The 72089-nt window shown below is 44.4% G+C and overlaps 1 protein-coding gene across 3 annotated transcripts; it reads right to left on the bottom strand.

Annotated features, from left to right (window-relative positions):
* Positions 1-39435: 39435 nt before the first annotated feature.
* Positions 39436-67488, bottom strand: INO80C (INO80 complex subunit C). Of its 3 annotated transcripts, none has more exons than XM_066246955.1 (5): positions 67261-67488; positions 50867-50977; positions 49277-49388; positions 48299-48366; positions 39436-43938 (listed from the first exon to the last, which is right to left on the bottom strand). In XM_066246955.1, the coding sequence occupies exons 1-5, from the start codon at positions 67414-67416 to the stop codon at positions 43807-43809; spliced, it is 579 nt and encodes a 192-aa protein (XP_066103052.1). In that variant the 5' UTR covers positions 67417-67488; the 3' UTR covers positions 39436-43806. The 3 variants fall into 3 exon arrangements, with proteins under 3 accessions (XP_066103052.1, XP_066103054.1, XP_066103053.1); XM_066246957.1 differs by lacking the exon at positions 67261-67488 and adding an exon at positions 67010-67139; XM_066246956.1 differs by lacking the exon at positions 50867-50977.
* Positions 67489-72089: the final 4601 nt, after the last annotated feature.

The raw sequence follows: 72089 nt of genomic DNA, 5'->3' as shown, positions 1-72089 counted from the left end.
GGATCCTCTTGGAGGCTGCACGGGCCACTGTCCTCATCACTTACTTTGTCCTCAGGGTTGATCTTGCCAGGGTTCCTTCCAATTATGCCAAGAATGTCTGAGATAGATTGATGGAAAGAGAGTAAGTGGAAAACAGCTCAACTGAGGTCGTACAGTGTTGGTTGTGCTTTTTGACATTATAAGGATCCTGTCTTTGAATTTCAAGCACTTTTCAGGACTGTCCCCGTTCTGGGACTCTAGAGAGGTTGTAGAATTCCTCCAAAAGGAAGTGCTGTGAGTCTGTACTCTTTGTCATTCATCACAAAAGACTTTCTTCTCTCTCCTGTGTTTTGTAAGGGGAAGGGTGGCAAAATCTAAAAGATCTCTCTCCTTGCTTCAAAAGAAAAAATAGGAATGATGAAGATAGAGAGAAGGGATCAGTTCATCTTTGTTTGGGGAAAACTTTAGGTCCGTAACAACAACAAATATCTATTGTGGCGAGTGGCTTCAGCCTTCCTGAAGGAAATCCAGGCCACATTAAAATCCAGGGAATTTGCAATGGCGGCATTTGTGGTGGCTTACAAATTTCCATTGGCGATTTCTTTAAAGCCAAAGAATTATAATTAAAATAGAAATGGATCCAATTATATCTGCCTCCTGTCTGAAAGGATGTAGCTGGTAATGAGAATCACATGTCTTAACTGTAGTTCCTTCTATTTCCAAGCAAGTTGTCCCATGAGAGAAATTCCTTCTTTTCAGCAAAGCTCAGTAAACCACATTTCTCCCTCCTCTTTGGCTACTGTGGTTTTGCACTGATTTTTAATAGTCCAGAAATGGAGCTCAGAGTAAATGCTCTCATTTTTCTTTTCTTATAAAACAGGTCAGGGTGACATAACATATCTTTTTGTTTCAGAGAGACAGAGATCAGAAGAGTAGGAGTGCTCAGTCTTAAACAGCCAAGATATACCCTATTAGGTTAGGTAGCTCAGGCCACTGCCACCTGGGATATTACTAGGCTATGAAGAGGAGAGGAGGTTACTAGGTGGCCAGGGGAAACTGGTCTTGGGGAGAACTTTACCCACTGGATGAGTGAGGTTCAGATAATATGATGGCCATTAATGTGCCTTGAAAATGGTAGTTCCTTCTATTACTGTTACTGGGGCAAAATGGCATAATTGCTAGGAATAGACTATATAATAGTGTTGTTATTATCATCGTTACCACAGCTCTTCATGATAGCTTTTGTCTGTGCAGTGCAGATCAATCCAAGCACAGCAAAGCATCCCAACATTCTTCTTTCCAGAAAGTCCTAGAAACAAAAATAAGTGCAAAGTCAGTTCCCAGTTGTCATAAACATTCACAGACAAGTCTTTGTATAGACTTATATTTCTGTGCCTTTATTAGTCACTTGAATATCTTCTTGGTGAAATACTTCTTAAAAATCTTTTGCCCCTTTTTAATTGAGTTATTTGACTTATTATTGAATTGTGAGTTCTTTATATATTCTAGATACAAACCCTTTTTCAGACATAGTATTGCAGGAAATGACACTCAGACAGTTTAATAGAGGAAGGAGAATTTATTAGTAGCCAGCAGAGCACAGGGATTAGTAGCATCAAAGCACGAGCTCTCCGAAGTTAGATTCTTACATCTTATATACCTTTTATAGTGTCCATGCAAGGGGCACATGATTTCTTTGTCTGAGGTCCTACATGCACCTCATAACTCAAGGTGGGGCAAGGCAGCAAGGGGGAAGGGTTTCTGGACCCCTGGTCCTATCTATTTACAGATCCTGTTTTTCTTGTGAGTATTGTAGGAGTCTCCAGGAGGTAAGTTAGAGATCTATAGGATGTGGATAATCTTTTTTTTTTTCTGTATTTTTTTGAAGTGAGAAGCAAGGAGGCAGAAAGACAGCCCCCTGCATGCACCCAACTGGGATCCACCCAGCATGCCCACCAGGTGGCGATGCTCTGCCCATCTGGGGCATTGCTCCATTGCAACCGGAGCCATTCTAGTGCCTGAGGCAGAGGCCATGGAGCCATCCTCAGAGCCTGGACCAACTTTGCTCCACTGGAGCCTTGGCTGTGGGAGGAGAAGAGAGAGAGATAGAGAGGAAGGAGAGGGGGGAGGGGGGAGAAGCAGATGGATGCCTCTCCTGTGTGCCCTGGCCAGGAATGGAACCCGGGACTTCCATATGCCAGGCTGACGCTCTACCACTGAGCCAACTAGCCAAGGCCAGGATGTGGATCATATTTAACTGGCTGAGTCAGTCATTCCTGCAGGCTCCTTCCCCTGCATTCTTCTTGTTTCTCCCTTCTCAATAGATTTACAAATATTTTTTCATAGACTATGATTCAGCTTTTTATTTTCTTCATGGTATTTTTGAAGAGCAAAAGTTTTTAATTTTGATGTAGTACAATTTATTAATTACTTCTTTTAGTATCATACTGTGCTTGGTTGATGTCCCATATCTAAGGACTCTATCTAACCCAAGGTCATAAAGATTTTCTACAATGTTTTCTTCTAGAATTTTTATTGTTTTTGCTCTTATTTTTAAGCCTAAGATTCATTTTGATTTAATTTTTGTGTATGTTGTGAAGTAGGGGTCTAGGTCCATTTTTCTGACTGTGGCTATCCAACTATCCCAAAAATCAATTGACCATTACTATAAGGATTTTCTTCTGAACCCTCAATTCTGCTCCATTAATCTATGGTATATGTCTGTCTATATGCCAGTGCCACAGTGTTTTAGTTACTGAGGCTTTGTAGTAAGTTTTGATAGTGTGAGTCCTTCAAATTTATTTTTTTAAATTGTTTTGGCTATTTTAAATCTTTTGCATTCTTACATATTTTAGGATTGTTTTGTCAGTTACCATAAAAAATTCTGCTGGGATTTTAATTTCAGTTCTACCATTATTTATCTTTTTATTTTAATTTTTATTGAATTTTAGAGAGAGGAAGGGAGACAGAGAAAAACATCAATTTATTTTTCCACTTATTTATGCTGTCATTGTTTGATTCTTTTATTTTTTTAAAATTTTTTCTATTGATTTGAGAGAAAAAGAGAGAAATGGAGGGGTGAAGGGAAAGAGAGAAGCCTCAACCTGATGTTCCATTTGACCAGGGATTTGAACCCATGACCTTCATCCCCTGGGGACAATGCTTTGTCGACTGAGCCATCCTTTTGCTTTCAATCTACTTGTGTATTTGAATGAAAATGTGTGTCTTGTAGATAACATAGTTGGATTTGTTGGTTTTTTTCCCAGTCTGACAGTTTCTCATTTTTTACTATAATATTTATTTCATTTACATTTAATGTAATTACCAACATGGTTGAATTTATATGTGTCATTTTACCATTTATTTTTATTTACCCCATGTCTTTTTGTTCCTTTATTTCCCTCTTTTACATTTTTAGAAAAATTTTAATTGAATTTTAGAGAGTGAAGAAGGGAGAGAGAGAGACAGATAGACAAATACATTGATCTGTTCCCATATGTGCCCTAACCATGGATTAAACAGGGAACTTTGCATATTGGAACAATGCTCTACCCAACCAAGCTATCTGGCTAGGGCCCCTTCTTTTATGTTAAACAAATAATTTTGTATAGTATTTTCATTCCTTGGTTTATTTTTTTTCTTTTATTTTTCTGAAGCTGGAAATGGGGAGAGACAGTCAGACAGACTCCCGCATGCGCCTGACCGGGATCCATCCGGAACGCCCACCAGGGGCGATGCTCTGCCCACCAGGGGGCGATGCTCTGCCCATCCCGGGCGTCGCTCTGTCGCGACCAGAACCACTCTAGCACCTGGGGCAGAGGCCAAGGAGCCATCCCCAGCGCCTGGGCCATCTTTTGCTCCAATGGAACCTCGGCTGCGGGAGGGGAAGAGAGAAACAGAGAGGAAGGAGAAGGGGAGGGGTGGAGAAGCAGATGGGTGCCTCTCCTGTGTGCCCTGGCCGGGAATCGAACCTGGGACTTCCGCACACCAGGCCGACGCTCTACCACTGAGCCAACCGGCCAGGGCCCCTTGGTTTATTTTTAAACTATATTTTTTCATTATTTGTTCTAGAAATCACAATATGCATTTTAACAATATCACAACCTACCCGGATTAATACTAACATAATCCAGTAATATATGGAAACTTGGTTCCAACATTTTCCCCCTGCTCCACCCTCACTTTTATGCTGTTAGTGTCATAATATTGCTACCTATATATGCTATAAGCCCCCAGATACACTTGTTTTATATAAACCTATGATTTAAAGAAATAATAAAAAAGATACATGCAAATCGTCACTAAATCTTTTATGATTACCCACATTTTACCATTTTTTTTCCATAGGTAACTTTAATTTTCATTTACTTTAAACTTATTTTTTTAAAGATTTTGTTTATTTATTTTAGAGAGAAAGCGAGAGAGAAAAGGGGGGAAGAGCAGGAAGCATCAATTCCCATATGTGCCTTGACCAGGCAAGCCCAGGGTTTCAAACTAACGACCTCAGCATTCAAGGTCAACTCTTTATCTACTGTGCAGGCTACTTTTAATTTACTTTTTAAAATGTATTTAACTTTATCAGTTAATTTCATTTTAAATTTATTTTAACTTACTATATTAAAATTTCACCATTAAATACTGCTGACTATAAGTCCAGGGTTTTTTTCTGTGTGTGTGTGTGTGTGTGTGTGTGTGTGTGTCAGATACAGAAAGAGACAGAGAGAGGTACAGATAGGGACAGACAGACAGGAAGGAAGAGAGATGAGAAACATCAATTCTTTGTTGCAGCACCTTAGTTATTCACTGATTGCTTTCTCATATGTGCCTTGACCAGGGTGGGAGGTAGGTAGGGGCTACAGCAGAGTGAGTGATCCCTTGCTCAAGCCAGTGACCTTGGGCTCAAGCTGGTGAGCCTTGCTCCAACCAGATGAGCTCGTGCTCAAGCTGGTGACCTCTGGGTTTCGAACCTGGGTCCTTCGTGTCCCAGTCCGACGCTTTATCCTCTGCACCACTGCCTGGTCAGGTGATAAGTCCAGAGTTTGAATGTAGGGCTGTACTAATGGTTTTAAGGATGTGATACACTAGACCAGTGGTAGTCAACTTGGTTCCTATCGCCCACTAGTGGGCGTTCCAGCTTTCATGGTGGGCGGTAGCAGAGCAACCAAAGTATAAATAAAAGGATAGATTTAAGTATAGTAAGTTGTTTTATAAAAATTTATTCTGCCAAACTTAGCAAAAATCCAACATAAAGTACTTGGTAAGTAATTATTATTATATGCTTTAACTTGCTATAGCTCTGCTTTATAAATTTTATAAAGTAAAGTTACTTCCCTACTTTATAAATCACCATTACTGTGGAACCAGTGGGTGGTTAGAAAATTTTACTACTAACAGAGATACAAAAGTAGGTGGTAGGTATAAAAAGGTTGCCTACCCCTGCTCTAGAAGATGGTAAAATTCATTTAGTGGCACAACTAAACTAGAAACAAGACAAAACTTTCTATTGTAACTGCAAAAAAACACATTTAGGAATGAACTGAGAGGCTTGATTACTGTCAGAATTTCCCTTTGACTTTAAAGTCTTTGTCAGTATACAGAAACCACTTAATTTTATAAAACCCCTATTAATCAGAAGAAACAGTAGCAATAGGATAGATTAAACAGTAGAGACTAGCCAGTCTGAACCAAGCAGGACTGGCCAGAGTTGATAATCTGGCTGGTGGATGCAGCTCAAGTTCAGAATCTAAGGGGAGAAAAGTGGGCTGCTGCAAAAGTCTAGAGGTAGAATGGTTAGTTCACTACTAAAAAAACCCCTCATTTTCCAGACCAATTCCTAGGATTCTTTTCTTCTTTCTTTTTATTTTACTTGTTGATTTTACAGGGGGTTGTGGAGTGAGAAGTATCAACTCATAGTTGCTTCACCTTAGGTGTTCATTGAGTACTTGTCATATGTGCCTTGACTGGGCAAGCCCAGGGTTTCAAACTGGTGACCTCAGCATTCTAGGTTGATTTTTTATCCATTGTGCCACCACAGGCCAGGCAGGATGTTTTTCTTAAATAGAAACATTTTATCCATTTCTAGTCTTCATTTCTTTTTGTGGATTTAAGTCACTAATTGAAGTAATTTTCTTTCATTCCAAAGGACTTTTAGTATTTTGCAAGGCATGTTCGTTAGCATCACACCATCTCAATCTTCATTTAACTGAAAATATGTTTATTTTACTTTATTTATTTATTTATTATTTTGGTGGGCCATTACCTTTAATCCTAGCTCGCACAGATGGGCAAGAAAATACACACAGTGGGAAAACACTTCCCTTTCCATTCAGAGCTCCCAAAGCCACTGACTCATCTGAGTATTCCTAGAATCAAAGGTTTCTACCTCACCAGCCTTATTCACCTCTGTTCCCCATCTCCTTCTTTCTGCTCAAACTCTGCACAAACTGGCTTCTCCTTCAGCACTCCGCCACCTTGGCTGCCTCTCCTCTGCAATGCTAATTTCAAGAACCGAGAGCACTTCTATTTTTTTTAAAAGGATAGTTTTTATGGGTATAGAATTCTTGGCTGGTGACTATTTCTTTCAGTACTTTGAATATGTCATTCCACTGCTTTCTGGTCTCCATTGTTTCTGAGATTTAGCTATTATTTGTATTGTTTTTCCTATATATGATTATTTTTCCTCTTGCTGCTTTCAAGATTTCCTCTTTGTTTTTGCTATCAAGAGTTTGATGTGATTGAGTGGAGAGCTCTGTGGTTTTCTTTTACTCAGGATTCATGTATTTATAGTTTAATGACTTTTTAAATGATTTCAGAGGTTTTCAAACATTATTTCTTTAAAAAAAATTTCCCTGCCCTTTTTCTCTCTCCTCTTATTCTTGAATTCCTATTATATAGTTGGTATGCTTACTGTTGTTCTACAGATTTCTGAAAATTTGTTCATTTTTCTTTGATATTTTTTCTCTTTGTTCTTTAGGTTGAATAACATTCTATTGATCCATCTTCAAATTCAGTGATTCCTTCTGTTACCTCAAGTCTATTGTTGATCCCATATAATAAAGTTTTCATTTTATAATTGTATCTTTCAAATATAAAATTTCAATTTGGCCCTTTTAAAAAAAATCCATTGTTTTTATCAATATTTCTACTTGTTGAATCATTTTTATAATATTTTCCTCAAATTCTTTAACCATGGTTTCCTTTAATTTTTGAACATACTTAAAATAGCAGCTTTGAAGTCTCTGTCTATTAAATCTAACATCTGGGTTACTCAAAGATAGTTTCCATTGACTTTTTCTCCCAACTATGGGTCACACTTTCTTGGGTTTCTTTGGCATGACTCAAATTTTTGTTGAAAATTGGATATTTTAGATATTTAATTCTGTCCTGAGAGAAGAATCAGGCTGACCAGGCAGGGATGACGAAGGTGGAGTCTGTCCTAGGCTAGAACACACTGTTTTTCCCTGAATCTCCAGAGTTTGGGGTATTATTATATGTTTCTCAGTTTGTTGTCTGCCTGTGGTCAATTTCCAGAGTTCTAAAATAATAGATTTTTACAATTATGTACGGTTTTACGGTTAAGGGAGAGGACTTGTTCACCTCTTTACTCACTCATAGCTGGAAGTTCCACCTATATACAATATATTTCTAAAGAAACGCATTTTGTTATTTTTAAGCATGATATCATTTTGGCCATGAACAAATACTAATCCAGTTAAATTTAGAAAAATGAATTGTCTTTTGGCCTTTTGACTAAGATTAAGAGTAGAAAAATTACAGTTCACGATAACGTAATTTTGACATTTTAGGACCAGAAACAGAAAAGCTTTTCAAAAAACACTTTGAAATAATTCCTAAGATTTCAAATCTTTGATTCAAAAAATTTGTTTATCCGAAAAGAGTCTTATATTTTTACAGCAGGGAATTGTTTCAAGCTTTTAATTTAACAACAAGCTTATGAATAAACTGGCATCTAAATAAAGAATTCCATATTTACACCTTATCTTTGTTGTATTGAGGTATACTATAATCATTGTCATTGTGTGCCATGAGCGTTCAGGGAATTTATGGGTCATGATTTATCTATTTGCAATTCTGTTTTAAATGGATTCAGCTGTAACGTTATTGCACCAGGAGAACATGAAAGTCTGCCCACGGATCAGGACTACAGCCATCATACGTTAGACAGACCACTTCTTCAAAGTCCCTTCTAGCTGAATTTTTTTTAGCCCATTCATTTTGACACCGGTTCTGGTAGAGATATGGGAAGAAGGGTTATAAGATCTTGATGACATTCAGCCCTAGTTTCAGAGGTTGCAGGGTCACCTGGGGAGACTGAGACATCCAGGACCTTAGAAGCCATTCTTGAGGAGGGCAAGGGGACATCTGGAGAGGAAGGCCATCCTACTAACACCACCACAAATTTATCTCTGAAGTCTGAAGCCATTGATAATCTCCTTCTACTTAAAGCTTGCCTCCCTTGTTTTTCCTGAAAGCCCGTATTTTCATCACTGACCAACCCACTGTTTCTTAGGTCTCACTCTCTCCTAAAGAGTACATCCTAGCTTCATCTTTGTCTCCCCAAGGCTGAGAGCATCAGACAATCTGTTTGCATCCTCAGCTTGATGATTCCCAATTCTTTTTTTTTTTTTCAGAGACAGAGAGAGAGTCAGAGAGAGGGATAGATAGGGACAGACAGGAACGGAGAGAGATGAGAAACATCAATCATTAGTTTTTTTGTTGCGCATTGTGACACCTTAGTTGCTCATTGATTGCTTTCTCATATGTACCTTGACCATGGGCTACAGCAGGCTGAGTAACCCCTTGCTCGAGCCAGTGACTTTGGGCCAAGCTGGTGAGATTTTGCTCAAACCAGATGAGCCCACGCTCAAGCTGGTGACCTCGGGGTCTCAAACCTGGGTCCTCTGCATCCCAGTCCGATGCTCTATCCACTGCGCCACCACCTGGTCAGGCGATGATTCCCAATTCTTGGCCCTTTTACCTCCACTCAATCCAGATGCCTCCTGATTTGCCCCGTTAATCCTACACTGCTCAGCCTTGGGACACTGCGTTTCCTACATCATTTGACTGCTCAGGACTGGATAGCTTCATACTGCCTAACCAAGCCAGACCAGGTCCTGCTGGCTCCCTTGGTCTTTCATGATCTGGCATGGCCTTACCTATCTTACTTCACAGCTGGAAAGTGTGATGGCCATGGGGTGAGGGTTGAGAAGAAGACCAGTCATTCAGGCTTGCATGACCATAAATGACTGCACCATTAACAAAGACGTCCTAGTCTTGGGAGCCTAAAAATATTTTTTACGTGAAATCAACAACAAATAGAAGCACTCAGAATAAAGCATGTTTTAAAAGGGATTATTGGGAGAGATCCAGAGTTAACAAATCCAAAATGTGGGCATGAGATGAGAACAGTTTCTCTTGTGCAAGACGTGTGACTTGATTCCACAGTTGCCCAGTCCTTTCTAACCACTATTTCTTTCCTGGCATTACATTATGGGTTAAATTATGTGTCCTCAGAAAGATGTATTGAAGTCTTAACCCCAAGTACCTCAGATTGTGACCTGATTTGAAATTAGGGTCACTGCAGATATAGTTAGTTAGGATGAGGTTATCAGGTAGGTCCTAATCCAATGTGACTGGTGTCCTTAGAAGAAGGACAACACTGTGAAGACAGACATAGGGAGAGCAACATAAAAAGACACAGGGACACACAGAACCAGAGGGAAGAAAGCCATGTCAAGATGGAGGCAGAGATTGGAGTGATGCTGCCATAAGCCAAGGAACTCCTGGAGCTAACAGGACCTGGTAGAAGCAAGGAAGAGAGACTTTTTAGAGAGAACATGTTTTTGCAGACATCTTGACTCCAGACTTCTGGATTCCAGAACTGTGAGAGAATCTATTTCTATTATTTCTGACCACCCAGATTGTGGTACTTTGTTATGGTAGCCCTAGGACACTAAGCAAACATGGTATGCATGTTTTGTCAAAGTTGGTTCACTCCATCGTCATGAGTCCCATAGTCATTCCTAGCTCGGGCCATCAGCCTGGCTGCTATGTTTACTTCTGGGCAACAAAGTCATGCCATGTATGGGTCAGCAGCTTTGAGAAGCAAGCATATTTTATAGACTTGGAGTAAAAAAGACAGCCTTTTTATATTTCCCACAATTTCTTCTACTTACAACATTTGGTATGTGACAGAGGAAAAGTATGTGAAATCACAGCTATTTCTTGGGCAGTATTGAAGAAGTAGCCACACCTGACTCTATGACTCTGTGAGTAAGAGAAATGGCAGCAGTGTGAGGCTGGTGCCCTGAATGCAAAGCGCTACGGTTGGAGAAAGCCAAGCGAGGAGCGTGGTGAATGGTGTGATGGGCGCATGTGCCTATGTCTCTGGATCCTGCCCCTTCTTCTCCCCAGATCAGAGCCTAACACAGGCTGTTCCCTGTGCTCAGCCAGACTCCTCCCACTGTATGTCTCAACCTGAAGAGTCACTTACCTAAGGGAGCACTATCATTCTCTTCCCCATTCATACCCTACCTAGCCCATTCTTTGCTTGCTTCATAACCTTCATTATGATTTGATTTGTCACTATTTTATTTATCTGCTCTCTTGTTTTTTGTCATAGTGAGCTCTTTGAGTATAAGAACTATGCCAGCTTTATCCCCCATGTACCTCTGATAAAAGGTATTGGTCCCCAAAACCTAGCCAAGTACCCTAGTGTCACCTCAGTGAGCTTACCTGGGCCACCCTATGCTTTCATTAAACTTTTTATCATGACATAAATGTAGAGTCACATGTATTAAAAAAAAAAAGACAGAAAGATTTCCTTGGCCTTTACCTGGTTGCCCCAGTGGTAGCACCTTACAAGCTGATAGTACAAAAGCACAACCTGCACTTTGGTATTAATACAGTCAAGACTCAGAACATTTCCACCCCCGCAAGCATCCCTCACACTGCCCTTTTATAGCCACACCTACTTCTCTCTGGCCCCATCTCCTCTGTAAGCCTTGCAACTACTCATCTGTGGCCCATTTCTGTAATTTTGTCATTTCAATAATGTTAAATAAATGGAGTCATATGGTGTGTAACCTTTGGGGACTGACTTTTTTCACTCAAAATAATTTTCTGCAGATTCTTCCAGATTGTTAGGCATATTAATTTAGTTTATTCCTTTTCGTTGCTGAGTAGTAGTCTACAATAAGGAAGTGCCAATTTGTTTGGTCATTTACCCAATAAAAGATGGCTGTTCCCAATTGGGACCATTACAAATAGAACTGCTATAGAAATTCATGTGTAGGTTTTTGAGTGAACACAGTTTTCATTTCTCTGGAAGAATGTAGTTTCCATTTCATTCCAAAAGTATTTAATTGCTAGGTCACATGTTAACTGCATATTTAATTTTTAAAGAAACACTGGCCATTCTATTTTGAACTGTAAATTCCCCAACACACTCAAAAGCATTCAACACTTCTACCCTGCTCTACTTTGATCTTTTCCACAGCATATCACCATCTAGCACACTGTATTGTGGGGCTATTTATTTATTTACAGAGACAGAGAGAGAGTCAGAGAGAGGGACAGATAGGGATAGACAGACAGGAAGGGAGAGAGATGAAAAGCATCAATTCCTCGTTGTGGCACCTTAGTTGTTCATTGATTGCATTCTCATACGTGCCTAGGCTGGGAGCTAGAGCAGAGTGAGTAACCCCTTGCTCAAGCCAGCAACCTGGGACTTCAAGCCAGCAACCTTTGGGCTCAAGTCAGCGACCATGGGGTCATGTCTTTGATCCCACACTCAAGCCAGCGACCCTGAGCTCAAGCTGATGAGCCTGTGCTCAAGCTGGATGAGCCGACGCTCAAGCCAGGGATCTTGGGGTTTTGAACCTGGGTCCTCCGTGTCCCAGTCCGACACTCTATCCACTGTGACACCGCTTGGTCAGGCAGTGGGGTTATTTATTTATTAGGTATATTGTACTTGATCTATCTTCCCCATCTGGGCCACAGCAGGCATAAAGAGCATCAAAGCAGGCTTGAGACCTGAAGTCAGACCTCTGACCCATGTCTTCCATCAGGGAAAAGCTTGCTGAGATCATGAGATCACACAACGGCCAACGTGCCCATAAACTACGTAATGTGGTTGTGATGATGCGGCAGAGACTGAGCATGAATTTCCCAGATGAAGCAGTCTGCTAGGTTTACAAGCAAACCACACTGAGATGAAAAACCAAATTAGTGCTATCCCTAAATAAAACTTACAGTGCAGGAAAGTTGATTTAAGACCTACCCAAGCAGAGCTGCCGTCCACAAAACCTCCCCTGACCCTGCAGCGCTTCCAGGCTCCCACCAGTCCCAGGGGAGGGAGTCGTTTTGCAAATGAGCTGAAAGGATTCTAGTTAGAAACATTCAGAGAGTCCCAGAGGCAGAAGAATCAAGACAGGACTGCATTTCATGATGAAAAGTAAAAACCAAATAAACAAAGCGGCCTGTCATGGCATGTGGCCAGCTCAGCTGTGTAAGTGAACAGCAAAAACATTCCTGAGCTCTGTGGAAGCCTCTGGAAGAAATCCAGAACATTGTGTACTTAGCCTGACTGGGGGAGGGGCGTTATTGTTATTATTATTGTTACCATAAATTCATTTACTTTTTAATAAATTGGATTCTTTGTTTTTAAATTTTAAAAGTATTTTTGGTTTATTTCATTTTGAATGCGCATTTGACATTTGTACTGATTAGGTGAATGCTGGAAGAAATGGTGAAATACTATTGTAAAATAACGTTCTGGCCTGACTCAAAGTGGAAATGTTTATAGTGTTCCCATTAACGCCAGATGATGTCAGCCTGACTATTGTGCTGCTTTTTCAAAAACACATGAGGCTGAAAAACCTTCACAAACATTCCACAATGAGTCAAAGCTCTAAAAGACTTTTTCTCCAAAAACACCCTCCTCCATGATTTGATCCTGATAGCAAAACCCATGAGGATGTCGGGAGCGCGGTGGCTGTGAAAATTGAGGACTCACATGTCCCATCATCTGAAGTATCATCCGTAGAGATGACTCGGGTGTCACTGTGTACAAGTGCCACCTTTGACCCCTCCCAGCCTGGCTCTGTGGGATCTGATGTCTCTGCATTGTTTCCAGCAACTTCTGCTCCCCAATTTTCTTCCTGACCCTTTTCTCTCCTCCACTGTATCCTTCTTTTTTCTCTCTTCATGCCCCACCCTAAGCCAAACCAGTTAAACCAACTAGGCCTCAGTGTCCATAGTGGAAACACAGCTCCAGTCTTGGTGTCAAAAACCACCATCCCCAGCAGGAACCACAGCTCCCAGCCCAGAGGCCCTCAGCACTAGGCATACAGAAGCTGAGAGAGGGAGAGACCTGCCCCAGGGCCAGTCCTTAGTGCCACTCTCCAAGCAGAGACCAGCAGCACCCCGCCCAGACTCACTCCATACAAGCCCAGCCTTGACATTTCTCTGGCTTCCACTGGTTTCCTCAGGCCCCAAGGGATCCCAGGGACCACAGGATGCAATCACCATGGTCTCCTCACAGTGTTCTAGTCTAGAGGATGGGGGCCTGAGGAAGGAAGTTTCACTGCAGACTTCAGTGTAGTCTCTCAGAAAGATCATCAACATAACTTGTAGAAGAAGAACAGAACTCATTTTCAAAAAAGTCTTCAAAAACCAAACCATAAATGCTCAGTGAGTGCTGCAGGCCATGGAGGGGAGGACAGGCAGGTGCTTGCCCAGGCCTGCAGTTCTGGGTCAAGGAACCAGAGCAGGGACCATTGTCCTCAAAAACCAGAGGCCCTAGAGTCTGAATCCATGGGCCAGGTCATATTGGTCAATCTCATGGTGGCTTCTGACTGCCATAACAGAAGACCATAGACTGGGGGGCTTAAACAACAGAAAATTTTTTTTCTCACAGTTCTGGAAGCTGGAAGTCCAAACTCAAGGTTCAGCAGATCAGTTTCTGAGAGGACTCTCTTCCTAGCTTGTAGACAGCTGCCTTCTCACTCTGTCCTCACATGGTCTTTCCTCATTCTGTGCACACAGAGAGAGACAGGCAGAGGGAGAGAGAGAGAGAACACGCATGGTTTCTGGTGTCTCTTTGTATAAGGACATTAATCCTTTGCGATGAGGGCCCCACCCTTATGACTTCATGTAACCTTGATTACCTCCTTATAGGCCCCATCTCCAAATACAGCCACATGTGGGTTATGGCTTCAATATATTAATTTGGTGGTGGTGGGGACACAGTTCAGTCCATAGCAGCTGCCCAAGAACTGGTATTCTACTTCCCTAATTAGACAAAAGTCTCAGGATTCCCCAGCGTCAATTTGGTTCTAGTCTGTTCATAAAGTATATCTACTTTTCTGGGTTGGCTGGGGCCATAAAGGGGTCAGAGCATTGTAAGTGCCCCTGCCCTGGCAGAAGCTCAGCTGAGAACAAGGAACATTATGATATACAAGTTCTTTCCAAACCGAGCTGATTTGCCAATGCAGGAGCTGCGTGTTGGCCCTCCATCTCAAGAGCTGGACGAGAAGGAAGGGTAGGCCATAGTGCATGGTCGACAGCCCATGGCCTGCATGTGAGAAGGTCAGGCAACCTCTCCCCACTTCCTTCGGGCAGTGGAACTCACACAATGAACACCGTGCATGTGCGCAGTTGCGTGGCACTTGCACGAGCTTATGTATGTGGGGCCCTGAGAAGTGGAGGGAGAGGCTCTCAGGAGGCAGAGGCAGGAGGAGAGGAGTATCCTCCCTTTTTCATGATGCCACAGAAAGCAGCTGCTGAATTCTTCAAGACTAGGATGAAGAAGAATGCAAAAGGCTTTACTACCATAGTATAATATAATAGCAAGAGAAGTCTAGATCAGCAATTTTCAACCTTTTCCACCTCATGGCACACAAAAACTAATGACTAAAATTCTGCAGCACACCAAAAAGAACATTTTTTGCTGACCTGACCAAAAAATATAGGCATAATTTTTATTCTTTCACAACTATTATCGTATTGGCTGTGGTCATATGTTTTATTTGACAATCTAAGGAAAAAGAGGTCAGTGCCCCTAAGTATAGTTAGGTACTGAATGTTTTGAAAATGCTTGCAGCACACCAGTTAGAAAAATCACTGGTCTAGATGAACTAAGAATCACACTTTTTTATTTAGTGACTGAGTTGTAGATGCAAGGAAGCCCTGATTAACAGAATTTCAAGTAGGGATGAGCCCTTCATGGTTGAACCAAACGTCCCAGCTGAGACAAGCACCTAGACTGGTGTAGACAAGTAAAAGAGCAGGCCTGCTATAGACAAAGACAACACTGGGGGGAGGAAGCCAGCTTAAAGTGACAGGTTAAGATTAAGCAAAAGAAAACAAATATAGGCCCTGGCCGGTTGGCTCAGCAGTAGAGCATCAGCCTGGCGTGTGGGGGACCCGGGTTCGATTCCCGGCCAGGGCACATAGGAGAAGCGCCCATTTGCTTCTCCACCCCCCCTTCCTCTCTGTCTCTCTCTTCCCCTCCCGCAGCCAAGGCTCCATTGGAGCAAAGATGGCCCGGGCGCTGGGGATGGCTCCTTGGCCTCTGCCCCAGGCGCCAGAGTAGCTCTGGTCGCGGCAGAGCGATGCCCTGGAGGGGCAGAGCATTGCCCCCTGGTGGGCGTGCCTGGTGGATCCCGGTCAGGCGCATGCGAGAATCTGTCTCACTGTCTCTCCCCGTTTCCAGCTTCAGAAAAATACAAAAAAAAAAAAAAAAAAGAAAGAAAGAAAAAAAAGAAAACAAATATAAACCCACAAATCCAAGAAGATGAGCAAGTCACAAATAGAATTAATATAAACAAAATCACACTCAGGTACTTCATAGTCAAAATGCTGACAACAAAGTTAAAGAAAAATTTTTTTAAAGGAGCCAGAGAAAAAACATGTTATATATATACAAAATTGAAGCTGACATCTCATCAAAAACAATGAATGACAAAAGACAATTCAACAATATCTTTTAAGTGCTGACAAAAACAAAAGAAACTAAAAAAACTCCTTAAATTTAGAATCTATAAATTACAAAAAATGTCTTACAAAATTAAGACAAAAAAATTTAAGGCAAAATAAAGACATTTTTGACAAACAAAAGCTGAGCATTATCTCTAGCAAATTCACACAAGAAATATAAAGAAAAGGGGGTTCTAAAGGCTGATAGAAAATGACATCAGATTAAGTTAACAAGAGGGAAAACCCAAATTTCAAACATCAGGAATAAAGGGGGATTATTAATACATTACTGAAGATATAAAAAATAATAAAGGTTCATAAATTGTTTTTGAACAATTTTGTGCTAAAAATATTGAAAGTTAGATAAGATGGACAAATTCCTTAGAATACAACGATTTACCAAAACTGACACAGGAAGAAATAGAAAATCTGAAGATTCCCATGTTGATTTTAAAAATTGAATGTGCAATAAAAAAATATTTTGCAAAGAAAATTTCAGTCACAGATGGTTTCACTGGTAAAGTATAACAAACTTGCAAGAAAAATTATATCAATTGTACACAAACTGTTTTAAAAAAAATAGAAAAAGAAACCATTTTCTAATTTTTAAAAATTTTTGGCCAGGCCAGTCCTAATACCAAAACCAGACAAAGACATTACGAGAAGAGAAAACCACAGACCAATATCCCTTATGAATATAGACACAAATATCCTTAACAAAATATTAGCAAACTGAATCCAGCATTTAAAAAAAAAAGAAAAACAGGATAATACAACATGACCAAAAACTGGGATTTTCTCCCCAAGAATCTAAGGTTGTTTTATTTTTAAAATATCAATCAATATAATTCATCACATTATCAGAAGAAAAGAGAAAAATCATATCACCATCTCAACAGATACAAGCAACACACTTTACAAAATTCAATATTACATGATAAAACTTTCAGCATACTAAAAATAAAAGAAAACTTTCTCAACCTGATAGAGAGCATTAAAAAAAAAGAAGAGCCCTGGCCAGTTGGCTCAGCGGTAGAGCGTCAGCCTAGCGTGCGGAGGACCCGGGTTCGATTCCCGGCCAGGGCACACAGGAGAAGCGCCCATTTGCTTCTCCACCCCTCCGCCGTGCTTTCCTCCCTGTCTCTCTCTTCCCCTCCCGCAGCCAAGGCTCCATTGGAGCAAAGATGGCCCGGGCGCTGGGGATGGCTCTGTGGCCTCTGCCTCAGGCGCTAGAGTGGCTCTGGTCGCAACATGGCGACGCCCAGGATGGGCAGAGCATCCCCCCTGGTGGGCAGAGCGTCGCCCCATGGTGGGCGTGCCGGGTGGATCCCGGTCGGGCGCATGCGGGAGTCTGTCTGACTGTCTCTCCCTGTTTCCAGCTTCAGAAAAATGAAAAAAAAAAGAAGAAACCCTACAAGTCACATCATATATAACGATTAAATATTGGAAGTTTCATCTTACGATGGAGACCAAGCAAGACAAGGCTGCCCATTCTCACCACTTCTATGCAACATGTGTTGGAGATCACAATTTACTTCAAAAAAACACAAATAACAGGCTTAAAGATTAGAAAGAAAGAATTAAAACAGTTTAGAACAAATAAGTGAATTTGGCAAGGCCTCAGAATACAAGGTTAATATACAATTGTGAATTGTAATCTATACACTAGCAGCAAACAATTGAAAAATTAAAGAATACTATTTGACAAAAAGAGTCCGATTGTGGAAACACTTTGAAGTGTAGGAATCATGTTTATGATGGTGGTAATGGACAATCTGAAAATAAAATGAAGAAAGCTATTCCATTACAGTAGCATACAAAAAATACTTAGGAATAAATTTAACCAAGGAGGCAAAAGACTTGTGCACTGAAAACTACAAAACACTGCTGAAAGAAATAAAATACAAGCTAAGTAAGTGGAAAGATATCTCATTTTCATGGATTAGAAGACTTAATATCTATGAAAAGCAATATACAGATTTAATGCAATCCCTATCAAAATCCCAATGGCACTTTTTTTTTTAACAGAAATAGTAAAACACATCCTAAAATTCACATGGAATCTTAAGGGATTCCAAGTTACTCTAATAATCTTGAAAAGCACAAGTGGACTCACACTTTCTGACTTCAAAATGTAAAAAAGCTACTGTATTCAAAACAGTGTGGTACTGACATGAGAACAAGGATATAGACCAAGGGAATAGAATAGAGAGCCCAGAAATAAAGTTTCACATATATGGTCAGTTGATTTTCAACGAGGGCCAAGACCATTTACTGTGGAAAAGAAGAGCTTTTCAACAAATGGTGATGTAAAAACTGGATATCCACATGCAAAGGAAAGAAGTTGGGCCCTTATCTTACACCATATACAAAAATTTACTAAAAATGGATAAAGATCTAAATGTACAACTTAAGACTATAAAACTCATAGAAGAAAACATATAGGAAAAACTTCATAACATTGAATTTGGTAGGCGACAATAACCAATATAGATAAATTGAACTCCATCAAAATTTTTATTTATTTATTTTTATTGATTGATTTGAGAAGAGAGAAAGGAGAGAGAGAGAAACATCCATTTGTTGTTCCACTTATTTATGCATTTATTGGTTGATTCTTGTATGTGCTCTAACCAGGGATAGAACCCAGAATCTTGGTGTATCAGGATGACTCTCTAATCAACTGAGCTACCTACCCAGGAAAATGTTTTTACAAAATTTTTTATTGATTGATTTTTGCAAAAGAGGAAGGGGGAGAAAGAGAAATAGGAACATCAATCTGTTCCTGTATGTGCCCTGACTAGGGATCAAACCAGCAACTTCTGCGATTCAGGATGATGCTCTAACCAACCAAGCTGTCTGGCCACAGCTACCAGGAAATTTTTTTTAAAGTTTTGAGTACCAAAGAACACTATCAAGCAATAAAAGACAACCTACAGAATGAGAATTTGCAAATTATATATCTGAAAAGGTATATCTAAAGAATGAGAATATCTAGCCCTGGCCGGTTGGCTCAGCGGTAGAGCGTCGGCCTAGCATGCGTAGGACCCGGGTTCGATTCCCGGCCAGGGCACACAGGAGAAGTGCCCATTTGCTTCTCCACCCCTCCGCCGCGCTTTCCTCTCTGTCTCTCTCTTCCCCTCCTGCAGCGAGGCTCCATTGGAGTAAAAATGGCCCGGGCGCTGGGGATAGCTCTGTGGCCTCTGCCTCAGGCGCTGGAGTGGCTCTGGTCGCAACATGGTGACGCCCAGGATGGGCAGAGCATCGCCCCCTGGTGGGCAGAGCTTCGCCCCTGGTGGGCGTGCCGGGTGGATCCCGGTCGGGTGCATGCGGGAGTCTGTCTGACTGTCTCTCCCTGTTTCCAGCTTCAGAAAAATGAAATAAAAAAAAAAAAAGAATGAGAATATCTAAAGAACTTTATAACTCAACAAGAAAAAGAAAAAAAACAATTAAAAAAAAAAAAACAATTTAAAAATGAACAAATGACTTGAACAGTCATTTCTCCCAAAAGTTATACAAATGGCCAACAAACACATGAAAAGATGGTTGACATCTAGTCAGCGGAGAAATGCATATCAAAACCACAATGAGATGTTACTTCATATCAATTAAAATAGCTATAATGATTCTTTAAAAAAACAGAAAATAAACAAGTGTTGGAGAGGATGTGGAAAGTTGGAAAACTCATACATTGCTTGTGGGAATATAAATTGTCCAGCCACTGGGAAAAACAGTTTGATGATTCCTGGAAAAGTTAAACGTAGAATTACCAAGCAATTCAGCAATTCTACTCGTACATATATACTCAAAAGAATTGAAAACAAGTATTCAAACAAAAACTTGTATGCGAGTGTTCATAGCAGCCCTATTCACAAGAGCCAAAAGGTGAAACAACCCCAATTTCCATCAACTGATGGTTTATCCATATAATAGAATATTATTCAGCCATAAAATGACAGAAATATTAATACATGGATGAACATTATGCTAAGTGAAAAAAGCCAGATGCAGAGGGTCACCTATTACATGATTCCATTTATATAAAAATATGCGGGAGAGGTAAATCCACTGAGACACAGAATAGCGGTTTCTAGGATCTGGGAAACGGGAAACAGAGCCAGTTGATACAGGTTTCTTTTGGGGGATGATGGAAATGTTCTAAAATTAGATAGTGGTGATGGCTGCATAACCTCCTCAGAATACTAAAAACCACTGAATGGTTTAAATACTTTAAAATGTTTTTAGTGTATATAAATTATATCTCAACTAAAAAAGTTCTGTGCTACATAGAAATATACACCAAAAATGTGATTATTACTACTATATATACCTATGAGAATGGCCAAAATCCAGAAAATTGACACCAAATGCTGGCAAGGATGAGGAGCAACAGAAATCTCATTCACTGCTGATGAGAATGCAAATGATACAGCCACTTTGGAAGACAGTTTGTTGTTTTATTATAAAATTAAACATAGTCTAATACCATCTAGCAATTACATCACTTGGTATTTGCCCAAAGGAGTTGAAAACTTTTGTCCACATAAAAAACTGCACATGAATATTTACAATAGCTTTATTCATAATTGCCAAAACTTGTAAGCAACCAAGATGTCCTTCAGTAGGTGAATGGATGAATAAATTGTGGTACATTAGAAAATGGAATATTATGCAGCATTGGAAATAAATGAACTATCAACCCATAAAAAGACATGGAGGAACTGTAAAGGCATATTACTAAGTGAAAGAAGCCAATCTAAAATGCTATATAATGTGTATAACTTCAACTATAAGACTATAAGACATTCTACAAAAGGCAAAATATGGAGACAGTAAAAAGACCAGTGATTGCCAGGGGTAGGGAGGAGGGGAGGGATAAAAGAGTGTAGCACAGAGGATTTTTAGGACATTGGAAATATTCTGTATGACCTGACCTGGGGCAGTGTAGTGGATAAAACGTTGACCTGGCCTGACCTGTGGTGGCGCAGTGGATAAAGCGTCGACCTGGAAATGCTGAGGTCGCCGGTTCGAAACCCTGGGCTTGCCTGGTCAAGGCACATATGGGAGTTGATGCTTCCAGCTCCTCCCCCCTGTCTCTCTCTCCTCTCTCTCTCCTCTCTAAAATGAATAAGTAAAATAAAATAAATTAAAACGTTGACCTGGAACATTGAGGTCACTGTTCGAAACCTTGGGCTCTCCATATGGTCTCTCACTCTCTCTCCTCTCTCTAAAAGTGAACTTTAAAAAAATCTAAAAAAATAGTCTGTATGATACCATAATGATGACTATAGGTCATTATGCGTTTATCCAAACCCTGACATTATACTCAAAATAATTCAAGATGGACAACAAACCTAAATAGAAAAGAAAAACTATAACGCTTCTAGAAGAGAGTAGAATATTTTCATGACCTTAAAGTAGGCAAAGATTTCTTAGAACACAAAATACACTAACTGTACAAGAAAAATAGTGATAAAAAAAGACATCAAAATTTAAAAACTCAGCTCATTAAAATATACCATTTAGAGAATGAAAAGAATGAACCACCCTAATTACTACAGCCTGATTAATAGCAGCAGGCCTCAGCAAATTTTACTGGCTTCCCACTCTCCTGTTGCAAAAGCTTAGGCTGTTTAAAAGACTTGGTCAACTCCTACCCATCTTTTCTGTCACTTAGAATGACAGATTGACAGGTTGTAAAGGATGTGTCAAGTCCTGACCAATTTAAGAGCTTTCCTGTCTATCAGCAAAGCCTGCACCTCTTTTTTTTCTTTTTTTTTTCTTTTTTTTTGTATTTTTCTGAAGCTGGAAACGGGGAGAGACAGTCAGACAGACTCCTGCATGCGCCCGACTGGGATCCAACCGGCACGCCCACCAGGGGGCGACGCTCTGCCCACCAGAGGGCGATGCTCTGCCCCTCTGGGGGGTCGCTCTGTTACGACCAGAGCCACTCCAGCGTCTGGGGCAGAGGCCAAGGAGCCATCCCCAGCGCCCGGGCCATCTTTGCTCCAATGGAGCCTCGCTACAGGAGGGGAAGAGAGAGACAGAGAGGAAGGAGAGGCGGAGGGGTGGAGAAGCAGATGGGCGCTTCTCCTATGTGCCCTGGCCGGGAATCAAACCCAGGACTTCTGTATGCCAGGCCGACGCTCTACCACTGAGCCAACCAACCAGGGCCAAAGCCTGCACCTCTTGATAGCATTTCTGCACATACCGATGGGCCATGGTTTTCTCAACTTTCTTTTTAATGTTCAATTGGTAGCCAAGTTCCAGATATAAAAAGCCTTAAGAATCACATTTTGAATATGGTGATGAAAGTGACAGTTCTGTGGTCCTGGCTTGTTTGCTCAGTTGTAGAGCGTCATCCGGGTATGTGGAAGCCCCAGGTTCAAATTCCAGTCACAGCACACAGGAGAGGTGACCATCTGCTTCTCCCCTGCTTCCTCCTCCCCCTTCTCTCTCTCTCTCCTTCTCCCGCAGCCACGCCTTGATTGATTCGTGCACTTTGACCCCGGGCACTAACTAGGTTGTGAGTGGCTCCAGATAGTCAGAGCATTGGCCTCAAACGGGGGTTGCCAGGTGGATCCCTGTTGGGGTGCATATGGGTGCCTGTCTCTGTAACTCTTCTCCTCTCACTTGAAAGGAAAGAAGGGAGGGAGGGCCGGAGGGAGAGAGGGAGGGAGGGAGGGAGGGAGAGAAAAAATAGTTTTGAACCTGCTGGCATAATACCTTGGCTTGCTCAAGAAGCACATTCTGGGGGAGGGAGGGATGCAATTGGGGCAACACTAGAATCTATGTAAACACAATAAGTTAAATTTAAAAAAAAAAAGAAGCACATTCTGTGACATTTTATAATCTGATTACTAAGGCCTTCATGTCTGCATTGTCTCACAAAGCACATTTACATGGAATTTCACATAAGGCCCACACCACACAGTTATTACTTTCATTTTCAGATGAACACATTAAAATTTCTGAATATTCTTATAATCTACCCTTGACTTGTTTGATAAGTAAAGGTATGGAGCTCAAACCTAGATCCTCAGACTCGAAATCCAGCATTTCCCACTTCATTGTCAGGCCTGGCTGTTAGTGGATGGTGGAAATAGCATCAGTCACTAACTTTGCTTCATCAGCATGGAGGTGAATCCATGTGCAAACAATATTTAGTAGAATTTGCAGAATGGTGATGGGACCAATCAGACATTTTCTCTACCCAGGCATGACCTTGTGTGGGGAGAGCAGCCAACATGAGGCCGCTGAAGGCTCTGGGAAACCTAAGAGCCTTCATGACAGTGAGCAGTGCAAAGATTTCCAAGTATCAGCAGACCAGCCAGACTTCGCTCACGTTGGGGAGCCTCTGATCACTAGTTACCGAAGGGGAAGTCAGCAAACAAATCTCATCAGGCATTGCCCTGGTGTTGAAGTCATGCGGGTGCTCTGCAGCTTTTTGATTGGCTGATTATTTTAAGAGCCTTTTAGTCCTTGTTTCATTGTGAGATGTCAAAGCCATTGCTAACTAAATGGGACATAATGTGAGGAACACTTGACAATGTCCCAGCCTCCTGCCCTGGCCCTTATTTCTGTCCTGATTTATATGGGGCTGAAGGGTATGTGCTGGACAGGGAAAAACATGAAACCAGGAAGAAGGTGGCAAAGGGTGGATAATGGAGTCAGTCCTGCAGTGTGAAGATGCCCAAGAGGCAAGAGAGCCAGAGACACGGCACGGAAAACAAACAGCTGGTAGGATTTCAGGTGTGGGGCAGGTCTGTGCAACAGGGTTCATGGTGCATAGTTCAGTTTTTCAAAAGCATTTGCTAGCCCACTTATTTTCCATTCGACAGGAAGTCTTTCATAACTTGATTACATGAAGGTATCATCGTATATTATGTGCCACAAATAGGCAAATCAAAGCATTAGCATTATATTTGAGATATTTCTACTAAGAATAAGAAAAGCTTCTCCCCATATTTCCCCTTGATAACATCTCTCCCCTTCTCAAATCTTCCCATTCCTCCTCAAACAACAGCACAAGAAACACATGATGGATAAAATCAGAGTAAAATATATTTATAGTCTTACAAATTACTCCAAGGAAGAACTAGCCAGACTTTGCAGGGACACAATAAGCTATGCAATCTACCTGTTTTGGATTTGTTGCACGTAGCTATTACAGGAAATGACTGCTTGGTTATCGCAATTTCTACAAGGTAGTACGTGGGGGAGTCAGTGAGCATTCTGAGTCATTTCCAAAAACGCTTTTAAGGGAAATTCTGCAAATAATATTATATCTAAGAGAGAAACCATTTTAACAACCATTTTTTCTTTTCAAGTCATACTAAGTAACATATTACTTTTTGATTCAGAAATAAGTCAAGACAGAATGTTTAAAGTACAAGTTAATAGTAGTTCTTGTGGATTGCATAATAGATATTTAAAGTACCAGTAAAGAAGGCTGAAGTGGCCTGACCAGGTGGTGGCGCAGTGGATAGAGCATCCAACTGGGATGTGGAAGGACTCAGGTTCGAGACCTCGAGGTCGCCAGTTTGAGCGCAGGCTCATCTGGCTTGAGCAAAAAGCTCACCAGCTTGGACCCAAGGTCGCTGGCTCCAGCAAGGGGTTACTCGGTCTGCTGAAGGCCCGCGGTCAAGGCACGAGAAAGCAATCAATGAACAACTAAGAAGTCGCAACGCACAACGAAAAACTAATGATTGATGCTTCTCATCTCTCTCCGTTCCTGTCTGTCTGTCCCTGTCTATCTCTGCCTCTGTAAAAAAAAAAAAAAAAAAGGCTGAAGTGGATGCTTTTTCCCTTAGTAACTTGTTGATACTTAATCATGCATAAATTTGAAAGGCAGCATTTAGGATCTGTAAATAAGATTTTCTTCAGTCATATGTAATGCAGCAACTGCTGCTCCATTGGGGTTGCAGGATAACATTTTTGTTAAGCTTTTATATTTTATTTATTTATTTATTTATTATTTTTGTGAGAGAGACAGAGAGGAACAGAGGGAAGACAGACAAGAAGGGAGAGAGATGAGAAGCATCAATTCTTCATTGCAGCACCTTAGTTGTTCATTGATTGTTTTCTCATATGTACCTTGACTTGGGGGGACTACAGCACAGTGAATGACCCCTCACTCAAGCCAGCAACCTGGGGCTTCAAGCCAGCGACCATGGGGTCATGTCTATGATCCCACGCTCAAGAGAGTGACCCCACGCTCATGCTGGTGAGCCCATGTGCAAGCTAGATGAGCCCACGGTCAAGTGGCGACCTCAGGTTTCAAACCTGGCTTCTCTGTGTCCCAGTCCAACATCCTATCCACTGTGCCACCACCTGGTCAGGCAAGCTTTTATATTTTAAATAAACTTTTTCTCTCAGAGCAGTTTTAGGTTGTAGAAAGAGGGGCCTGAGCTCCAGAGCTCCAGACTCCATTACAGAATTTAAAAAGCAAGGATGAGGCAGGGACTGGAGCCTCCTGGGAAACCCCAGTGACTCACACTGCTTCCGAGGGGGAAGAAAGTGCCCTGTGCCCTGACGCATCAGGGTCTGGGAAGTAGAGGCTCAGGAAGGGTTGGGACCATGCTGCAAGGGGGTGTTGTTGGTTCAGGTGGTGTTGGGCAGATAAAATATATTATGCTTACTTTGTTAAAGACGACGCTGCCCATGTGGAAGCCCGTTGCCCAGGTGATTGCTTGGGATGGGCATGATTATGTTAATATGTGTTGGGGGAGGGCTTTCACGCCTAAAGGTTTTAAAAGGAAGAGAGATCACATTGTTCTGGGAGAAGAGTAGAGAACAGAGAAAGGAGAGCAGATAAAGGCCACATGGAGGAGGCCAGAAGCAGCCAAGATGGCAGCATGCTAAAGGAGAAACCAGTTTGTGCAGAGAGAAGGAGATGGGGAACAGAGGTGAATAAGGCTAGTGAGCTAGAAATCTTTGATTCTAGGAAACTCGGAAAAGTCAGTAGCTTTGTGAGCACTGAATGAGTGGGTTTTGGAGCCCAGTGTGTGTATTTCTTGCCCGCCGGGTGCAAGCTAGGATTAAAGATAATGGCCCACCAGTTCGTGGCTCTGTTGTTTCATTACCATCTGTCTGAATCTAATGAGAACCTGGATGGGCCAGGCAGCTGTGATGGTGGCCGCGGCTACTGGCTTTACAGGTGGAAGTAATTTGTCAACACTGGTATTTGACTAGTGGCAGATGCTATGTTTAAAATGTGAGCCTGGCTTGACCTGTGGTGGTGCAGTGGATCAAGCGTCGACCTGGAAATGCTGAGGTCGCTGGTTCGAAACCCTGGGCTTGCCTGGTCAAGGCACATATGAGAGTTGATGCTTCCAGCTCCTCCCCCCTTATCTCTCTCTGCCTTTCTCTCCTCTCTCTCCCTCTCTGTCTCTCTCTCTCCTCTCTAAAAAAAATGAATAAATTAAAAAAAATTAAAATAAATAAAATGTGAGCCTGTTTGAGGGAGGCAGAGGAGCAGCCTCCCCAGCAGTCGCAGAGATGAAGATCTTTGTGAACTGCAAGACCATCTGAGCCCAGTGAGACCACTGAGAAAGTTAAAGCTAAAATCCAAGGTAAAGAGGGCACTGCAGCTGACCAGCAGTATCAGCAGTATCTGATTTTTGTGGGGAAACAGCTGGAGGATGGCTGCACCCTCTCAGACTTCACTATTCAAAAGGAGTCCAACCTGCATGTGGTGCCTCATCTACGGTGTGGCACCATGGAGCCCTCCCTCTGCCAGTTTGCCCAGAATTACAACGGCGACCCCTGCCTGCACCACTGAGCTCACATCAACAACCCATGCCCCTCCCCCACTCACTCGCCCACAGTGTGGCTCTCTGCCTGAAACCGTGGCCCTGGGGCCTCAATAAAGTTTCCCCTTTGTTGAAAAATGAATAAATAAAACATGAGCCTGTTTAAAGGAGTCTCCAAAATAAATTAAGACACAGGCATTACATAGATATGGCACAGACAGGGCCAGGAGGAGAAATGTGCCTGCAGTTTGACCTATGAGTTAGAAGCTGCATAGCATGGGGGTGCCCCAGGCTGGTCTGGAAAGGGCTGGGCACAGCTCATGGGCTGCAGGGCTCTGGAAGGTAGGAGCCCACTGGGGCTGAAGTGATGCTGTCTGCTCAGCACACTGGTCCCAGCTATGTTTCCTTCCCCATCTGCACCGTGCCTTGATGATGGAAGGTTAGCAATTCTATTCTTCTCTCCTTGCTCACACTGGAGGACTCAGTTTGGCATGCAGGCCAAAATTCTCTCGGGCTATGGCTTCCCATATATGCTCCCACATGGAAAGTCCCAGGCTGATCCAGGATGTCCTCAGGGGTGCCCCATCCTGTCCTCCTTATCGGTGCTGCAGGCAGCCTGAGTCACATTCCTCCCGGCTGAGTCACTGCTCCAGGCCATAGGCTGCCTTCCTCCAGCTTGGCCTGGGGACCAGCCACTGTCCATTCCATCGTGTTGCTTGTCCCTTTACTTTTAAAAAATACTACAGATTTATTTCTTTTCTTGGAGTAGCTTTTTATTATCCAAAGAAAATTTCCCGTACTTAAGTTTGCCTCTTTCCTTTTCCGCATTCTTCTTAAGATCTAGCCTGTCCCATCCCTGCTGGGTCCCACTTCTAATTACAACATCATTTGTATACTTCTTTTTACCCCATTTTCCTAAACAATTACAGCACCAGTTTGACAGGAGACAGCTGTTCTTGTAGATTTGGTTCTTGCACTGCCCGTCACAACTGGTATACCGCTGACCTTCTTTTGCATACTTATTATCTCCTGACCACCTTGCTAACCCTCCTATGGCAGGAGGCTTCTATTTCCCACACAAATGGATGAATGAATGAAAAATGAACAAGCCCTGGCCGGTTAGCTCAGTCAGCTAGGGTGTTGTCCAGAAACACTAAGGTTGCAGGTTCAAACCCCAGTTGGAGCACAGTGACTGATGAACGCACAAGTGGAACAACAAATGAATGCTTCTCTTTTTGTCTTTCTCTCCCCCTTCCTCTCTGTCTCTCTAAAGTCAATCAGTTAAGAAACATGAACAAAAAGGATAATGCCAAATGTCTAAACACAGAGATTTTGAATTTGTTGAATGGACGTGAAATTTTGAGACTAATCAGGTGGATCTTATTTATCTTAAATGATTGGCAGAGCCCTGGAATCATGTCATTTTGAATTTCAAGTTTAAAAAATACCTACAATACATAATTTGGGGCTAAATTTCATATTAATTATTAGAGTCTAGATGAGCAACAAGTAATGCCAATTACTTTTTTCTCTTTTATTGACTTTTTTTAGAGAGAGAGGGAGAGAGAGAGAGAGAGAGAGAAAAGAAACATTGATTTGTTCCTGTATGTGCCCTGACTGGGGATTGAACCTGCAACCTTTGTGTATCAGGACAATGCTCTAACCAACTGAGCTATCTAGCCAGAGCATAATGCCAATGGTTTTAGAAAATTTATGGGGGAAAAACTTAAAATGGAAAACAGTCTTGTCATGGCCATTAACATTTTTACCCAGAAATGACAGTGACACAGACTCATATCCCCACAGTATAACTCAGGTTAGAGGGTATTTATTCTAAGCACAACCCTCTCATTTTTTTTTTTTTAGATTTTATTTATTCATTTTTAGAGAGAGAGAGAGAAAGAGAGAGAGAAAAGGAGGGAGGAGCAGGAAGCATCAACCCCCAAATGTGCCCTGACCAGGCAAATGCTGGGTTTAGAACTGGCGACCTCAGTGTTCCAGGTCGACGCTTTATCCACTGTGCCACTCTAGGTCAGGCACAACCCTCTCACTTTTAAATACTATTTTATAAACATTAAATATCCATTATGTATCAGGCAAGATGATTAGAAATTTCTGTCATTTCCTTCTATATGAAGGAATATCCCCTAGTTTACTCACTTCTATCTCCATGGTTTAGTCAACAAATGTTTACCAAACTCTCCCATGTGCCACACACGGCTCAGTGTCAGGCTTCCTGCCCTAAGGATCTCAGTCCGGTGACTACACAAGACAACTGACATGGAGTCTGCAGACTGCCAGGGCTCCATGGGAGCACTTGGGGGATTTCGGGAGCAGGGAAGGGACAGAAGCTCTCTGGAGGAGGTAACTGCTAAACTAAGTGCTGAGGGATTAGGGAGCTCTCCAAGTAACAGGAGACAGGGAATGAGTTTACTGTACTGTGCAAAATGAAATGTTCAATTACCCATAAGTTATTTAAAAGGAGATATTAAGCCAGAAAAAAAAATTTTTTTTGACAGAGAGAGAGTCAGAGAGAGGGACAGATAGGGACAGACAGACAGAAAGGGAGAGAAATGAAAAGCATCAATTCTTCATTGTAGCATCTTAGTTGTTCATTGATTGCTTTCTCATATGTGCCTTGACTGGGGGGCTCCAGCTGAATGAGTGACCCCTTGCTCAAGCCAGCAACCTTGGGCTTCAAGCCAGTGACTTTGAGCTTCAAGCCAGTGACCTTTGGGTTCAAGCCAGCAACAATGGGGTCATGTCTATGATTCCACACTCTTCAGCCGGCGATTTTAGTCAAATACCAGTCTAGATGTTTCAAGCCTGGGTCCTCTGTGTCCCAGTCTGACACTCTATCCACTGTGCCACTACCTGGTCAGGCTAAACCAAAAATTTACCATCTCTACCCATGTATAAGATACACCTTTTCCCAAAAAATTTGGGGTCTAAAAACTCGGTGCATCTTATACAGTGGTTGTAGATTTTTTTAAACTTGCATTTTCCGCTTTTTCGTGCTTGTTTTTGTGCTCATTATTGAAGACAGTGATTTGTAATCAGACACAGATAAGAACAAGCTAATGGATGGGAATTTTGACAATGATGAGGAGTTGTATGAATTTCATGATGAATAAAACTTTAGTTCAATAACTTTATGTAAGACATTTTTAAAAAAAAATTTGGGCTAATCATTAGACAAATGCAAATTAAAACCACAATGAGATACCACCTCACACCAGTCAGAATGGCGTTCATCAACAAAACAACACAGGATAGGTGCTAGCCAGGATGTGGAGAAAGGGGAACCCTACTGCACTGCTGGTGGGAATGCGGACCGGTGCAGCCACTGTGGAAAACAGTATGGAGATTCCTCAAAAAATTAGAAATGGAACTGCCCTGTGACCCAGCCATCCCACTTATAGGAATATATCCCAAGGACACCATATCACCGACTGAAAAAAAGAAATGCACCCCCATGTTTATGGCAGCATTGTTCACAATAGCGAAGATCTGGAAACAGCCCAAGTGTCCATCAGTGGACGAGTGGGTTAAAAAGCTGTGGTACAGCCTGACCTGCAGTGGCACAGTGGGTAAAAGTGTCAACCTGGAATGCTGAGGTCGCAGGTTCAAAACTCCAGGCTTGCCTGGTCAAGGCACATATAGGAGTTGAGCACATATGGGAGTTGATGCTTTCTGCTCCTCCCACCCCTTCTCTCTCTCTCTCTCTCTGTCTCCTCTCTCAAAAAAAATGAATACACAAAGTCTAAAAAAAAAAGAAAAAAAAAAAAAGATCTACCAGAAGACATTTAAAAAAAAAAAAAAAAAAAAGCTGTGGTACAGGGTCCTGGCCGGTTGGCTCAGTGGTAGAGCGTCGGCCTGGCGTGCGGAAGTCCCGGGTTTGATTCCCAGCCAGGGCACACAGGAGAAGCACCCATCTGCTTCTCCACCTCTCCCCCTCTCCTTCCTCTCTGTCTCTCTCTTCCCCTCCCGCAGCCAAAGCTCCATTGGAGCAAAGTTTGCCCGGGCACTGAGGATGGCTCTGTGGCCTCTGCCTCAGGCGCTAGAATGGCTCTGATTGTGGCAGAGCGACGCCCCAAGATGGGCAGAGCATCGCCCCCTGGTGGGCATGCCGGGTGGATCCCGGCCGGGCGCATGCGGGAGTCTGTCTGACTGCCACCCCATTTCCAGCTTCAGAAAAAAAAAAAAAGCTGTGGTACATATATACAATGGAATACTATGGGGCTATGGAAAAGAAAGAAATATTACCTTTTGCAACAATATAGAGAGACCTGGAAACTATTATGTTGAGTGAAATAAGCCAGTCAGAGAAAGAAAAATATCATATGACCTCATTTGAGGAATCCAAGGAATAATGAGAACTAAGAAACGGAATTGAGACAGAGGAGAGATCAAAGGGACCAGAGGAAAACAGGGCAGAGGGAAAGGGGATGATAGGATGGGATAAAACTCAAGGGAAGGGGGAAGGGCGCTATAGGGAGGGGGCAAGGGAGATGTTAAAGGGAATAGGGGGAAGGGGGGATGCATTCGGGGTGACCCTAGAAATTATGTAAACACAATTAACTAAATAAAAAAATTTTAAAAATTGGGCCCCAAAATTAAAGTGCGTCTTATACATGGGGAAATATGGTAAGTGGGAATTAAGAAGCAGTCTTCCACCTGACCAGGTGGTGGCGCAATGGATAGAGCATCAAACTGGGACACAGAAGTCCCAGGTTCGAAACCTCAAGGTTGCCATCTTGAGTGCAGGGTTATGGGCTTGAGTGTGGGATCACTGGCTTGAGCCCAAGGGTCGCTGGCTTCAGTCTAAGGTCACTGGCTTGAATAAGGGATCACTCACTCTGCTGGAGCCCCCCACCTTGGTCAAGGCTCAAATGAGAAAGCAACCAATGAACAACTAAGGTGCCACAATGAAGAAGTGATGCTTCTCATCTCTTTCCCTTTCTGTCTGTCTGTCTCTCTCTGTCTGTCTCTCTCTTGCAAAAAAAAAAAAAAAAAAAGAAAGAAAAAAGAAGCAGTCTTCCAAATTCAGGATGCAGCTCTGAGGACAGTGAAGCCAGGGTGCAGTCTCAATCCCTGCACCTGCTCTGCTCTTCAAGAAGTGATGAGACTTGGTGAATGGGGATCTCCTCCCCAGCAGCCTCATGACCAGTTCAGACCATGACTCCTGCGCAGCCCCTGGACAAACTGCCCAACATTCCCGAGCTTCAGTTTCCTTCCCAGTTAAAATGGAAGCAATGACGCTCTCCACTGGGAGATGTTCTTTGGGGGGGGGGGGGGGGGCTTCTTCTCTCAAGGCAAATACTGCTAAGCAAAGCACTTAAACATTCATGCTGGTCTGAGTATCATGTATACTGCTCACAAAATTTAAGGGATATTTCAAAATGAATATGAAGCAATAAAATATCCCCTAATTTTTGTGAGCGAAGTATATAGTAACAAGGGAACATTTATTCATGGTGAGGGGATGTATGGACAGAATGGGATTGGGCCCCTCTTTACAGAAGGAACCTGCACAGCGAGAGGCCCAGGGTACCTGCTGTGGGGCTGAGAGGCGGAGGTTCCTGCTTAGACCTCTTCTTCCTGCTTTGCCGGTCCCCATTTACTCTGACTTACAAAACAGGATGAAGCCTACAGTTTCTGGGATGATGACACAGGTAACAGAATCTTCAGAAATGGAAGGTACCTCACCATTCATTGCTCCTACCTTCCCTCCTCCTCCTGATTGAATCAAGACAATTCCTCTTCCTTTCCTTTATATTCAATGACTCATAAGGGGACAAAACAATAGTTTAAATAAATACCACATCTGGCAAAGCCATTGTAAAGCCAGGAGGCAGGGCCATGGCCAGCATCAGAGCTGCCTGGCTCATGCAGGTTCGCATTGGATTCGGACAGTCGGTAAAGAAACAATGGAGCCAAAAACTGGTGGGCCATAGTCTTTAATCTAGCTTGCACCCGGCGGGCAAGTAAAAATTCACACTGGGCTCCAAAACCCAGTCACATTCAGTGCTCACAAAGCTACTGATTTATCCGAGTTCCCTAGAATCAAAGGTTTCTAGCTCAACAGCCTTATTCTCCTCAGTTCCCCATTTCCTTCCTTATCCCAGATACAAACTCTGTACAAACTGGCATCTCACTCAGTACTCCGCCATCTTGGCTGCTTTTCCTGGCCTTCTCCACGTGGCCTCCTCCCGCTGCTGGCTCTATTCTCTCTGCTCTCTCATGCTAACCTCAGGAACCAAGAGAGCAAACTCCCGCTCCGTTCCCATTTTATAGTGTAGAAATCCAAACCCTTAATCCAATATACATAATGGGGAAGTCTCTAATACAAAATCACTTCTATGAGGCATGATAGGATTGTACCACCTCACACCAAAAAGGGTGGGACAGGCTTAATCCCAAAACCAAGCCTCAGGCTACAACAATTCTCAACACACATTAATATCACCTGGGCAACGGCCTCTTTAACAAAGTGAGCATAATATATTTTATCTGCCCAACAGCCATCAAGTATTTTTAGACCAGCTATAGGTTTTCACTCAAGTATACGAAGCATGTAAGATGTGAAAGCCTCACTGCTAGGTGTAGAAATGTCAGGAAAGGTAGTTTAAAAGAAATGTGTTCACCCAATCTTCTCCTTTAGAGAAAGTGTATTCATCAGGGTTCTCCAGAGACAGAGATCCAATAGGATGCATAAATATATAATATATGTCCACATATAGATTAGATAGATAGATGATAGATAGATAGATAGACAGATACAGATGTGCAGAGAGAAAGAGAGAAAGAAATTTATCTTAATGAATTGGCTCACAGGATTGTGGGGCTGGCAAGTCTGAAACCTGAAGGGCCCGCCAACAGGCTGGAGATCCCAGGAGGAGCTGATGTTGCAACTTGAGTCCAAAGGCGGCCTGAAGGCAGAATTCCCTCCTTTTTGCAGACCTCAGTCTTTTTCTCTTAAGGCCTTCACCTGATTGGATGAGACCTAATCATGGTATGGTAAACTGCGTTATTCAGTTTACAGATTTAAATATTAATCTCATCTTTAAAAAAAAACCTCTCAGCAACATCTACACTAGTATTTGACTAAAATCTGGGTACTGTGGCCTAGCCAAGGTGCACATAGAGTTAACCATTGCAGAAGGCTCTCTGGGAATATATGCTTGCGTGGTGGTTAATTTCGGGGTTCTCACATTACCGCTAGGCGGGGTCCCTGTGCTCCTCACCCTCCTCAGGTAGCTCCACGCCAACCTTCTCCTGCCAAAGGAAGCAAGGGCTGAAAGGGACCCTGTGTGTGGATGGAGGGGAGGGGACCTGGCTCACTGCCCTCCTGCCTCCTAGTAGCTGTGCAGTTTTGCCCCTTGAACTTCAGGTTCCTCGGGTGTACAGTGGACACGCTGCTGGACTGACCTCACAGGACTGCAGTGACATTAAAAGGACAGAATGTGTGGAGGGTGGGGTGTGGCGCTTCACATACCATGAGGTGCAGTCCCTGCGCTATCAGGAAGAGCAAGCACGCCTGACCCTGAGTAGGGCAGAGGGCCTCGCATCCTGATGGCCAGGGAAGGAGGCTGGAGCCCCAAAGATAAGCCTGAGTTTCAGAGGAAAGTCAACTCCCAGCCCAGAGCTTCTAAATTGAATTTTTTGTTCTTTTAGAATGTCTATGTGCTCTTTCTAAAAACTCCAGGTTTCAGAGTGTTGGGCAGATAAAATGTATTATGCTCACTTTGTTAAAGAGGCCGTTGCCCAGGTGATATTAATGTGTGTTGAGAATTGTAGCCTGGGGCTTGGTTTTGGGATTAAGCCTTTCCCACCCTTTTTTGATGTAGGGTGGTACAATCCAATCATGCCTCAGAGGTGACTTTGTATTAGAGACTTCCCTACTTTGTATATTGGATTAGAGGTTGTGAAGCTAAAGCATAAAGTGGGGGCAAAACGGGAGTTTGCGCTCTTGGTTCCTGAGGTTAGCATGAGAGAGCAGAGGGAATAGAGCCAGCAGCGGGAGGAGGCCACGTGGAGAAGGCCAGGAAAAGCAGCCAAGATGGCGGAGTGCTGAGTGAGATGCCAGTTTGTACAGAGTTTGTATCTGGGATAAGGAAGGAGATGGGGAACTGAGGAGAGTAAGGCTGGTGAGCTAGGAACCTTTGATTCTAGGAAACTCGGATAAGTCAGTGGCTTTGTGAGCACTGAATGTGAGTGGGTTTTGGAGCCCAGTGTGTATTTTTACTTGCCCGCCGGGTGCAAGCTAGAATTAAAGACTATGGCCCACCAGTTTTTGGCTCCATTGTTTCTTTACCGACTGTCCGAATCCAGTGCGAACCTGCATGGGCTGGGCTGCTCTGATGGTGGCCCTGGCCTTGGCTCCTGGCTTTACACAGAGTAAATAGTCTAAGTTCCCTTGTTCGTCAAAGGAGACAACTATTAACTCCTTGGCATGAACCATTTCATTACTTTCTTACTGATTTTTTGGTTACTACAAAAATGGGGTTCACCTATGGTTTTTGCGATTTTTGTTTTTAATGCACTCAGTCATATACCCTAGGTGTTTTTTCATGTGTAAATCTGACTTTATTGTATAGTGGCTTTTTTTTTTCCCTACTGTAAAGCCAGAAGCCACGGCCAGGGCCACCATCACAGCTGTCCGGCCCATGCAGGTTCTCATTGGATTCAGACAGTCGGTAAAGAAACAATGGAGCCAAAAACTGGTGGGCCATAGTCTTTAATTCTAGCTTGCACCCGGCGGGCAAGTAAAATAAATACACACTGGGCTCCAAAATCCACTCACATTCAGTGCTCACAAAGCTACTGATTTATCCGAGTTTCCTAAAATCAAAGGTTCCTAGCTCACCAGACTTATTCTCCTCAGTTCCCCATCTCCTTCCTTATCCCAGATACAAACTCTGCACAAACTGGCATCTCACTCCGCACTCCGCCATCTTGGCTGCTTCTCCTGGCCTCCTCCACGTGGCCTCCTTCTGCTCTCTGCTCTGCTCTCTCATGCTAATCATCCCAGGAACCAAGAGCGCAAGCTCCCACTCCGTCCCCATTTTATATTGTAGCTTCACAACCTCTAATCCAATATACAAAATAGGAAAGTCTCTAATACAAAGTCACTTCTCTGAGGCATGATGGGATTGTACCGCCCCACATCAAAAAGGGTGGGAAAGGCTTAATCCCAAAACCAAGCCCCAGGCTACAAAGATTCCGCCTGCCTCTAGCCCACCCCAACACACATTAATATCACCTGGGCGACGGCCTCCTCATGTTATCTTTAACAAAGTGAGCATAATACATTTTATCTGCCCAACACCTACTCTCTTAAATTAGAGAAAAAGGTAAACAAAGAAAACAAATAAATTAAAGCCTTCTTACAAATAAAAGGTGAACCTCATTGGAAGCCTAGGAAATCGGTTTTCTGAGAGAGGGTCCACCAGGCTCAGCCCTGACCCAGGCAGCGCCATCAGCGGGGCTTGTCTTTGCTCTCTCAGACCCAGCGTGAACCTGGAAGTCTCCGCCTACACATTCCACTCCTAGAATGTTGTCTTGCCTTTCTTTTTTGCTCCTGTAGCCATATTTGCCTCTGAGGTGGAGACAAAAGCCACTGGCCTTCTGCCACTCCCTAAGCAAAGAAATGGCAGCATCGAATTTCAGAGAATAATGGTAACGAGCTCACACAAATACGTAGGACATTGTTTCTTCACAAAACCTTCCAGACAGGCAAGCAAAAAGTTTGGGGGAATCGCACTAATGTGTACTTTCAAGACCCCTCATTTTCTTTTTTTTTTTTTTTTTTTTTAATATTTTATTTATTGATTTTTTAGAGAGAGAGGAGTGAGAGAGAGAGAAAGGGGGAGGAGCAGGAAGCTTCGACTCCCATATGTGCCTTGACCAGGCAAGCCCAAGGTTTCGAACCGGCGACCTCAGTGTTCCAGGTCGACGCTTTATCCCACTGCGCCACCACAGGTCAGGCAAGACCCCTCATTTTCAAGGTCTGATGTTGTTGTCACTGAAGCGACTTTTTTTTTGAAAAGACCAGAAACTCTCATCTTTATCTCTAGTTAGCAGTTTCCTCCCCAGTTGTTATGAGAGGAGGTATCTGTCCCTCACCAAGGCCTTAGGTTCCTGAGAAAAGCCCTTGCGTTATCCTACATTGCCAACCCCCAGGCTGTGCCCTTTTGCATTCACAGTGGAAAGGTGGGAGGATCTGAGGGACCTAGGCCAGTGGAGGTGACTCATCTTCCTGACCTTGAGAGTGGCGTGTCAGGTTGTGGGTACTGTGGGTCTGTCAGCAGTCAGCATCCTGTTGGCCAGGAAAACACTGCTGCTTCCCAGGAAAGGCTTTGTCTGCAGCTGGGACAGAAGCATCAGTGGACAGAGGCCACTGGGTCATGGAAGAAAACCAGGCTGAGCCCAGAGGGTCTCTGTTTGCAGTGGGAAGAAAGGTGCCCCTTTTCACACCCAACCCTGTCACCAAAACGAATGGACAATGTGCCCCTTTTTTGTTTTTAAGGGTTTTATGGCCTGCTATTACAGGAAAACAAACAACAGTAGCAGACATGACGAATACCAAGGAAGACATAAAGTAATAATGATTCTGAAGAGGTCTGGTGGGTGGTTTCTATCAGCCCCTCCTCTACCTCTTATTCATTCATCAGAGTCCCTACTCTCCACCCCATGACTCTGTTCTTCCCTTGGCCTTAGTCACAGATCACTTATTTATTTAGCTAGTTATTTACTCCTTCTCTTGCTCCATAAAAACATCGAGCCAGCTTATAAAAATACACAGAATAAAAGATGGAACAAATGACCAAGATAGGCAATAAAGACAAAAAGTTGGTAAGACTAGCGATGAGAGAAACATGGAAATGTTGATCACAATGTATGGTTTAGTATTTAGTTACTACAAGTGCGCTGGGCTGCAAATTTGGATTCAAGAGCCCTAGGAGCCACAGGAAGGGAAAATCTAATCAGGAAGAAGGTGCACATCTGCCGGTAAGTCAGGAAACTATCTCCCTTTCTAACACAGAAACCAGTGGGAGGTGTGTGGTCACAGTTCTCATTTGTTGGGCATGTGGGCCAGGGACCGAGTTAAATGCTCCTCCAACATTTTCACATTTGATCTGGTGACCATGTGGTATAGATACTATTATGATGTTCATTGGTGTTCACTTGACAGATAAGGAATCAGAGAATTTGAGAACAAATTGGAAAATTTTGTAATTTTTCCATGACCAAAGCAAACCCAGGCTGTCAGGCTCCATGTCTTGGTGCCAAACCAGGAAACTTGCCATGCTGGGCCCTATGAGGATATTTCTGCAACAAATGCAATTGGAATTTTTGTAGAAATTCCTCACCTTTTTAAATGCAATTCCTTAATATAGGCACAAAAGTATAAATACAGTTGAAATTCAATGAAAGCGATTCCTTGACCTAAAAGTTTGTCCAGGTGCTAAGTTCACTGATGATTTAATTTCCTTCTAGAGATGTATAAATACTGCACATTCTACCAGCAAGTAGATCAACAAGTACTTTCTCAAAGCATAGTAAATCACTCTAATGCCTCCCAAACCCACTCTAGTACAATTTATTTATACCCCAGGAGAAATTCCAAGCTGATGCCTTTGGTCTCTTTTCCCATGCCAACCTCTACAGGCAACACAGCCAGCAGAACACACAATGAAGACCTCTATTAAGAACATTTAGAAGACAACTTCACCTGCCTTGTGGTTCTTTTCTTCCAACCTGGTCTTTGTGAAATGCTTTAGGAACTGGGTATACCCTCTTTAAGACCTCATACCATTCAGGCAGCATGTCTCAAACTTTCAGCACTCACAGGCCACTTCAAGCTAGTGCAGAACCACCAATTTTAGGTAAAAATTCACCACTTTTTTTCATTTTTCTGAAGCTGGAAACAGGGAGAGACAGTCAGACAGACTCCCGCATGCGCCCGACCGGGATCCACCCGGCACGCCCACCAGGGGCGGTGCTCTGCCCCCCAGGGGGCGATGCTCTGCCCATCCTGGGCGTCGCCATATTGCGACCAGAGCCACTCTAGCGCCTGAGGCAGAGGCCACAGAGCCATCCCCAGCGCCCGGGCCATCTTTGCTCCAATGGAGCCTTGGCTGCGGGAGGGGAAGAGAGAGACAGAGAGGAAAGCGCGGCGGAGGGGTGGAGAAGCAAATGGACGCTTCTCCTGTGTGCCCTGGCCGGAAATCGAACCCGGGTCCTCCGCACGCTAGGCCGACGCTCTACCGCAAAATTCACCACTTTTTAATAAAAACATGATATGCTTTAAAAACTTTTTATTATGAAGAAATTCAAACATATGAAAGTAGAATAGAATAATGAACCTCTATGTACCCATGACAGTAATTGTTTCAACAATTACTGACTCATGGCCAATCCATTTCAACACTACTCCCATCCACTTCCTCTCTCTCATATTATCTGACGCAAGCCCAGATTTCACATCATTCCATCCATAAATATTTCACTACAAGCCTCTAAATGATATGAATCCACGCTTTTAACATTATAAGACCATTATCACAACTAAAAGTATTCATAAGAGTTCCTAAGTATCATCAAATACCAAATTTCCAGTTGTTTCAAAAATGTTTTAAGTGTTGTTTGTTTGAATCAGAATCCAAACAGGGCCCACACATTCCTATCAGATAGAACATTTCTTTTTTTTTTTTTTTTTTTTTTTTTTTACAGAGACAGAGTCAGAGAGAGGGATAAACAAGGACAAACAGACAGAAACGGAGAGATGAGAGGCATCAATCATTAGTTTTTCGTTGCGCATTGTGACACCTTAGTTGTTTGTTGATTGCTTTCTCATATGTGCTTTGACCGCGGGCCTTCAGCAGACCAAGTAACCCCTTGCTCGAGTCAGCGACCTTGGGTCCAAGCTGGTGAGCTTTTGCTTAAACCAGATGAGCCCACGCTCAAGCTGGCGACCTCAGGGTCTCGAACCTGGGTCCTCTGCATCCCAGTCCGACGCTCTATCCACTGCGCCACCGCCTGGTCAGGCAGATAGAACATTATTTTAAACAATTCATTTCATGTGTTGTAAGAGGACATCCTTGTCAATCTCTTCCTGAGGTATCTGTCCTATTTGTTCTGTCCCATATGGTAAGGTTTAGTTCATACTCCATTAGTTTCTTTCCATACCCTTTATTTTTACTAAATTAAGCTCTCCAAACTCCATATTTGTGGTCATTGAAAACACCATTAAGTGTCTAATCCCCCCCCCCCCCCCCCACTGGCAAGAGATTCAGAAAGGAGAGATTTCTCAATGAAAACATTTTTGGCCCAATTACAAAATATCTTCAAAATCTGGGTGGATGCATGATTTAACTTGGGATATAGGGGCAAAATGGGTCCCCCTCATCCACATGGGCTGCTCCTAGCTCTGCTAAGGATTTGTCCAACATTACAGGTAGTTCCAAACTATGTCCAATAATACAGTACTCTCCTCTTCATAAAGTGAAGACGAGTATCACATCTTGGAAAAGAGCCCAACTTCACTCAGAGCAGTTTGGTCTTAACAATCTGATTTCTCAGCTAATCGTTTTCTCTTTCAAGAGGCTGAGTTTATCCTTTGTATACTACAGGCCAATGCCAGAATTAACAAGGTCTCTGAGACAACTCACCAGTGGACATGCCATAATGGGCAAAGTCAACTTCTCATCCAAAATTATTGAAAGGTCCTCTGATGGCAGAGGGGAGAGTGGAGGGGGAGGAATCAGATTGTTGGCAAGAGTAGTTAAAAGGATACTGAGCCTGACCAGGCGGTGGCGCAGTGGATAGAGCGTTGGACTGGGATGCAGAGGACCCAGGTTCAAGACCCCGAAGTTGCCAGTTTGAGTGCGGGCTCATCTGGTTTGAGCAAAAAAGGTCACCATGGCCCTGGCCAGTTGACTCAGTGGTAGAGCATCGGCCTGGCGTGCAGAAGTCCCGGGTTCGATTCCTGGCCAGGGCACACAGGAGAGGCGCCCATCTGCTTCTCCACCCCTCCCCCTCTCCTTCCTCTCTGTCTCTCTTCCCCTCCCGCAGCCAAGGCTCCATTGGAGCAAAAGATGGCCCAGGCGCTGGGGATGGCTCCTTGGCGCTAGAGTGGCTCTGGTCGCGACAGAGCGACGCCCCGGATGGGCAGAGCATCGCCACCTGGTGGGCGTGCCAGGTGGATCCCGGTAGGGCGCATGCGGGAGTCTGTCTGACTGCATCCTGGTTTCCAGCTTCAGAAAAAAAACAAAAAAGAAAAACACCTCACCGGCTTGGACCCAAGGTCGCTGGCTTGAGCAAGGGGTTACTCGGTCTGCTGAAGGCCCACGGTCAAGGCACATATGAGAAAGCAATCAATTAACAACTACGGAACTGCAACGGAAAACTGATTGATGCTTCTCATCTCTCTCCGTTTCTGTCTGTCTGTCCCTATCTATCCCTCTCTCTGTTCCTGTAAAATAAAAAAAAGATACTGAAATGTCCAGGCAGGAAGTGATGTGCTCCTGAAGTCAGGTAGGAACAGGGCAGATAGAAAAGGCATGTGTAAGAAAAGAGGAAATTTGGGGACTGCTTGAATGTGGGAGTTAAAGAAGGAAGAGGGAGGAGTCTTTAGTGACAGTCATGTTTTCAGTTCTGGGCGGCTTCACCTGAACACACACCCCTTTCCAATTTGCCCACGGCCCTGGGACGGAAACAGCCAGCTGATGTGTGAAGAAAACATACCCCACGTGAAATACTCTCTTTGTAGTGACAGCAAGGGTTCTCAGTGCTGGCTGCACATGAGAACCATCTGGGGGGCTAGAAAGACTATGCCAGCTGAATCAGAATCCCTGGGTATTTTTATATCTCCCTTCACCTTCTCCCCCCAACACAGGTGATACTAATGTGCAGCCAGGGCTGAGAACCGCTGGGCCAGGCACGGACAGCAAAGGCCATTGGCACAAAAATACTGCCTGTTCCAAAACCTGTAGGAGGGCTTTGTTGGAACTGTTCAGTTTGAAGTTTAGTTTGGCTCAGCTTGGCCCCCTGTTGCTTGGGGTGAGTGAAGCGACCTGACCTTTGGAACTCAGCTTTCTGGCAAAATGAAGCTGGCCAGGACAGCCTGGCAGGGGAACAGGATAGGAGGGAGCCAGGTGTCCAGCACACGTGCTTCCCTCTGCCTGCGGAAGGCAGCGGTTCTCACACTTCTGCACATCACATTCAAGCTGGGATATCTGTTAAAGGCAGATGTCTGAGCCTCACCCCATGCATTGGTCAGGTCCAGGGTACGCAGCCCAGGAACCTGCATGACGGGTCTCAGATGACTGTCAAGAGGGTTTATGGCACAAACCCCCAGAAGCCCTGAGAGGCCCACAGGGGCCACGGTCTGTGTCCCCACAGTGGACGAGTACAGGGCAGACTCTCTCCTTCACCTGGACCTTGGCCCAGGAAACTCCAACAGGCAGGTGACGGAGCAGCCGCGGTCAGTGTTAGAAGAGGGTCAGTGGGGTTCTGTCCAATCAGGGGAGGGAATTCATGGAAAATAAAGTGCACCTGCCACAAGTTTCCATTGTATGATAGAAGATGGACGTGAAGCAGGAAAGGCCCTTGGCTCACTTACTCCGTCTCACCGTCTCACCGAGAGGAAACGGGGTTTTCCCAGCCTGACTTTGGGCAGGAAATGCAGGACCCAGAGGAACCCCAGCAGCAGCCTCTGGCCCTTTGGAGAACTTCAGTTTCTGCAATGGGTTTCAGTGGGAGGTCCCGCAGTAGCAACATTAGCATCACTTGCTAGAAACACTGTACCAATTCCTGGGCCCCACGCCACACCTACTGGGTCAGACTGGGGGTGGGGCCCTCAATCTGTGTTATAACAGGGCCTCAGGTGACGCTGATGTCATTCAGGTTTGAGGACCCTGCACCAGAGGCTCAAACACTTCAGTGCTCATGGTCTTAGTGGAAGGCTCCCTGAGACCCGGTTTTGTGGAGGAAGGGAAGTCCCACAGCCTCCCTCCCTCTCTGCAGGTGCTGACTGACAGGCCGTTTCCCTAAGAGGAAAGGGAGCCAGGACCCCGGCAGCGGCCACCTGCCCTGTGGCTGCACTTGCAGCTGACTCTTAGCTGTTTTTTCTAAGTGTGGAGAGGGCGCAGGCGCACCTTTCTCTCAGAAAGAAACGGAACCTGGGTGCCTAACCCCCCAAAGTAGAGGCAGCTCTGGTCATGACACCTGAGGGTCTGGTGCCACTCCCCCCCCCCCCCGAGAAATATGGGAGTAGGACTACAAGGCCCAGGGCACATATCCACACTCTGTTCCCCAGCCCACGAGTGCTTCCTTCTCTTTCATGACGGGGAAGCGAACATGGGCGCTCTAAAGCAGGTTTCAAAGAGGCTGCCCCCTGGCCCCTGGGCCAGGACAAGAGCCCTTCTCAGAAGGGGAGTCAATGTTCATCCTCATACCTCCAGAAAGGGGTTTCAGTCAGCTCAGACTGCTGCAACGAAATGCCACAGACTGGGTGGCTTCAGTAACAGACACACTCTCTTGTTTGTGTTGGCTGGGAAGAGGGGCTGATTTGGAGGCTGAGGCACAGGGCGAGGACCAGCCGGTGCAACAGGGCGAGTTACCCGGCCCCCTCTCCTCCAGCCCCAGTTCTGGACAGCCTCCAACCATTCTGGTCAAATAGAAAGACTAATATGTTCTAAAGAAGGAGTCACTGGGATCAGGAATAATCCAGCCCTGTTGTCAGGATTCATTATGGAGTTTTTAAATGTGTTATAAGAAAATTCACAACTTTGAAGCAAAAAAAATTAAAGCACAATTTCATATTTTCTTGTCAAATGACTCGACTTGAGGCAACAAATGAAATATAATTTAACTCAACAGGAAATATCACACTTGGAGGAAAAACAGAAAAAAAAAAACCCCTTAAATTAAAGCCAAACATTCTTTCCAGGCACAGCTCTGACATTTCCAGATTGACAGCAGAATGAGTCTGTTTCCATGAAACAAAACTATGAGCCCAAAGTCTGCCTTTGAAATAGCTTTCCACTTCATCCCCACTTCTCGAGGCTCAGGGAACGATGCTCGTGGCCTTTCTCAGGGCCAGGTAGCCGGTGACGACGTCGGACGGCAGCCTCCGGATGTAGGAGAACTCCTCGATGGAGCTGAACCGCAGCTTGCTCTGCGGGTCCGTGTAGTTGGCCTGGGTGCGAAACGGGCACAGAGAAGGGCAGACAGTGGGTGGTGGTGCTGGTAAATATTTTAAATTCAAGTTTAATTTTATTTTCTTTTTTACTGAAAGTGAAATATATCTTCATCATGTCTTACGCTGCCACCAAGAACAGTAAATTGCTCACTTTGGTGAAGACGCATTCATCTTCCCAGACTTGAGAGATACTTCACGGTAAAAATAAGAGGAAACGGAATAACCACATGGGACACTAGGACTCTTCTGGTTGGTGCCTCAAGGGCTACAAGCAGCAAGCCCCAAATTGAATGCATGGTGCTCATCTGCTTTCAAGCTCCCGCCTGCTTCAAAAGAATGCTCCAGATCTGTTCCCCAAGGCAGGGAGCAGCACCTCACACTGCGCCACTGCCCCTCCCTCTACCCCCACCATGCCCAGTGCACGCCCCTCCCGCTTCTCCACCCCCTCCGTACACCTCTTCCATGGCACCCTGAGCTCCACCGCAGGGCTGGACTGGCCTCCCACACCCCCTTTTCCACTGGAAGGGACAGCCACCCTGCAACTGCAGCCAGGGTCATCTTTGCAACCTGCAATTCTAGTCATATCCTTCTTCATGAACCCTCCCAATGGCTCTTCTCTGTTCTCGGGAAAAAGGCCCAAGTCCTCCGCCCCTGCCGGCTCTTCTCGGGAAAAAGGCCCAAGTCCTCAGCCCCTGCCGGCTCTTCTTCGGCCACATGTTCTCACTCAAGTGTGCCAGCTACTGGGCTCTCCCTACCGACCCTCCCTACTGTCATGTCCCATTGACCTTTTCCTTGGAAGGGGTCCTACCCTGGCCCACTCTGCTCAGTAATAACCTGTTCATCCCATAGCACTCAGCCCCCAAAGTCATATCACCAGGAAGCCTTATCTGCTCCCCCCACAGGAGGTCAGGACCCCACCCTCCCACCTCATCACATCTGTCTTCCTGTGGAATGCTTATCACTGAATCTAGGCTCCCAGTACAATGCAGGGCACATAGTAGGCCTTCAGTAAGTGTTTTCACAGGCAAGTCATAAATGGATGAATGAACCAAAACATAAATAATTAGGCCCATCACAGAAAAGAGAACTTGTTTCCCACTGACAGAACAAAATTCTCTTTGGGTCTGTTTTTCCCACATGCACAGTGAAGAATCTAATTCACTCACTCTATACCTCAAGGCACATGGCTCCACAGATTTTGAAACAGAAGACATGAGCATGAGTCATTTGGAGCTCCTTTAAAAAAATTATGAGCTGCCCTTAAAGTCTAGACAGATAACATCCAATTACTTAAGTGTGGATTGTTTGCTCCAATGTTAATCATCTCTGCAGAACTGGACCTGGGCGAAGCAATGCTGAGATTCAATCAGGGAGGGAAATGAAGAAGCAACAGGCCGAAGGGAACTGAGTCATAGGTTTCTCATACTCTAAAAAGTCCTCACTTCTGCCACTGGGGATCTCCTTAGGTACTCAATGGCTTCCTGTCAGGAATATGAGATTATTTCTAAGAAACTAAAATTAATTAAAGCTCTATAAGAAATAAAACTTTGATCTGTTGGCTTGCTCTAGATATTGCCTTCCTGATGGCAATGAAATTAACGTAATATATGACAGTAATATAGAGGACGGCGTGGATAGAAACACAGCAACAAAGCCCTCTGAGGCGCCTGGCCTGCGGCAGTTAGATGCCCTGCAGTTCTGAGCAGGGGCGCAGACATGTGCATCTGGCTTTGATCATCCGGCCTCCATAGATGAACCAGCCTGGTCTGGCTCCGTTCCTGTGGCTGCCTCACTCCTACCACCACACTGTGCTGAGCCAGCCCGCCCGCCCAAGTTCAGACCTCACTGCCAAGAAGGCTGCTGAATAAATAATGAGGAATACACAGATACTGCGGCACCAACAAAGAAGGTCAGCAACGAGAACTTGCACAGATCGGCCTTGACCTAGTATTCTGAAGGGAGAGGCGGATGCCAAGCTACACTGCTCAGATGAACAAGTAAACAGCTGCGTTCCTGCAGTCAGAACCTCCCCGGGATGCCATCCCCGGACCTCAATGAAACAAAGCCTGCCTTCCTGGAGGGCAGGCAGCTAACAGCTTCCAGGCCTTCCTCCCCGCCGGTGACAAGCAATGTTCACTGCTCCCCCATGGCTCCCAGGGCCACAGTCCTTTCCATAGCTCTGACACGGGCCAAACACGGATGTGACCCTGCCAGCTTCCCTGCCTTGCCCATGCTCAGGGCTGGGAAACATGGGTCAGTGTAAACAGGAACTGGGCTTTATTTTTTCATTATATAACTTTGATTCATATAAGTAACAGATGAACACATTCTCCTATTAAAAAAGAAAGACAGAAAGGAATAAGACTCAAGACCCCTTCTATCACCATTTACCACTCAATGTCCTTTGCTTTCCCGTGAGGAAACCACTGCTGAGTAGGTACCCTTCCAGACCTTGTGTATTATCTATTCTAGAGAGAAAGAAACAGGAAGGGAGGGAGATGAGAAGCATCAACTCGTAGTTGCGGCACCTTACTTGTTCCCTGATTGCTTCTCCTACCTGCCTTGATAGTGGTTGGGTGGGGGGTGGCTCCAGCCAACCCTGCTCAAGCCAGAGACCTTCGGGTTTAAGCCAGTGACCATGGGATCATGGCGATGATCCTGCACTTAAGCTGGCCACCCTGTACTCAAGCCAGTGGCCTCAGGGATTTTGAACCTGAGTCCTCAGCATCCCAGGTCCACAATCTATCCACAGCGCCACCACCAGTCAGGCTGTGTATATATAGTCTTACACGCACATATAAACACACCAGCGAAATTACCGTCTAGTTTTTCATAAGTATATGCTGATTTTTATTTAGTGGTATCATGCTGCTTACACTGTTTTGCACCTTCCAGTAAACAGTATATCTTGGAAGTTAATCCATGTTGTTATATACACATCAAGCTCGCAGAATAGGACAAAAACACCCCCTTCCCCCACCAACTGACCTTTATGTTGTTTCCAATATTTTGCTAATACCTTTTCCGATAAGCATTTCTACATGAAGCTCTTTGTGCACTCTGTTTCTTAGGGAGCCGTCTAGAAGGCCAATGCTGGATCACAGGCTTTTACTTTCTTGCCTCAGTAGGTAGTGCCAAATTATCTTCCAAAGGGTCCAGATCCCACCTCAAAAGGGTGATGGATGGGGATATCCATTTCTCTATGTTGTGACAATGTATATAAGCACGTGTCTTCATTTCTTCCCTGCCTGGTGAGTCTTTCTCCTAATTATAAGTGAGCTTGAATATCTACTTATTGGTCAAGTGTATCATGCAACCAAGCTGTTGGTTTTCACACTGTGTTGCCCAGAAGCACTTTCGAGGTCACTGGGGTGGGCTGTGGGGAGAAGGACAGAAAACCAGATCCACACAGGACCACCGTGGGTATCTGGACTTCAGGGGATTCTGTAAAAGCTTTCATTTGGAAAAGGGGTTCTGTGCTTTAAAATATGTTTAAAAACCACTACCTTGAAGCCATTTTTAAAAAGTTTAAATATTTTTTTAAATGTTTCCTTTATTTGCATGCGGGAGTCTGACTGTCTCTCCCCGTTTCCAGCTTCAGAAAAGAAAAAAAAAAAAAAGAAAGAAAAATATTTCCTTTATTTATTTATTTACAGAGACAGAGAGAGAGTCAGAGAGAGGGACAGACAGGGACAGACAGACAGGAACAGAGAGAGATGAGAAGCATCAATCATCAGTTTTTCATTGTGACACCTTAGTTGTTTGTTGATTGCTTTCTCATATGTGCCTTGACCGTAGGCCTTCAGCAGACTGAGTAACCCCTTGCTTGAGCCAGCGACCTTGGGTCCAAGCCGGTGAGCTTTTTGCTCAAACCACGTGAGCCTGCGTTCAAGCTGGTGACCTCGGGGTCTCGAACCTGGGTCCTCGGCATCCCAGTCCGACGCTCTATCCACTGCGCCACTGCCTGGTCAGGCAAGTTTAAATATTTTTTAAAGAGTATTAATCTTCTCTAAAATGCACAAGTGTTTTTTTTAAAACTAAAGCCGTAAAAAAAATAATAATTGTTTTTCATGTAATTAACATGATATAGATGAAACATCTTTCATGTAAGAGAGAAGTGAAAACTGGATCTCCTTTCTGGAGCAATTCTCTCTCTAGACTGCCCACACGATCTTTCCGGTCGCAGCACTCTAAAATAAATATGTGAACACCAGCACAAACCCATTACCTATTCAAAGTATATGGACTCCAGGCAGGACCAGAGGTGGTCAATATTCAACACTGTCTGAGTAGACGATACTGTAAAATCTTCCTTTCAATTCTATGTTCTAAGACATAGAGATGTAAATATACTCACAAGAAGACCTGAAACATCAGAATACTTCTTAGCTGGTTTGAAGGATGGAGGAGCATCAATACTGAAGTCTGGGGGGGAAAAGTAAAGAAAAAGAAGGTAACTAAACTGGCTTTAAAACATTCAGATCCCTTTCCTTTTTATCTAAAACAGTCTGGTACTATTTCTAAAATTTTGACTTTGTGATTAAGTTGCTAGCAGAATTCTTTGTGGATATGATGTAATATGTCACAGAACAAGGGCAGGCTCTGGATCTAGCTTTGCCCTGTCCCTAGAGACCCTCTACTCTAGCAGAATCACCGGACAGCTCATCTGCCTACAAGCCATTTTCACTGTCTCGGGCTACGTGGGCTGATGGTGACGAGATGCCAAACCACCCACGGCTTGGAGCTCAGCATTCAGATACTGGAATGCCCACATCCAGACAAGTGAGTAGCTCCCTTGTCATCCGCCTGAGTCACCCATGAAAGATGTGCAGTGGTACAGGAGCCGGAGGAAACTTTTACCTGTACTTTCCAATGAAGTTGAACACAACATCTAACAGTGCTCTGCACAGATTTGGAAACACTGTAGCACAAAGCATTTACTCTGAAAAACACCAGCTCAGAGAGTAAAACAGAGCTGGCCTTTAAGCTGGTTGTCAGAAAACCTCCTAAATCTGGGGCAACCTTGTTCCTGGAAACACATTTTAAGTGTAGACTTCTGAATAAGAAGTCTGTTGAAGAGAAACACAAATATTATTATATCAGGACTTATTTCTCCAGGTCGACACTAAAAACCACATATCCACGACAACGCAAACAAACAGATTCAACACAGATACAGTTATGAGGAAACATACACATAACCTTCCTATTGATTCCTATAAAATTCCTAAGCTAAAAATTCGCTCCATTAATGCAAACACAATAAAGTAGGTCTGCTGTACGAAAGGTCCCAGTCTAAACAGTGTAAACTCATCGAAGGCTCTAAAGAGCTCACAGTTAGGATCGTTCAGTTGCCACGGCAATGCCCTTTCAGAAGCGAGAATTTGTTTCAGGTTCTTCCAGGTCCTATTCTTCTTGCCAGCGATGGCACCACCATGGCCAGAGTGCTCGAATTAGAAGCATGGATGAGAAGAAACAAAAATCAATGAAAAGCACCATTTCAGAATCTGACATTCATGCTTATTCCTAACTGTAATATACCCCTTATTCTGTCAGCAATCATTTGTACCCCAGAGCCTTTTATAAAAAAAAGTATTGCACCATACACTTAAATCTTATAAAAAACAATGTTTTTTAATTGTCAAAATCCATGAGTTAGTTGGTGATGGAGTAGAAATAAAAAAATTTTTTTTACACACACACAGAAAAGCACATCCTTTATTGCAATGGTCCCCAACCCCGGGGCGGCAGAGAAAGAATAACTTCCATTATTTCCGTTTTATTTATATTTAAGTCTGAACGATGTTTTATTTTTAAAAAATGACCAGATTCCCTCTGTTACATCCGTCTAAGACTCACTCTTGACGCTTGCCCCGGTCACGTGATACATTTATCTGTCCCACCCTAAAGGTCGGTCTGTGAAAATATTTTCTGACATTAAACTGGTCCATGGCCCAAAAAAGGTTGGGGACCACTGCTTTTTTTTTTTTTTTTTTCATTTTTCTGAAGTTGGAAACAGGGAGAGACAGTCAGACAGACTCCCGCATGCGCCCGACCGGGATCCACCCGGCACGCCCACCAGGGGCGACGCTCTGCCCACCAGGGGGCGATGCTCTGCCCATCCTGGGCGTCGCCATGTTGCGACCAGAGCCACTCTAGCGCCTGAGGCAGAGGCTACAGAGCCATCCCCAGCGCCCGGGCCATCTTTGCTCCAATGGAGCCTTGGCTGCGGGAGGGGAAGAGAGAGACAGAGAGGAAAGCGCGGCGGAGGGGTGGAGAAGCAAATGGGCGCTTCTCCTGTGTGCCCTGGCCGGGAATCGAACCCGGGGGGGACCACTGCTTTATTGGGCTAACTTTATATAACTCTCACACAAATTTCCCACTACTTTAAAATAATTTTCCTACAAAATTAGATGCAAACTCATGACCACATTTCTAAAGTCCCATCTGAGGGCACGTCTCTGCCTTGCAAATTACTGGTGAGCCTGGAAAACCCAAGTATGCTTCCATCATGGCATGGCAAGCCTTCTGGAAATATTTTTTTCTTTTTCTCCTATGAGGATGACAAAATAAAATGGAAAGAATAGCAAAATCTGTTGCAGGCTCTGGTAATACTGTTTTTAAAACTAATTAATGAAAAATAACCTTATAAATGGTATAATCTGAATCACTGTAATTTATTATCTCTCTCAAGAATGAAAGGAAAAGTAGTCTGTTTCAACCATATGGTACAATAGCTTAGATTTACTTAAAGAAAAGGCACTTCTTCTCTGACCCTACCCCTCCCACAAAGCCCAGGACAGAGAAGGTGGCAACTAGGACTGACAGAGAAGGGGACGCCAGTGCCATCTGGGCTGCAGGCCCAGCATGATTAGAATTGTATGGCTGTTTGGTTTTTAATTTATCAAACACCTTAGATGCTTACCACAAAGTTGGGATCCTTAAATGGCAAAGGTTTAGAAGTTTTTTCCATAGGTCCTGTGCTAAAATCAGAGGGTACCACTTTATTCTCACTTACGGCTTCCATGCTGATACCCTTAAAATACAATAAGAATAGTAGGAGGTCAGTATCTTTCAGCTGAGTTCCCTAACTCTGCTCTCAACACACAAAAAATGACACCACAGGGTGTGCCCAGAGTCCCAGCAGGTGGCCCGCACCAGAGGAAGACATGTTAGCCTGGCCACAGCACCTGCTGGGCAGAAGCCACAGGAGAGACAGCCAGGACCCCAGCTTCCATGCTTTCCCGCCCCCCATGCGCCAAGCACAGGGATGGGTGTCCTATCTGAGCTGGCTCATTTAACTCTGACAACCACTACAAGGTAGTGCTATTATCCCCAGTGGACCGAAAAACTGAGGCTATCCATGACACCACACGGTCCTTACTCCTGATTTTGTCAAACTATGTCTTGAAATTTTAAGACAAAAAAGGTCCAGCCCTGTTACAGGTCTCATCAGCCAGGTCCCTGGCTACAGCTGGTATGCTTAGGGTGCCCAACAGGACGTGGGCATTCTGAGAGGGAGAGGAGGCTAGACGTCAGCTGACAAGCAGGCTAATATGCTTTAAATCACAAAACCTTTTAAGCTAAAAATCACAAAGGAAAAACAAGACAAAAAAATCACTTCTGATTTGTAATGCCATTTCCAGTCTTTCCAGACTGCATTAAACTGGGTTGTTTTTTTTAATATAGTTAACATAAGCCGAAATGCACAGATCTTATGTATAGGTTTCATTAGTTTTGCCAAATGTTTACACTTGTGTGACACATGCCCCTGCCGAGATAGGTAACATTTCATCATCCCAGAAAGTTCCCTCGGCTTCTTCCGAGTCAATACCTTCCACCCTCGGGGGCAACCCCTGTTCTGATTTCTACCACATTCTTCTACCTGTTCTAGAACTTCATGAGGGAAATCTGACGGCACGTCCTGCTTCTTTAGCTCAACAGAATGTTTGAGTGTTATCCATGCTCTTGCCTGAATCAGTCATTTGTTTCACTGAATCTGTATAATAGTCAGCAGAGTGCTGTTTTCCTGGGTGGATGTACCAGAATTTGTTTATCCATTTCTGTTGAAAAAATCATGTCATTTTTTACCCTGGCCAGGTGGCTCAATGAATAGAGCATCTATCTGGTGTATGTACATCCCAGGTTCAATTCACAGTCAAGGCACACAGGAGATGTGACCATCTGCTTCTTTCCCCTTCCCTCTCTCCCTTCTCTCCCTCTTCTCCTCCTGCAGCCAGTGGCTCGACTGGTTCAAATGTTGGCTCTGGGCGCTGAGAATAGCTCAGTTGGTCCGACTGTTGGCTTCAGACACTGAGGATAGCTCGACTGATTCAAGCATTGGCCTCAGACGGGGGTTGCCAGGTGGATCATGGTCAGGGCGCATGCAGAAGTCTGTCTCACTATCTCCCCTCCTTTCACTTAAAAAAAAAAGTCAGGTCATTTTCAGACTTCAGCTATTATAAAGAAAGCTGCTGTAACATATCTGTATGAGCGTTTGTGTGGACATGTGTTTTTACTCCTCTTGCGTAAATACCTAGGAGTGAAATGGTTGGGTTACAGGGTAATAGGGAATATAGTCAATAATATTCTAATAACTATGTATGGTATCAGATGGGTATGAGACTTATCAGAACGATCACTTAGTAAGTTATGTAATGTCTAATCACTGGGTTGTATACCTGAAATAATATGATACTGCATGTCAACTATAATTGAAAAATAAAACATTGTATCACACAAACACACAAAGGAAACTGCCAAATTATTTTCCTAAATGGTTGCACTCTTACATTCCAGCAGCAGTATGAGAGTTGTGGTTATATAACTATATATCCCACCCCATCCCCCCACCACACCTACTTCTCCCCCCAGTGGCACCCATGTGGAAGAAGGGGAGCGGGGGCGTTAGGGACCACTCTGCTGCAATAGCTCCCTGAGCAGCACCTTCTCAAACACTTGCCCAACTCCTCTCCACGTCCCTCCACATGGGTCTGAACCCCAGCTAGGGAGTCTGGGGCCTGTGCTCTTTCTCTCTTCATACTTCCTCTTCTGTCTGGACTGCCCTCACCTCATCCTCCCCCATTCACAGTCCTTCCTTTTATCCCCTCCAAGGCCCAGTTCCAGTGTCAACTCGCTAAGAACTAAGAGGCCTCCAATTTCTCATCCTTTTCCTACCATCTGTAGCCACAGTGATGCCTCTTTCGCCTGTCCCCTCCTTCCCTCCCTCCCTCCTCTCTCTCGCCACCACTCCTTCCGTTTTTTGCCCAGCTCTGGCCCCTTCCTCAGCTGTGAGCTTCGGAGAAGTGACTCTGTAGTGTACATCTTGCCCATCCCACTCTCCACAGCACAGTCCATGACACACTTTAAATGCACCTTTGATGTCACTCCCCTACTTACAACTGCTCTGTAGCTCCCACCGCCTTTGGGGTTGGGAACAAATTCTGCCCTCCTCTCCCGTCCTGCTTCCTGCTCCCCTTCCTTCCTGTATATTGTGTCTTCTGGTGCAAAAACCATTGAGTCATTTTCTATACAACACAAATAGTTTCTGATTTTTCCATTTTTATTCATGCTTCACCAAAATTCTTTTTATTTTTTTATTTTACTTTGTTGCAGGAAAACAACACCTAAACGGAGGATAACAGATACCCAGACAACTTAATAGAGGAAGAATTTATTAGTAGCCAGCAGAGCACGTGACGCTAGTAGCACCAAAGCACGAGCTCCCAGAAGTTAGATTTCTTCCACCTTATAGATCTTTTACAGGGCCCATACAAGGGCGTGTCTTTCCTTTGTCCAAGGTCCTATGTGCACCTCATGACTCAAAGTGAGGCGGGGCAGCAAGGGGGAAGGGGCTTCCAGACCCCTGGTCCTAGCTATGTACAGATCCTGTGTTTCTTGTGAGTATTGTAAGAGTCTCCAGGAGATCAATTAGAGATGTGGATAATCTTTAACTGGCTGAGTGAGTCATTCTTGCAGGCTCCTTCTTCTGTATTTTTCTGGTTTCTCCCCTCTCACTTATTTATTTATTTATGTGAGAAAGAGGAAGACAGGAAGGGAGAGAGATGAAAAGCATCACCTCATAGTTGTGGCACTTTAGTTGTTCATTGATTGCTTCTTATACGTGCCTTGACTAGGGGGGCTCCAGCTGAGCCAATGACCCTTTCAAACCAGAGACTATGGGGTCACGTCTCATGCTCAAGCTGGTGAGCCAATGCTCAGGCCAGATGAGCCTGTGTTCAAGCCGATGACCTTGGTGTTTCGAACATGGGTCCTCAGTCCCAGGTTGAAGCTTTATCCACTGAGCCACCACCTGGTCAGGCACACCAAAATTCTTTTTTTTAAACATATATATATATATATTTTAAATTTACTGATTTACCATATTTTTGCATAGAGGAGACAGAGGAGAGGCATCAGGGAGAAGCAGGAAGCATCATCTCTTGTAGTAGTTGCCTCCTGTATGTGCCTTGACCAGGCAAGCCCAGGGTTTCGAACTGGTGACTTTGGCATTCCAGGCTGACGCTTTATCCATTGTGCTACCACAGGTCAGGCCAAAATTCTTTTCATCAGGATTAGTCCGTGTCAGATTGAACTTTACAACCAAGACTAGATTTAGTGTTTTGTATATAAGTAACTTTTACTGCACTTAGGATTGTCCCCTCACCGTCACAGCATTTGTCCCAAGTACATGTGACCTGGGAAACACAGTTTGATGAGGGAGACCCGAGTTTCCCATCACATTTAATCACTAGCCATTCCCCTGTGTAGCCAGTGGTCAATGTGTTGACTATTTCTTAGAGCAATACCTATTATAAATTAGATATATGATTGATAGTTTATATTTATGTCTTAGTCAATGAAAAAACACAGCTTTTGAAACAGGCAGGGAACAAGAGACCAGAAAGAGACAAAGATGAGAGATGAGCAGACGAGGAAAGGGTAGAGTCAGAGTGAGAACGCAGGGATCAAAACATCCTGTGTCACTTGGTGGCTCACTCTTCTGTCCCCTGTATCAAACCCATTGCCTGGCACAAAGTAAGTACCAAATCCTCAATGACTGGGTGACTGATTGACCAGAGTTAAGCAACAAGGCAGTGCATAACTAAATGCCAACATCAGTACTGAAGATGTATAGTCTCAGGAATTCACTGTAAGGAACCGTCTCTGGGTGGGCTGCAGTGGTCAAATGCAAAGACACACAGGAAGGATAATTCAGAAACAACTGCACTTGGTTACCTACGGGGCACAGGGAATCCCGTAGGAAAGGGCGGGGTGATGGGAGGGGAAGAGAGAGCAGTAAACTTCTCTGAGTAGAGCTTTTTGTAAAATTTTGACCTTTGGAACCACGTTAAAGTTTCACATACTAAAGAAAAATAATAATAAAACCAACAAGGATGGAGCAACAGATAAAAGAAAATGGAATACAAACAAAACCAAATCAACCTAACTGTATTTGGAATGAGTAACAACCACACTGGAGGGGAGGAAGGGAGAAATAACTTCAGTGACTTTGAGCACAGTATCCTAACAATATAACCTAAGCTTAAAGACAAAAAGAACCAGAAACAATTGATAGGCTTGTTTCTCATAGGGCAGGGGTTCCCAAACTTTTTACACAGGGGGCCAGTTCACTGTCCCTCAGACCACTGGAGGGCCAGACTATAAAAAAAACTATGAACAAATCCCTATGCACACTGCACAGATCTTATTTTAAAGTAAAAACAAACAAACAAACAAAAAAAAACGGGAACAAATACAATATTTAAAATAAAGAAAAGTAAATTTAAATCAACCAACTGACCAGTATTTCAATGGGAACTATGCTCCTCTCACTGACCACCAATGAAAGAGGTGCCCCTTCTGGAAGTGCGGCGGGGGCTGGATAAATGGCCTCAGGGGGCCGCATGTGGCCCGGGGGCCATAGTTTGGGGACCCCTGTCATAGGGTATACCACTTCCTATGAATTCTAAGATGAAGCAAATAAGGAACAAAGGAAGGCCAGAATGAACCTTGCACTACTGCAGGGGTCGGGAACCTTTTTGGCTGAGAGAGCCATGAACTCCACATATTTTAAAATGTAATTCCATAAGAGTCATACAACGACCCGTGTACGTTACGCATTATCCAACATTATCCAATAAAAAGTTGGTGTTGTCCTGGAGGACAGCTGTGATTGGCTCCAGCCACTCGCAATCATGAACATGAGCGGTAGGAAATGAATGAATTGTAATGCATGAGAATGTTTTATATTTTTAATGTTATTATTTTTTATTAAAGATTTGTCAGCGAGCCATAGGTTCCCGACCTCTACACTACTGGATTAAAATCAGAGGTTACCAATATTAACTCCTGGTTTTTGACTTAGTTCTCACCACCGAGAGGGATGGCGAGTTCTCGCCAGTAGCCACGGCCACCATCACAGCCGCCTGGCCCATGCAGGTTCGCATTTGATTCGGACAGACGGTAATGAAACAATGGAGTCAAGAACTGATGGGCCATGAGCTTTAATCCTAGCTTGCACCCAGCAGGCAAGAAATACACACAGTAGGAAAACACTTCCCTTTCCATTCAGGGCTCCCAAAGCCACTGACTTATCCGAGTTTCCTAGAATCAAAGGTTTTTACTTCACCAGCCTTATTCACCTCTGTTCCCCATCTCCTTCCCTCTGCACAAACTGGCTTCTCCTTCAGTACTCCACCATCTTGGCTGCTTCTCCTCTCCTCCACGTGGCTTTTCTCTGCTCTCCCCTAGCATGGGGCACTCCTCTGCCCCATTTTATAGTGTAGAATCAAAACCTTAAATCCAATATACAAACAAGGAAGTCTCTGATACAGAGTCACTTATCTGAGGCATAATGGGATTCCTCATGAGAGTGCACCACCCCACATCATGCAACAGTCAAGGGTGTGGGGAAAAGCTTAGTCTTAAAACTAAACCTTAGGCTATAACGACCCTGCCTGCTTACAGCCTGTCCCCCACACCCAATGCTAACTATAAGCAAGCAAACATATATATCATTTACAAACTTATTTGACCAACAGCTGGAAACAATGAACAATGGGCAGACCCTGGTTTTTCTGGATTATTTTCCAAGAACTAGCGATCCTTGAAGAAATGCTGACTCCAGGGCTGGATCAGGAAAGTACAAGATGAATCTTGTAGTAAGAAATGGATGAATGTAAAGCCAGAAGCCACGGCCACTATCACAGCAGCCCGGCCCATGCAGGTTCGCATTGGATTCGGATAGTTGGTAAATAAACAACGGAGCCAAAAACTGATGGGCCAACATCTTTAATCCTAGCTTGCACCCGGCGGGCAAGTAAAAACACACACTGGGCTCCAAAACCCACTCACATTCAGTGCTCACAAAGCTACTGACTTATCCGAGTTTCCTAGAATCAAAGGTTTCTAGCTCACCAGACTTATTCACCTCTGTTCCCCATCTCCTTCCTTCTCCCTGCACAAACTCTGCACAAACTGGCCTCTCACTCAACACTCCGCCATCTTGGCTGCTTCTCCTGGCCTACTCCACGTGGCCTTTCTCTGCTCTCTGCTCTCTCCTCTGCTAATCTCAGGAACCAAGAGAGCAAGCTCCCGTTCTGCCCCTATTTTATAGTGTAGAAATCAAAACCTTTAATCCAATATACAAAATAGGGAAGTCTCTAATACAAAGTCACTTCTCTGAGGCATGATGGGATTGTACCACCCCACATTAAAAAGGGTGGGAAAGGCTTAATCCCAAAACCAAGCCCCAGGCTACAACGATCCTGCCTGCCCACAGCCTGCCCCCAACACACATTAATATCACCTGGGCAACGGCCTCCACATGGGCAGTGTCATCTTTAACAAAGTGAGCATAATACATTTTATCTGCCCAACAATGAACCAGAAAGTAAGAAAGCTATTGTACCAGTTTGCTAGAGCTGCCATAATAAGATACCACAGACTAAGGTATAAACAACAGAAATTTCTCACAGTTCTGGAGAGTAGAAGCCCAAGATCCAGAAGCCAGCAGGGTTGATTTCTCCTAAGGCCTCTCTCCTTCACTTGTAGATGGCTCTCTCCTCAGTGTCTTCACAAGACTTTTCCACTGTATAAGTGCCTTCCTGGTGTCTCTCCTTCTTCTTACAGGACACTGATCATATTGGATTAGGAACCCACCCTATATGAATTCATTGAGCCTTTATTATCTCCTTAATGGTCCCACCTTTAATATAGTAACATTCTGAGGTGTACTGAGGGTTAGGACTATTGCATATGAATCCTGGGGAGACATAGTTCAGTGCATAACAGCACTCACAAAATGATGGAGGAATATTAAAGGACACAGGAGCGAGAAAGGCTGATGGATGTTGTTGGGCAGATAAAATGTATTATGCTCACTTTGTTAAAGATGGCACTGCCCACGTGGAGGCTGTTGCCCAGGTGATATTAATGTGTGTTGGGGGCGGGCTGTGGGCAGGCAGAATCCTTGTAGCTTGGGGCTTGGTTTTGGGATTAAGCCTTTCCCACCCTTTTTGATGTGGGGTGGTACAATCCCATCATGTCCCAGATAAGTGACTTTGTATTAGAGACTTCCCTATTTTGTATATTGGATTAAAGGTTTTGATTTCTACACTATAAAATGGGGGTGGAACGAGAGCTTGCTCTCTTGATTCCTGGGATAAGCTTTAGAGAGCAGAGCAGAGAAAGGCCATGTGGAGGAGGCCAGGCGAAGCAGCCAAGATGGCGAAGTGTTAGGTGAGAAGCCAGTTAGTGCAGAGTTTGTGCAGGGAGAAGGAAGGAGATGGGGAACAGAGGTGAATAAAGTCTGGTGAGCTAGAAACCTTTGATTCTAGGAAACTCGGATAAGTCAGTAACTTTATGAGCACTGAATGTGAGTGGGTTTTGAAGCCCAGTGTGTGTTTTTACTTGCCCGCCAGGTGCAAGCTAGAATTAAAGATGAAAGCCCATCAGTTCTTGGCTCCGGTGTTTCTTTACCGACTGTCCAAATCCAGCGCGAACCTGCATGGGCCGGGCTGCTATAGTGATGGTAGCCCTGTGTTGGGCGGATAAAATGTATTATGCTCACTTTGTTAAAGATGCCGTCGCCCAGGTGATATTAATGTGTGTTGGGGGCAGGCAGGATCATTGTAGCCTGGGGCTTGGTTTTGGGATTGAGCCTTTCCCACCCTTTTTGATGTGGGGTGGTACAATCCAATCATGCCTCAGAGAAGTGACTTTGTATTAGAGACTTCCCTATTTTGTATATTGGATTAGAGGTTGTGAAGCTACACTATAAAACAGGGGTAGAACGGGAACTTGCCCGCTTGGTTCCTGAGATTATCTTCAGAAGAGAGAGTAGAGCTAGCAGCGGAAGGAGGCCACGTGGAGTAGGCCAGGAGAAGCAGCCAAGATGGTGGAGTGCTGAGTGAGATGCCAGTTTGTGTAGAGTTTGTATCTGGGATAAGAAAGGAGATGGGGAACTGAGGAGAACAAGGCTGGTGAGCTAGAAACCTTTGATTCTAGGAAACTCGGATAAATCAGTAGCTTTGTGAGCACTGAATGTGATTGGGTTTTGGAGCCCAGTGTGTGTTTTTACTTGCCCGCTGGTGCAAGCTAGAATTAAAGACTATGGCCCACCAATTTGTGGCTCCATTTTTTTCTTTACCGACTGTCCGAATCCAATGCGAACCTGCATGGGCCGGGCTGCTGTGGTAATGGCCCTGGCCGTGGCTACTGGCTTTACACCCTGGCCTTAGATACTGGCTTTACACCCAGTGTGTGTTTTTTGCTTGCCCACCGGGTGCAAGCTAGGATTAAAGACTATGGCCCACCAGTTTTTGGCTCCGTTGTTTCTTTACCGACTATCCGAATCCAATGCGAACCTGCATGGGCCAGGCTGCTGTGATGGTGGTCCTGGCTTCTGGCTTTACAGATGTGGGCTGTCCGGAGGCTGGGCCTACAGGGTGGCCTAAATTAAGTGACAGAGCAAAACAACTCTAAGAGCTACGCAGTGAGCATCCTATCAGAACCAAAAATCGTGACAGCTAGGGACAACTCAGGAAAAAGGGCAGATGTAAAGGAGGTTTCCTGGGGCCAGATATACTTTAAGTTTCAACTTTATTGAATTTTTCATACCAAAAATGACTACTTATATAATGTTATTTCCACCTGGGAGAAAATAAGCAAACAGAACTGCTACAGAAGACAAAAGGAAGTATGAAGGGGAAATGAAGAAGGAGGCCCCCAGCCTCCAGTGGGTGATTACAGAACACGCCCAGCTCAGAGCTCCACCACCCTCAGGCAGGGCCTTAGCTTTATCTCCTTCTCCAGAACTGTTGCAAGACTGCATGTTTCCCCCTTCTCCCCAGGTTCCTAGCCATTAAGGTGGAAGGCCCAGCAAAATCCTAGGAAGGAATACAAGGCATTCCTTTTTTTTTTTTAATTATTTTTATTTTATTCATTTCAGAGAAGAGAGAGAGAGAGAGAAAGAAAGTGGGGAGGAGCAGGAAGCATCAACTCCCATATGTGCCTTGACCAGTGTAAAGCCAGAAGCCACGGCCAGGGCCACTAACACAGCAGCCTCCTGGCCCATGCAGGTTCGCATTGGATTCGGACAGTCGGTAAAGAAACAATGGAGCCAAAAACTGGTGGGCCATTTTCTTTCATTCTAGCTTGCACCTGGCAGGCAAGTAAAAACACACACTGGGCTCCAAAACCCACTCACATTCAGTGCTCACAAAGCCACTGACTTATCCGAGTTTCCTAGAATCAAAGGTTCCTAGCTCACCAGCCTTATTCTCCTCAGTTCCCCATCTCCTTCCTTATCCCAGATACAAACTCTACACAAACTGGCATCTCACTCAGTACTCCGCCATCTTGGCTGCTTCTCCTGGCCTCCTCCACGTGGCCTCCTTCTGCTCTCTGCTCTGCTCTCTTCTCTAATCATCCCAGGAATCAAGAGGGCCAACTCTCGTTCTGCCCCCATTTTATATTGTAGCTTCACAATCTCTAATCCAATATACAAAATAGGGAAGTCTAATACAAAGTCACTTCTCTGAGGCATGATTGGATTGTACCACCCCACATCAAAAAGGGTGGGAAAGGCTTAATCTCAAAACCAAGCCCCAGGCTACAAGGATTCTCAACACACATTAATATCACCTGGGCAATGGCCTCACGTGGGCAGTACCATCTTTAACAAAGTGAGCATAATACATTTTATCTGCCCAACAACCAGGCAAGCCCAGGGTTTCAAACTGGCGACCTCAGCATTCCAGGTCAAGGCTTTATCCACTGCGCCATCACAGGTCAGGCAATCTTTTTTTTTTTTTTTTAAATAAATTTCTTTTTTTAAAAAAATATTTTTTATTTATTGATTTTTAGAGAGAGAGGAGTGAGAGAGAGAGGAAGAGAGAGAGAAGGGGGAGGAGCAGGAAGCATCAACTCCCATATGTGCCTTGACCATGGTTTCGAACCAGCGACCTCAGTGTTCCAGGTCAACGCTTTATCCCACTGCACCACCACAGGTCAGGCAGTCAGGCAGTCAGGCAATCTTTTGACATGGGTTGTTCCCAGGCCCGGGAGACCCAGAACACCTACAGGCAGAAATGCCTCATTGAGATCCTGGCAAGTAGTGCTGCCCAGAGGGCATTAAGGAAAGGGGATGTCTGCAACTCCACGTGCTTGGAAGGTCTGGAACAGGGGTCCTGTAAAGCCAGTAGCCAGGGCCACCATCACAGCAGCCCAGCCCATGCAGGTTCGCATTGGATTCAGACAGTTGGTAAAGAAACAACGGAGCCAAGAACTGGTGGGCCATTACCTTTAATCCTAGCTTGCACCCAGCGGGCAAGTAAAAACACACACTGGGCTCCAAAACCCACTCACATTCAGTGCTCACAAAGCCACTGACTTATCCGAGTTTCCTAGAATCAAGGTTTCTAGCTCACCAGACTTATTCACCTCTGTTCCCCCTCTCCTTCCTTCTCCCTGCACAAACTCTGCACAAACTGGCCTCTCACTCAACACTCCGCCATCTTGGCTGCTTCTCCTGGCCTACTCCACGTGGCCTTTCTCTGCTCTCCTCTGCTCTCTCCTCTAATGATAATCTCAGGAACCAAGAGAGCAAGCTCTCGTTCTGCCCTCATTTTATACTGTTGATTCATAACCTTTAATCCAATATACAAAATAGGGAAGTCTCTAATACAAAGTCACTTATCAGAGACATGATGGGACTGTACCACCCCACATCAAAAAGGGTGGGAAAGGCTTAATCCCAAAACCAAGCCCCAGGCTACAAGGATTCTGCCTGCCCACAGCCTGCCCCCAACACACATTAATATCATCTGGGTGACAGCTTTCACGTGGGCAGCGTCATCTTTAATAAAGTGAGCATAATATATTTTATCTACCCAACAGGTCCCCAAACTTTTTACACAGGGGGCCAGTTCACTGTCCCTCAGACCATTGGAAGGCCGGACTATAAAAAAACTATGAACATATCCCTATGCATACTGCACAAATCTTATTTTAAAGTAAAAAAACAAAATGGGAACAGAAGGGCCTGCTTTTGGCTAATGAGATGGTCAATGTGCTCCTCTCGCTGACCACCAATGAAAGAGGTGCCCCTTCCAGAAGTGTGGCGGGGGCTGGATAATGGCCTTGGGGGCCGTATGTGGCCTGCGGGCCGTAGTTTGGGTACCCTTGGTCTGGAAGCTCTGTCAGGAAAGAGGATGCACCAGCAGACAGGTACATCTGCTGAAAGGAGGGGGAGGTGGTGAGAAAAGGAAAGCTGGCATCACCAGTACGAGTGGCACGCTTGAGGAGGGTCAAAAAGGGGATGAGGATGATGTGCTCATGCACTGATTTTCAAAACCGGCCCCTCCTGCTCATTTAGCCACTCCATCCTCTTCTCGTCCCTCATCAGTGGGCCAGACCCTCCACCAAGGAGTCACGCTGAAGAAGGGACAGATGAACTAAGCTGCATCATTACAGAACTGCATCCTGCCTCTCAAACAGTGAGGGAACTCTTCCCTCTCTGACCAGGCTCCAAAAGAATACCCCACTCTGGGCCCTGGCCGGTTGGCTCAGCGGTAGAGCGTCAGCCTGGTGTGCGGGGGACCCGGGTTCAATTCCCAGCCAGGGCACATAGGAGAAGCGCCCATTTGCTTCTCCACGACCCCCCCTTCCTCTCTGTCTCTCTCTTCCCCTCCCGCAGCCGAGGCTCCATTGGAGCAAAGATGGCCTGGGCGCTGGGGATGGCTCCTTGGCCTCTGCCCCAGGTGCTAGAGTGGCTCTGGTCGCGGCAGAGCGACGCCCCGGAGGGGCAGAGCATCGCCCCCTGGTGGGCAGAGCATCCCCCTGGTGGGCGTGCCGGGTGGATCCCGGTCGGGCGCATGCGGGAGTCTGTCTGACTGTTTCTCCCCGTTTCCAGCTTCAGAAAAATACAAAAAAAAAAAATAATAATAAAAAAAAGAATACCCCACTCTGGCCCAGACCCAGGTTTTCTCCCTCGCTTTCCTCTTAAACTCTGCCCTCCATGTTACTGTGCCCTCATTCTTCCCTTCCCCTGGGCTTCGGCCACGCGGAGACTCCTGTTATTAGTGCCGGGATGAGAGGGAGAGACCTCAAAGGGAGGATCAAGTCTGTGAGGCAGGGATGTAATAAAATAAAATTTAAATCCATTTTACTAAACCACTATAACACTACGAGACTTTACAAGGTGAACTGTCCCGCCTCGAGGCATGAACACCCTAAAAAGAGGAGAGAAATAACACCTAGCTCTAAAATAGCTAATGTAAGTCCTAGGGACGAGAAACCTGGCCTGCTATCAAAGAAGAGCGCATGCCTGCTTCTGAGACAAGTCAGCGAGGCCTCAGCTATGCCCTACTGTAGAGCCCAAATAAATGGCTTCATCTCTCCAGGATGCATGACTGCGTACCTGACTCAGACGTAAGGATAACTTGAGCAGTCTGTCTGTGGTTACAAAGAACAGAAACAAATGTCCTTTGTCTTATCACTGGAAAAAATCAAACGTCTACTTAAATCTATCTAATAGTATTCTGGATTCAAACAGCTGACCCCAGCCTAAAACTACAGGGTTAGTGTAGGGTTACTTGAAACAGCAAAACTGTGAGGTACAATCTAAATATTCAAATATCATCAGTTAAGAACATTCAATTCCTTGAGAAGTCTATCAACATAGAGCCAGGTCCATGATATAATGCTAAGTGAAAAGCAGGACATACAATGTTATAGACCAAATACAATGATGTAAAACTACATTTATACATAGAAAACACAAGTTATTATAGTTGCTGGGGAAGAAGATTGGGGGACTTTTTACGTTCACTTTAAAAACAGGGAAAAAAAAGGAACTTCTAAAACTTAACATTATCATGATTTTTCTTAAAAGTTGGGGGTAGAATGATTAATATTTCTTTTTGACGAATAAACCAAATCAGTCCAGCATTCTCTGGCAGCCTCCAGATACAGAAGAGTCAGTCTATCATCATCTGTACCTTGCATTGATTGACCTTCCAAAGCACTGCTGCCTCTCATCTCATTTAGATGTCCTGTTAACTGCTTAACCATCACAAGTAAGTCTATGACCTGAAACTCAGTATGTTGGTCAATTAGGTCTCTGTGGATTTTATCAACTGGAGCGCGCATTTGGAAAGTCTAAAATGCCCTAGGTTGATCACACAGAATTCTCCCCAAAAGTATTTCTGTGCACATGGACTTCATTATATCAGAGATCTAATAATATCTTCTAAGGCAGGGAGTGACAACAGTGATATCAACAGAGGCAGCAAGAAAAAAGATGGTGGGCTCTGGACAGTAGACTGGGTTCCCACCTTGCCTCTACCACTTGGCAGCTGTGTGACCTTGGGAAAGTTATTTAACCTCTCTATGCTCCAGTCTTTTTATCTGTAGAATAACAATTCACTGGGGGTTCTTTTGAGGATTAAATAAGATAGTATTTATAAAGTACATGAAGCCTGACCTGTGGTGTCACAGTGAATAAAGCCTCAACCTAGAACACTGAGGTCACTGGTTCAAAACCCCGGGCTTGCCTAGTCAGAGCACATATGGGAGTTGATGCTTCCTGCTCCTCCCCTCTTCTTTCTCTTTCTCCTCTCTAAAATAAATAAATAAATAAATAAAATCTTTAAAAAAAAAAGTGCTTGGAACAGTGACGGAAACATAATAAATGCCCAATAAATATTAGTTATTATTATCATTATTTCTTTCACATTAGCACAGTGTGCACCATGCACCGTGGAGTATTTTCTCCACTGGGAGAGGACTCCAAGCAAAAGTATATAAAGAAGTCCTGAATATTAATAATTTTTAAAAACCCAATTAGAAAAAAATCACACTTCATAAAAGATACTGGAATGGTCGATAAGCATATGAAAAGGTGACTGGTATCATCAGTAATTAGAGAGACATTTAAAGGTGAACAAGCCCTGGCCGGTTGGCTCAGCGGTAGAGCGTCGGCCTAGCGTGCGGAGGACCCGGGTTCGATTCCCGGCCAGGGCACACAGGAGAAGCGCCCATTTGCTTCTCCACCCCTCCACCGCGCTTTCCTCCCTGTCTCTCTCTTCCCCTCCCGCAGCCAGGGCTCCATTGGAGCAAAGATGGCCCGGGCGCTGGGGATGGCTCTGTGGCCTCTGCCTCAGGCGCTAGAGTGGCTCTGGTCGCAACATGGCGATGCCCAGGATGGGCAGAGCATCGCCCCCTGGAGGGCAGAGCATCGCCCCTGGTGGGCGTGCCGGGTGGATCCCGGTCGGGCGCATGCGGGAGTCTGTCTGACTGTCTCTCCCTGTTTCCAGCTTCAGAAAAATGAAAAAAAAAATAAAAATAAATAAATAAATAAATAAATAAATAAATAAATAAATAAAGGTGAACAATGCCAAGTGCTGCCGAGGATGCGGAGCACTAGAACTCGCATACTTCGCGGGTGAGAACGCACAACAGTGCAACTTCTTTGAGAAATACCATTTAACAATTTCGGAGTTAAATTCCTTATGATCCCACGATTCCATTTCCACCCACTTAACCAAAGGGCAATGAAAGCCTGTATCTACACAGACTTGTACAAGAATGTTCAGAGGAGCTTCAAAATGGTATACAACTCAAATTTCCATCAGTTGTGGTATATTTACACAATGTGCCAGATATACTGACACAAGTAATAACAGAAACGAATGAATGACTCTCAAAAAGTGTTTAAAACCCACACAGTCACAAAAGAATAGGTTCTGTACGATTCCATTTATATTCTGTTCAAAAACGCAAAGTCAATCAATGGTGAGAGATGTCAGAATAGGAAAAGAGTAAAGCCTGAGCAGGGTTACCAGGGAATTTTCTAGGGTTCTTAATACTGCTTTTTATCATAATCTCAGTGGTGGCCACCATAAAAAAGTCATTGACCTGTACTCTTAAGATTTGTGCATTTTGCTGTATGAAAAAAAAACACCTTGATAAAGTGTTTTTAAAAGGAGGAGTACTACTAATTACTAATGGAAGAAATGTCTCTAGAACATCGCTCTGGGTGAACACGCCACATCGTGTGCTGGAGAGGTCACAGTCACACACTCCAGGTCTGCTCTCTTATTGCTTTAAATAAAATGCAGGAGCCAAGACAAACGCTCATCTAATCCAACCACCCCTCTGCTGAAAGTTCTCTGTTGACATTTTGGAGTCTAGATTGCCCAGATCTAGTGCAGTCCGTACCAGGCATGGTGCTCAGGGCTTTCCGACCACGATCTCACTGAATCCTTTTAACAGCCCCATTCTGTAACACCACACTCTGGGACGGGGAAACTTAGGATCAAAAAAGCTCTTTTCTGAAATGCAGGAAACCACCTATTTCAATTCATCTTGCTATTCCTCCACGTAGGGCTTTGGGCGCTCAGCACCTGACATACACTCGGTAAATTCTGTCGAATGGACGAAGGGGAGACTTCATAATGTCTGCTTGACTGAAACTCAACAGAAAAAGTGCTGAGCCTCGCTCTGAACGACACCTAGAAGGGAGGAGACGGACCCACCACTAAGTCAGTAATAAGCTCCCCACCTGTTCTCAAGGGCAATGCAACGCAGGTGACTCTTTACCCAACTCCCACATGTCCAAAAAGGTAGAAACTGTTGCAAATGCACCACGAACTGAACCATCACATAACTGACGTCACAAAGAGCGGCGCTGCGCTCTGATTCGCTCTGCCCTGCAAAAGCGCCTTCACTCCGCCCGCACGGCCGCGCGCATGCGCTGTGATCGCGTTCCGCTCGTCCAACGCGCACGCGTAGACTAGTTGACCTACAGCGTACCTGTGCAAAGCTAGAGGCGGATACTTTTTTCTTCTTACTGGCGCCATATCCCCCGGTGCTGCTGCCGTTGTGGGAAGGACTGGCTGGCCTCTTCTTGCTGTTCCGGGCTATCCCCGGAATGGCAGTAGCGGCCACAATTGGGATTTGGGCCGCCATGGCTACCCTGGGTCTCCTTTCGCCCCCCTCCCCACTGCTTTCTCTGTGAAGGCCCTGGGACTTCCGGCTCGTCGTTACTTCCGTCTTAATGCTTGAAAACCCGGCCTGGACTCGCAGAGCACTGGCCGACTTCTCTCGGCCGAATCTAAAAGGCGGAGCTCGGTGCAGTCAATTCCGACAGAGCGGGAAGGTGTCTGCGGGGTGGCGTCCAGCTACTCTGGCACTAACAATCGGGGCACGTGCTTTGCAAATCCCTAGCGATCGAGGAATAGAAAGTCTTGCCATCTTTTTTCTTTCTTTGTTTTTTAGAGAACTGGGTTAAAAAAATATTTTAAAATAACCCTATTGTTTTTGGTCACGTAAAGTCATAAGATGGATCACTTTTGACCTCTGTAATAATAAAAGTAGGGTCATGTTGGGTGGATTAGACAGCTGCTTGCTTTCCCCTTGGTCACTGCCTTCTCTCAGGGAAGAAGTTTATATGTCAGCAGAGCCCAACTGGACTTGAAGGATAGAGTGATTCTTAACCTTTTAAGGGTCACAGACCTCTGAGCACGTAAGCTAGGCTATATATACTTCCTCTCTCACCCTCACCAAATGCATACAGGTATAGAAAAAATATTACAGTCTACAGCCAAACTACCTTGAATGCACCAGATCTCCTGATCTTGGAAGCTAAGCAGGGCGGGGCCTGGTTAGAACTTGGATGGGAGGCAAAATATTACATATAATATCGGGGAGTTCACAGATCTGCTAAAACATATTTATGAACTTCCGTGGAACACGTACCCCCACCCCTTGTTATTTGCCATACACTATACCTCTTCAAAGCCTTTATGACTTAAACTACGTGGTTTATAATTGGTTGCTTAATGTCTTTAGGCTTGTGCTAGCATGTAAACCCCATGAGGGCAAGGCCAGTTATGTTTTGTTCATTTAACTTTCCCAGGTCACAGCATCTTGCAAGTCATTGGTATATTATAAATATTTCTAACGAAATAATAAATGAACGAACCTCCTGCAGGAATTAATTGAAGCTACTGTGTACTACCAATACATGAAAATGTCATATATGAATCTGGATGTCTGAAAGAAATAGGCTGCAGAATGACTTATTAGAGATGAGAGAGAGGGAATAGTTAGGGAAACTAGCAGTAACACTAGTGACATCTTTTCTTCTTTATAGAAAGAGATAACCTGTCAATGATAAAGTGCTTGTTCCTGTGCCCAGTCTCCACCCCTATCCTCACCTAAATCTAGGCTTCCTTATTCCTTATCTCAATGGCTGCACCAACCAGCCAGTCACCTAACCCAAAATCTAGGTGTTGACTCTCGCTTCCTGGGCCCACCCTCTGTTCTCCCATTCCAGTCAGCCACCTCTCAGCTCACTCTTCTCCTTCACCGCTCCTGCCCTGGTGAGTCCATCTCCTCTCACCTGGATCCCTGCTACATACAGTCTTCTGGTGAAAATTTTGAACCTCCATCTTTACCTGATCCTCTCTGACCCCAGCCCAGGCTATTCTTCACACTGCCAAAATGGGCTCTCTGAATCACGAGTCTAATCATACCACTTATAAACTTCAGGGCCCCTTTACCTTGACATATAAAGTCCTTAATAACTGAGCTCTGCCCCCTTCTTTTGCTTTATTCATTACACTTAATTTCCTCTGCTCCAGCCAGGGACTATTTCCAAGAGTATACATTGTTTTCTTAACATCATACTTTTCTTTCCATTGTTTCCTTTCCTGGGATTATTTAGCTCCTTTGCCTCAGTTTAGATGCTGCTTCCAATGAAAGGCTTTCTGCCATCTGATGTACCCTCCTTTCCCTCCTTCTTTCCATCCTTCTTCCTCTCCTTCTTCCCCATTCCCACCCTATGCATGCCTCTGAGGTCACTGAGTATACAGGGCACTCTGCTGGGGACCTTCCTGTACTCCCTTAGTAAATGTTTATTGAGTCCAAACACCAGTTCCCTACTCTTAAAGAATCAAACACCATCTGGCTTCCCATTACTAAATTCAGGCCTGACCCTGTCTGATCCCTCTTTGAAATCCTTCCCTCGGGATCTGGAACACCAGAACCTTATCTTTTCCTTTTTCCTAACCATTTGTCTTCTCTGTGACAGTCTTCTTCTACCAAATGGTTTTTAATTCTACTACAGGTTTTTTAAAATATAGGTTATGTAGTCACATTCCCCTAGCAGATACACATCTTAATGTTTCCCAGGTAACGATCAGCCAGGTTTGGATCCAGGCTCATCCAGCTCAGTCCTTATGCACTAAGAGTTCCTTGGTGCTTGCTCCAAGGTCCTCTGTCCTTTCCAGTCCGAAGTCCTGCCAATCATTTCACCCACTCCGGGGCTTCAGGTATCATCTAAATGCAGACCACTTTCAGATTGCTTCTCTTATCTGGGTGTTTCTCCAAAGATACATACCCAGATGTAAAATTCCCCCACCCAAATATAGGCCCAGGTGTTTATAGGTATTTCGCACAGCATAGCAAAACATCCTCCCTGCGCCTCGAGACCATGTTCCTCCTTCAGTGTTACCTGTCTCAGTAAATGTCACTATTATCTACCAGTTATTCAAACCAAAAGCCTGGGAGTCATCCTTGACTCCTCCCCTTCACCTCCATGCCATACCTCTATTCCAGTCAGTATGACTCTCTCTTGGACTCTTACTGGAGGCAGATTAAGGTTGGTTGAGGCCCCAGGTGCAGAAGAAAATATTGGGCCCCTTAAAAAGAAGAGAGAGACAAGGAAAATAAAAATACATGTTAACCATATTTTTAAATAAATAAAAAAATATTATGTATTGTTAATGTTAAAATTGCACATATGAAACCAAACTTGTTGTCATTAGAAAAAGTGTATAGTTGGGGCCCTTTAGAAGTTGGGGCCCAGGGCGTGCAACCCGTGCGCCCACTGTTAAATCGCCTCTGAATCTCACATCACCTTGTCTCAAGTTTCTTCCTTTGATCTCTCCAAATCATTCACCATCTGCACTCCCAGATGACCTCTTTGACAATGCATATGTGCATATTCAAATCACACCCTCTACTTCAAACCCTTTGGAGGCATCCCGTGGCCCCTAGAATGAGGTCCAGTGTCCATAACATTGTTTCAAAGCCCTTCGAGGACTTGTCCATCTCTTTAAACTTGCCTCTTGCCCAGCTGTCTGCACTCCACAGTTTTCACTTTTGTCAGTTTTGCCAACCAGCTGTGCTCCCTTTTCCCTTAGGGCCTCGACACATACTGCTTCTCTTGCATGTTTTACTCCCAACACCAGCCATCTCTCATTTACTTCCACTCACCCTTCCTATCTTGGCTGACATGCTATTTTTGTAGCCTTCCCTATCCCTCTGGTTTGGTTAAAACCCCTTGTTCCATGCTCCCTTCACTCTCAGTCATCCAGTGCCTACTGATTGCCTGGTATATGCCAAGCCCTGAGAATGGACACAAGGACAAATAAAACAGAATAGTCCCTTCTCAGGGAGCCCTTAGAACAGCAGGGGAAGAGAGCTATTAGATTTGTCTTCTCAGCTGAACATCAACTCCTTGTGGGCAATTGTCAGAGTCCTCGAGGATGGAGTGGCACAGCACCAACCGATGATGGCAGCAAGGAGAGTGAGAGAAATGTAGGACATCCACCAAGGGAGCAAAAGACCTGGGCCTGGGAGAAACCTGTTCCACCTCCACCTTGGCAGCCCCAGTCACTGCAAAGTGTTGGCACATGTAGGGATTGCATGTGTAACCCATGCGTTTCCATATCTATCAGTGAAGATGAATTAACATTGACCCATATTCTGCTAGCTTACGTGTTGAGGCGGAACCTAAGCCTTCTTTAAATCCACTCCCCAGTTGTTCCTGAGAACTTGTCTCAGGCATGTCTCACTTTAATTTTAGTGTAACTTCCTCTCTGGCCTCCTTGCTGGTACCTGCTGCTCCTGTGTCCCTCAACAGTGCCACACTTCCTTTGGCAAAAGTTGCTGACACCCTCCAATTAAGCAACCTCAGCCAATTTTGGGTCCAGTTAAGATTTAATGATTAAGAATGAATAATATGCTTGATAAGCTACCCCATATCATCTGAGACATAAGCACCTATTTTATTGTCTCTCAAAAATATCAGGAAACACAGTGGATATCTGGGATCATGCTGCTATTGAACGGAAGACACACTGCCCATCTTCTCTTGATAACTTGTCTAAAGTGTGATAGTTAATTGCTCACTGTATATAGATGGTGCTGGTTCGGTTGACATGGACGCGTGGATGATATGAAGAACCCTAGAAGCTGCAGTCAAGACCCTCAGAATTACCCACTCACAGCTACCCCAAGAGGCGGCAGTGTGTGTATATTGAACTATGGAGACATGCCTCCCAAAACAAACCCACTGCAATGAGAAGCTGGTGGAGCCCCTCAGAGATCATTGCAGTCCTCTGGAGTGTGAGAGCAGCATGAACCCTGGGGGTGTGGAGGGGCTAACCTCCCCTTGCTCTTTGGATATCATCTCTCAGGAACCCTCTATGGTCTCTGTTCCCACTGTGAGCCCAGTGAAATGTCTCTACAATAGCAGCCTCCTTCTTCCATCACAGACCTTCCTATATCATGTGGTAAATACCTGTGAGTAGTAGACTCATTTGGGCAGAAACAATTTCTTCTTTGTCACTGTT

Source organism: Saccopteryx bilineata, chromosome 11, assembly GCF_036850765.1.
Source record: "Saccopteryx bilineata isolate mSacBil1 chromosome 11, mSacBil1_pri_phased_curated, whole genome shotgun sequence".
Lineage (NCBI taxonomy): Eukaryota > Metazoa > Chordata > Mammalia > Chiroptera > Emballonuridae > Saccopteryx > Saccopteryx bilineata.
The sequence above is the reverse complement of the archived record's forward strand: the minus strand, read 5'-3'. Positions and strand labels throughout refer to the sequence as shown.

What these genes read in the sequence shown, in the direction of transcription:
- INO80C (XM_066246955.1), bottom strand. Translation starts at nt 67,416, where the DNA reads ATGGCGGCCCAAATCCCAATTGTGGCCGCTACTGCCATTCCGGGGATA. An exon ending in GCAACTGAACGATCCTAACT is followed by an intron (nt 48,367 to 49,276) that starts GTGAGCTCTTTA and finishes TTTCCCCCCCAG; the next exon opens with ACTTCAGTATTGATGCTCCT. An exon ending in CTGATGTTTCAGGTCTTCTT is followed by an intron (nt 43,939 to 48,298) that starts GTGAGTATATTT and finishes TTTCGCACCCAG; the next exon opens with GCCAACTACACGGACCCGCA.